At 42.2% G+C, this 72,089-nt stretch overlaps 2 protein-coding genes across 4 annotated transcripts; one reads left to right on the top strand and one right to left on the bottom strand.

Moving 5' to 3' along the window:
* The first annotated feature begins 40,908 nt into the window (after positions 1-40,908).
* On the top strand, positions 40,909-49,373 carry LOC111078159. 3 transcript variants are annotated; one of them, XR_005968537.1, is made up of 4 exons: positions 40,909-41,252; positions 48,321-48,433; positions 48,531-48,636; positions 49,177-49,373. XR_005968537.1 is itself a non-coding variant. In XM_022372703.2 (2 exons), exons 1-2 carry the CDS (start codon positions 40,917-40,919, stop codon positions 49,234-49,236), a joined length of 396 nt encoding a protein of 131 aa, XP_022228395.1. In that variant the 5' UTR covers positions 40,911-40,916; the 3' UTR covers positions 49,237-49,373. The 3 variants fall into 3 exon arrangements, 1 of the variants encoding a protein (XP_022228395.1); XR_005968538.1 differs by having other exon boundaries at positions 48,321-48,481; positions 48,512-48,636; XM_022372703.2 differs by lacking the exons at positions 48,321-48,433; positions 48,531-48,636 and having other exon boundaries at positions 40,911-41,252.
* On the bottom strand, positions 49,109-51,287 carry LOC111078158 (repressor of RNA polymerase III transcription MAF1 homolog). The gene is made up of 4 exons (XM_022372702.2): positions 50,625-51,287; positions 50,324-50,570; positions 49,986-50,263; positions 49,109-49,646 (listed from the first exon to the last, which is right to left on the bottom strand). The coding sequence occupies exons 1-4, from the start codon at positions 50,723-50,725 to the stop codon at positions 49,592-49,594; spliced, it is 681 nt and encodes a 226-aa protein (XP_022228394.1). The 5' UTR covers positions 50,726-51,287; the 3' UTR covers positions 49,109-49,591.
* Positions 51,288-72,089: the final 20,802 nt, after the last annotated feature.

Raw genomic sequence — 72,089 nt, 5'->3', positions numbered from 1 at the left:
TCGGTAATGCGTGCACCAAATTGATTGCGTTTTTTTTTCAAATGATAGCATTGGTCAACACGATTTTTCCTCAAGGAACAAAACTTTTATTAAAGATTTGGGGCTTAGAAATGGTTTGATGATATTTTTTTTTTTTTCTATGGCAGAACTTTTTTTTGAAAAATTTTTCAAAACTGGTATTTTTTTTGTAAGCTTTTTTCAGAGGTAGCGATACTTTTTTTCACATAACTTTAGTATCTTACGTCTGGTTGTAAAGAACTTTGCTATTTTGAAAAGGTAGTTAAAACACCTAGAAGTTAAGCCCAAATACTTTGTGATTTCAGCTTACCGTCTGGGAAATATAAAGCATTGAAATGCAAAAATAATGATTTTTGTGCGGTATTTTTTACGAAATTTTGACTTTAAAAACTCAGGAAAAGTCGAAAAAAAATGATATCCTGTGTTCTCTATTTTTTTGTGTAGAGGTGCATTAATTTGGCGTTGTTCAAGGTATCGCCTATTAAAATCTATGGAGAGACTTTGGAGCTAAAACCGTTAACCAAACCTAAAAATGAACAAAAAATACCTTTTCGATGGTTGCGGGCCCAATGGGCAGTTGAGCTCGCAACCTTCCAAAAGGTATTTTTTGTTCATTTTTTCCATATAGAAAAAGTCGGTTTGGATCCTTGAGGAAAAAAAAAGTTCGGTTTTGTCGAGTAGTGTAGCCAGAGTATGTGGCAGGTTTGCATAAACAAATTTGTACTTTTTTATAAATAGGTTCCTATAGAATTAAAAAAACACCCAAAATTTGGTCAAAAAATGTGTATTTGAACGCCCATTTCATTTCATGTTATGCTATTTTATGATAGCTTTTGTTTTTATACCTTTTTGTGTGAAAAATTGTTTTCTGAAAAAATTGACATTTGTGTAAGTATATTTGTTGCTTTTGAAAATGTGTTCGTTTTAAACCTACCTGTGTGGTTTTTTTATGTTAAATGTCGAGGCGATTAAATTTGGGCCGGCAAACGCGAAATGAGTTACAAGTTGTGGCTTCGAGGAGCCGTAAAGTAGCCAAGACATTACACATCGTAATGAAATTAATCGTCTACGCACGATAGATGCACGGAACACGGAACAAAATTAAGATTCTTATAGATTTCGGGGTTTACAATTTTTTAACGAATTATGGTTTTTTTTTATGGTGTAGTTTTTTTTAAATAATTTTTTAAAATCTGGTATTAAGGTATTGCTCGTTAAAATCTATGGATAAACGGTAGAAATTCGTTAACCAAACCTCAAAAGTTGCGGGCCCAACTGCCAATTGGAAACAAAGCAAACGAAAAGGGGTTGAATTTTTGGTAAAAAGTATTTTGTGTCTATTTTTTCACTTTAAACGACGCCTAATTAATGCGTCTATCTAAAACTTAAAATACATGCCAAGAAATGTTTTTCTTTCGACTTTTCCCGAGTTTGTAAAGTCAAAATTGTTGGAAAAATACCGCAAAAAAATGATGAAATTTGAATTTGAAAGCTTAATATCTTCCAGGCGGTAAGCTGCAGATACTGTTTGGGTACGATTTATAGTTGCATTTATCAGCTTTTCCGAACTACACAGTTCTATGTAACCAGATATAAGCTACTTAAGTTATGTGAAGAATAGAAGCACTACCTCTGAAAAAAACCAAAAAAAAAAAATACCAGATTTTAAAAAATTCTTTAAAAAAAATTACTCCATAAAAAACATAATAAAGTACCGGTTGACGAATTTGCAAGGCGTTTCAATTCACAAACATTTAACGAAGTAGTAAAAGTCATAGTTATTGACCAATTTAATATTGTGCTTTATGTTAGAAATGAGTAACTTGAACGTATATGATACACTCAATATCCCATATTGCTTTGGAGCGGCGAAGATGGCGATCATTTCAACATTAAAATGATACCTCCAGTAAACGGTAAATTAATGAATAATTTATGATTGATTTTTATTCTAATTGAAATTGAATTGAATTCAATTGTAGGTCGAGAAGGAACAATGAAAGTTAGTTCCATGAATTATTACGCATACAGGCTGCAGATACGGCACAATCAAGACAACCACATATTGAGGCGTAGAGCTTATTAAAGTATGTTTATTTTCGTGAGCCATGTCCACGTCATATTTTTGAGTACGCCCAAGATGCGATATCGTACGTTCGCCGTTACGGTCGCCCAGACCTCTTCATCACCTTCACGTGTAATCCGCAATGGGAAGAAATCTCGGAATTATTTTTTGTTGGCCAAATATCGAATGATCGCCATGTACGTGTACCGTGTACGATTAAAGGGAAGTGCTCCAAGGTTAGGTTTATAGGGCTGCTCGACCGAAGTCGAGGTCACTCGGAGGCTACACTAATTATTTTTAAATTATTATTTTGTTATGTTTTGATACATAACGGTATAGACTCAATCAAAATTATTAAACTTAAAAAATACAAATTTTGACTGAAGAAAATTTTGAAAAATGCGAAAAAAAATTGTCGTTTCTATTATTTTTTCCATTACTGTACATTTTTAAGATTATAATTTTTTAGAATTTTAGAATTAAAAAAAAAAATTGTACATTTTATATTTTTTTTGCTACATCTGTTATCTACATATACTATGTATATTCTACATCCAACATGAAGATTCTAAATGTGCCATTTAAATTCTACATCTGCTCAGCTAGATGCATACCGAGGCAGAGTGTGCGAGCGAGAAAGAGAATGAGTAGCGGGTCTCTTGCTGTAGGAGGCGGGGGAAGCAACTGAAAATTAATTTAATCATTTTGGCTATAAATATGATCCGATTTATGATTGCGTTAATGTCGTCTTTATAAAGGTTTAAGAACTAATTTTAATCTTCAACCTTTTTTAATTTTTATTTTAGGAATTGCCATTAATCTAATAACTTACGAGGATCGCTTTGATCTTCATCGGATTGAAAAGGAACTTGGTACCGAAATAAAACCCATACCGAAGGTTATCGACCCTGCATTATATGTCGCAAATGTTGGCGGATCGTCTGGAGAAATTTGCAACAACAGTGATCTTAATACTTCTGCAAACGAGGAAGGCAATGTTAGCAAATAAAAATCAGATAAAACTGTAATTATAGGTTTTTTAGTATAATATAATACATGAAATCAATAAAGAGAATGAAATAGTTCGGAAAACTAACACAGGCGTAAATCTATACAATACAAAAAATTTGTGTGTAAGGGGCTATCTCGGTAATGCGTGCACCAAATTGATTGCGTTTTTTTTTCAAATGATAGCATTGGTCAACACGATTTTTCCTCAAGGAACAAAACTTTTATTAAAGATTTGGGGCTTAGAAATGGTTTGATGATATATTTTTTTTTTTTCTATGGCAGAACTTTTTTTTGAAAAATTTTTGAAAACTGGTATTTTTTTTGTAAGCTTTTTTCAGAGGTAGCGATACTTTTTTTCACATAACTTTAGTATCTTACGTCTGGTTGTAAAGAACTTTGCTATTTTGAAAAGGTAGTTAAAACACCTAGAAGTTAAGCCCAAATACTTTGTGATTTCAGCTTACCGTCTGGGAAATATAAAGCATTGAAATGCAAAAATAATGATTTTTGTGCGGTATTTTTTACGAAATTTTGACTTTAAAAACTCAGGAAAAGTCGAAAAAAATGATATCCTGTGTTCTCTATTTTTTTGTGTAGAGGTGCATTAATTTGGCGTTGTTCAAGGTATCGCCTATTAAAATCTATGGAGAGACTTTGGAGCCAAAACCGTTAACCAAACCTAAAAATGAACAAAAAATACCTTTTCGATGGTTGCGGGCCCAATGGGCAGTTGAGCTCGCAACCTTCCAAAAGGTATTTTTTGTTCATTTTTTCCATATAGAAAAAGTCGGTTTGGATCCTTGAGGAAAAAAAAAGTTCGGTTTTGTCGAGTAGTGTAGCCAGAGTATGTGGCAGGTTTGCATAAACAAATTTGTACTTTTTTATAAATAGGTTCCTATAGAATTAAAAAAACACCCAAAATTTGGTCAAAAAATGTGTATTTGAACGCCCATTTCATTTCATGTTATGCTATTTTATGATAGCTTTTGTTTTTATACCTTTTTGTGTGAAAAATTGTTTTCTGAAAAAATTGACATTTGTGTAAGTATATTTGTTGCTTTTGAAAATGTGTTCGTTTTAAACCTACCTGTGTGGTTTTTTTATGTTAAATGTCGAGGCGATTAAATTTGGGCCGGCAAACGCGAAATGAGTTACAAGTTGTGGCTTCGAGGAGCCGTAAAGTAGCCAAGACATTACACATCGTAATGAAATTAATCGTCTACGCACGATAGATGCACGGAACACGGAACAAAATTAAGATTCTTATAGATTTCGGGGTTTACAATTTTTTAACGAATTATGGTTTTTTTTTATGGTGTAGTTTTTTTTAAAGAATTTTTTAAAATCTGGTATTAAGGTATTGCTCGTTAAAATCTATGGATAAACGGTAGAAATTCGTTAACCAAACCTCAAAAGTTGCGGGCCCAACTGCCAATTGGAAACAAAGCAAACGAAAAGGGGTTGAATTTTTGGTAAAAAGTATTTTGTGTCTATTTTTTCACTTTAAACGACGCCTAATTAATGCGTCTATCTAAAACTTAAAATACATGCCAAGAAATGTTTTTCTTTCGACTTTTCCCGAGTTTGTAAAGTCAAAATTGTTGGAAAAATACCGCAAAAAAATGATGAAATTTGAATTTGAAAGCTTAATATCTTCCAGGCGGTAAGCTGCAGATACTGTTTGGGTACGATTTATAGTTGCATTTATCAGCTTTTCCGAACTACACAGTTCTATGTAACCAGATATAAGCTACTTAAGTTATGTGAAGAATAGAAGCACTACCTCTGAAAAAAACCAAAAAAAAAATACCAGATTTTAAAAAATTCTTTAAAAAAAATTACTCCATAAAAAACATAATAAAGTACCGGTTGACGAATTTGCAAGGCGTTTCAGTTCACAAACATTTAACGAAGTAGTAAAAGTCATAGTTATTGACCAATTTAATATTGTGCTTTATGTTAGAAATGAGTAACTTGAACGTATATGATACACTCAATATCCCATATTGCTTTGGAGCGGCGAAGATGGCGATCATTTCAACATTAAAATGATACCTCCAGTAAACGGTAAATTAATGAATAATTTATGATTGATTTTTATTCTAATTGAAATTGAATTGAATTCAATTGTAGGTCGAGAAGGAACAATGAAAGTTAGTTCCATGAATTATTACGCATACAGGCTGCAGATACGGCACAATCAAGACAACCACATATTGAGGCGTAGAGCTTATTAAAGTATGTTTATTTTCGTGAGCCATGTCCACGTCATATTTTTGAGTACGCCCAAGATGCGATATCGTACGTTCGCCGTTACGGTCGCCCAGACCTCTTCATCACCTTCACGTGTAATCCGCAATGGGAAGAAATCTCGGAATTATTTTTTGTTGGCCAAATATCGAATGATCGCCATGTACGTGTACCGTGTACGATTAAAGGGAAGTGCTCCAAGGTTAGGTTTATAGGGCTGCTCGACCGAAGTCGAGGTCACTCGGAGGCTACACTAATTATTTTTAAATTATTATTTTGTTATGTTTTGATACATAACGGTATAGACTCAATCAAAATTATTAAACTTAAAAAATACAAATTTTGATTGAAGAAAATTTTGAAAAATGCGAAAAAAAATTGTCGTTTCTATTATTTTTTCCATTACTGTACATTTTTAAGATTATAATTTTTTAGAATTTTAGAATTAAAAAAAAAAATTGTACATTTTATATTTTTTTTGCTACATCTGTTATCTACATATACTATGTATATTCTACATCCAACATGAAGATTCTAAATGTGCCATTTAAATTCTACATCTGCTCAGCTAGATGCATACCGAGGCAGAGTGTGCGAGCGAGAAAGAGAATGAGTAGCGGGTCTCTTGCTGTAGGAGGCGGGGGAAGCAACTGAAAATTAATTTAATCATTTTGGCTATAAATATGATCCGATTTATGATTGCGTTAATGTCGACTTTATAAAGGTTTAAGAACTAATTTTAATCTTCAACCTTTTTTAATTTTTATTTTAGGAATTGCCATTAATCTAATAACTTACGAGGATCGCTTTGATCTTCATCGGATTGAAAAGGAACTTGGTACCGAAATAAAACCCATACCGAAGGTTATCGACCCTGCATTATATGTCGCAAATGTTGGCGGATCGTCTGGAGAAATTTGCAACAACAGTGATCTTAATACTTCTGCAAACGAGGAAGGCAATGTTAGCAAATAAAAATCAGATAAAACTGTAATTATAGGTTTTTTAGTATAATATAATACATGAAATCAATAAAGAGAATGAAATAGTTCGGAAAACTAACACAGGCGTAAATCTATACAATACAAAAAATTTGTGTGTAAGGGGCTATCTCGGTAATGCGTGCACCAAATTGATTGCGTTTTTTTTTCAAATGATAGCATTGGTCAACACGATTTTTCCTCAAGGAACAAAACTTTTATTAAAGATTTGGGGCTTAGAAATGGTTTGATGATATATTTTTTTTTTTTCTATGGCAGAACTTTTTTTTGAAAAATTTTTGAAAACTGGTATTTTTTTTGTAAGCTTTTTTCAGAGGTAGCGATACTTTTTTTCACATAACTTTAGTATCTTACGTCTGGTTGTAAAGAACTTTGCTATTTTGAAAAGGTAGTTAAAACACCTAGAAGTTAAGCCCAAATACTTTGTGATTTCAGCTTACCGTCTGGGAAATATAAAGCATTGAAATGCAAAAATAATGATTTTTGTGCGGTATTTTTTACGAAATTTTGACTTTAAAAACTCAGGAAAAGTCGAAAAAAAATGATATCCTGTGTTCTCTATTTTTTTGTGTAGAGGTGCATTAATTTGGCGTTGTTCAAGGTATCGCCTATTAAAATCTATGGAGAGACTTTGGAGCTAAAACCGTTAACCAAACCTAAAAATGAACAAAAAATACCTTTTCGATGGTTGCGGGCCCAATGGGCAGTTGAGCTCGCAACCTTCCAAAAGGTATTTTTTGTTCATTTTTTCCATATAGAAAAAGTCGGTTTGGATCCTTGAGGAAAAAAAAAGTTCGGTTTTGTCGAGTAGTGTAGCCAGAGTATGTGGCAGGTTTGCATAAACAAATTTGTACTTTTTTATAAATAGGTTCCTATAGAATTAAAAAAACACCCAAAATTTGGTCAAAAAATGTGTATTTGAACGCCCATTTCATTTCATGTTATGCTATTTTATGATAGCTTTTGTTTTTATACCTTTTTGTGTGAAAAATTGTTTTCTGAAAAAATTGACATTTGTGTAAGTATATTTGTTGCTTTTGAAAATGTGTTCGTTTTAAACCTACCTGTGTGGTTTTTTTATGTTAAATGTCGAGGCGATTAAATTTGGGCCGGCAAACGCGAAATGAGTTACAAGTTGTGGCTTCGAGGAGCCGTAAAGTAGCCAAGACATTATACATCGTAATGAAATTAATCGTCTACGCACGATAGATGCACGGAACACGGAACAAAATTAAGATTCTTATAGATTTCGGGGTTTACAATTTTTTAACGAATTATGGTTTTTTTTTATGGTGTAGTTTTTTTTTAAAGAATTTTTTAAAATCTGGTATTAAGGTATTGCTCGTTAAAATCTATGGATAAACGGTAGAAATTCGTTAACCAAACCTCAAAAGTTGCGGGCCCAACTGCCAATTGGAAACAAAGCAAACGAAAAGGGGTTGAATTTTTGGTAAAAAGTATTTTGTGTCTATTTTTTCACTTTAAACGACGCCTAATTAATGCGTCTATCTAAAACTTAAAATACATGCCAAGAAATGTTTTTCTTTCGACTTTTCCCGAGTTTGTAAAGTCAAAATTGTTGGAAAAATACCGCAAAAAAATGATGAAATTTGAATTTGAAAGCTTAATATCTTCCAGGCGGTAAGCTGCAGATACTGTTTGGGTACGATTTATAGTTGCATTTATCAGCTTTTCCGAACTACACAGTTCTATGTAACCAGATATAAGCTACTTAAGTTATGTGAAGAATAGAAGCACTACCTCTGAAAAAAACCAAAAAAAAAAATACCAGATTTTAAAAAATTCTTTAAAAAAAATTACTCCATAAAAAACATAATAAAGTACCGGTTGACGAATTTGCAAGGCGTTTCAGTTCACAAACATTTAACGAAGTAGTAAAAGTCATAGTTATTGACCAATTTAATATTGTGCTTTATGTTAGAAATGAGTAACTTGAACGTATATGATACACTCAATATCCCATATTGCTTTGGAGCGGCGAAGATGGCGATCATTTCAACATTAAAATGATACCTCCAGTAAACGGTAAATTAATGAATAATTTATGATTGATTTTTATTCTAATTGAAATTGAATTGAATTCAATTGTAGGTCGAGAAGGAACAATGAAAGTTAGTTCCATGAATTATTACGCATACAGGCTGCAGATACGGCACAATCAAGACAACCACATATTGAGGCGTAGAGCTTATTAAAGTATGTTTATTTTCGTGAGCCATGTCCACGTCATATTTTTGAGTACGCCCAAGATGCGATATCGTACGTTCGCCGTTACGGTCGCCCAGACCTCTTCATCACCTTCACGTGTAATCCGCAATGGGAAGAAATCTCGGAATTATTTTTTGTTGGCCAAATATCGAATGATCGCCATGATACTTTAGCACGTGTTTTTAGGTAAAAATTACAATCGCTCATGGATTTAATTGTCAAACACGGTGCATTTGGGTCCGTTCAATGTTCGCTGTATTCAATTGAATTGCAGAAACGAGGTTTTCCTCATGCGCATATTTTGATTTGGCTGGTTGAAAAAAAAAGGCCGAATAAAATTGACGATGTGATTTCGGCCGAAATTCCAGAACGGACAGTGGATCCTGAATTGTTTGAAATGGTCACTAAAAATATGATACGGTCCATGTGGTGCGTTGAATTTGAATTAACCGTGTACGATTAAAGGGAAGTGCTCCAAGGTTAGGTTTATAGGGCTGCTCGACCGAAGTCGAGGTCACTCGGAGGCAAGTCTGCCCATTGTGATACCCACACGCGTCACGGGATAATGTCCGGTGCCTAGGGAGGTTTCGCGAACCATCCCGAGGCCTCTATAAAGAGCACCAGTTTCTCTAGAGGCATAGAGGCGCCGACGAGTATTCGGTGACGCCTCCCCATTAGTGCAGGACAATTGCAGAGAAGGTGCTGGATGCTCTATTTCCTCCTCGTCCCTGCAGCTGCGGCAGAAGTCATGGTGGGGCAGTCTGTACCTTGTGGCAATGCGGCCGATGACAGAGTGCCCCGACAGTGCCTGTCAGTGTTCGCACCCGACTCTTCCTGAAGCTTAGGAGAGTCTTGGTGCGTTTAGGGTCATAGTGCGGCCAAAGCGAGACAGAGATCTCAAAGTTGAGTATGGTGTTCCACTTCCTGTCCGATCTCGTTCTTGCTCGGCCTATCATCTGCGAGATGATGTCTCGTAGTGGCCTCCGTATGTCGCTGACTGCGTCTGCAATTGGCTTGGCCGATCCAGCTCTGGCACATTCGTCCGCACTCTCGTTTCCCGCTATGTCGGTATGACCCGGAACCCACGTGAGTGTGATTGAGTGCGCGCTGATCTGGTTTAACCGTATCACGTACGAGTCTGCTTGTGGTCTTGCAGGATACCAAGGCTTTGATGGCAGCCTGACTGTCGACGCAGATTGCTATGTTCGTCGGAGGTATCTGCAGGTAACTAAGCCGCTTGCCATACTGCATATATCTCCGCCTTGTGTTGGTTGCTAGTTCCTCAGAAAAGATTCCAGCTCATGTCCCTTCGGCCGTCTTTGACCCGTCGGTGAAAATGGAGATCTCGTTCTGCCCCAGGGCCGCGTTACTCTTCAATTTCTCCCTGTCCGGTATGTGTCCATTCAAGTTTCCTTTCCATGAGAACTCTGAAACACAGTAGTGTTGCGAGATGATGTCAAAGTGCTTCAAACGTTTTCAAAAAATTTGGTATCCGATACAATGATGTCGTGTTGACTAGTGTAATCGTTGGGTTGTGCCATAGTCACCGTTATTATCTAAGATTTATAAAGCGCACATATGTATACGTAGAGGTCAGAAATTCAGTTCAATCTATTAAATACATTTGCAAATACATCAACAAAGGAAGTAATATGGCTGTTTTTGGAGCAGTTGCTAATGTTAGCGACGAAATCACTCAATTTCAAAAGGGGAGATACATCAGTTAAAATGAGCAGTATGGCGCATATCATTCATTTAGCTGTTCATCTTGAAAACGGTCAACGCGGTCACACCCGGAAATGCAATGCGAAGAGCCACGCAACCACCAGCAACAACTATAATTGCATTTTTTGCGTTGTGTCAAGCAGTTCATTTTCGAAAACATAGCTATACGCTGAAGTATCCGAATATTATACGTGTAATAATTCGTCAAAAGTTTTTCAAAGGCGAAGACGCGGACAAGCCGTTCATTGTCAGCCAGTATTGTTTAACTCAGATGCGATAGGACGAACATCCCAACAATCAAGATCGTTATTATTTGCGATTATTGCTAATAAATGTTCGTGGACCAACTTCATTTGAATCTTTGCGAACTGTTAATGAAGAATTGTGTGGGAATTATCGCGAAGCATGCGTACGATTGAATTTGCTTGAGAATTACATGCATTGGGATCTTACACTTGAAGAGTCAGCATTGTCATCAAGTCCATATCAAATTCGAACACTTTTCGCAATTATTATAGCCACATGCAACTGAAGCCAACTGGATTGTGGCAAAAACATCAAAATTTTCAGAGGATTTTTTACATCGATTGCGCCGTGATTGCATTGATCGCTATTGAAGACCTTTGCTTGATGATGGCAAGCAAAGCATTAGCCCAATGAGGCATGACAGAGTCTAATCGTGAAATAACTGGACCGTGAACAACAGTATGATCGTGAGTCACGGTTAAATATCATTCAAATAACGGTTTACGACCAATTATTGCGAGCTATCGAAGAACAACATGGTGGACTGTTCTTTTTAGATGCACCTGGAGGTACCGGAAAAACGTTTGTCATATGGATTCTTTTGTGTGCCATTCGAGCACAAGGTAGAATCGCATTGGCTCTGGCTTCGTCTGACATCGCTGCCACGGTGGTTGCACGGCGCACTATGCCCTTAAGTTGCCCTTGAACAAGTAGGCTGACGATAATACTACATGCAATATTTTAAAAAGATCTGCAATGGCGAGTGTGCTGCACCAATGCTCTTTTATTGTATGGGATGAGTGTACTATGGACAAAAAGAAGTCACTGGATGCACATTATTGTACGCTGAAAGATATTCGTGGAGATAAGCTATTGTTTGGTGGTGCATTGATATTGTTAGCAGGTGATTTCAGACAAACATTGCCTGTAGTCAAACTAGGCACTGCTGCTGATGAAATTAATGCGTGTTTGAAAACATATAATTTGTGGCGCTTTGTTAAAACATTTAGCTTGACTACAAATGTACGTGTTCAATAATCACAAAACGATGCTTCAGCGATTTTTTTTCCAGACAACTGTTAGCATTGGTAATGGCTACTTCCCGTTGACAATTCTGGCTTCATAACGCTCCAAATAATTTTTGCACTTTTCTGTCATCGGGCGGTCGTTGCCGGGCTGATGTCATTTGGATCACGCATCTACTTTGAATCCTCCCAATAAATACTATTTAAAAGCAAACCATCGGCCTTAATCATTCATTCCCCACGACTGCATGGTACAAGACTGCGTGAAAACAGTTAAGACTAATTTACTTGGATTGTTTTGATCTGGGAATTTGGGTAATTTTAGTTCCCGATTGCAAACCAATTTCCATGGGTGTATGTTTATTAAATCACAAAACGCATCATTGATTAATTTCGATGAATTCCCGTAAACAGTAAATGTAGCTAAGCAGACCTCGGCCTTAAGCCGTACCGGGCTAAGCTAGAAATTTGTTTATCATATAATATAAATAAAATATGTTATTACATCAAAATTATCATTGTTTTTCGGTCCTAAACAGTATTGTAAGCATTCGCTAGAAAATCTACTGATTACCAATGTCGTGTTTGAGACCGAATCTACTTCGAGTCGGCCGCGCCGTAACTATATAGGTTTACAGGTTTAAGCAAATTTGTATCTTCCTTTTATGTCAGTCTATCAGTCTACCTATAACAAGGAACTTTGGAAAGCCAAACGCGCCTCATGTAATCAAACCACAAGATCCATTCTAAACCTGCTAAGTCAGGAGAACATATCTTGGCCAATGAAAAGCGTTAAGCTCTACAAGTCTGCGGGAACACATGGCATCAACCCGGCCCAACTGACAACTGACGCCGGACAAAGAGCCATAAATTGGCTAAAATGGATTTACGAGGGAGTTTTCTCTCACGGACAAATCCCGGAAACATGGCTTCAGACTAAAGTCGTTTTTATACCCAAGGCAGGCAAGGCCTCGGACACTGCCCCCAAAGATTTCAGACCCATAAGTCTTTTGTCCTTTTCTTTGAAGACGATGGAACGGCTTTTAGGCCTTCATCTCAGGGCGAGCATTAAGTCCAACCTAATCTCCGATTCTCACCACGCCTATCGGAAAGGAAGATCCACCGAAACGGCCCTACACGCGATCACATCGATCATTTAAAACGTCCCTACACCTTGGTAGCCTTCCTTGACATAGAAGGCGCTTTTAAAAACATCATCCAGACCGCCATCACGGGTGCTCTGATGGACCTGGGTACTGATTCCGGGAAGGTGAGTCTTATCGATCAGATGCTTCAATGCAGGACCGTTGAGGACTCACTGGGGACGTCTACTAGGTTTGTCAGCAGTGGTACACCGCAGGGTGGAGTCCTCTCGCCCCTCCTATGGAACGTAGCAGTTAATGAACTTCTGCGGGAGATAGAGGGGAGTGGATGCCACGTGGTGGCATACGCTGATGATGATAGCATTGTCTTGTAAATCTCCACAGACGCTATTTCTGGAACGCTGTCCCAGTGGGCAGACTAATGCGGGCTAAGTGTTAATCCGTTTGTTCAGAGTGAAGACGGCGATAGCGGGGCAACAGCTCTGTGGGTTTTCCAGCCACACCACACTGTTAGCGTTGCAGCTACGCAAACTGTTGCCCTCGCTCTCACGCTTATGAGCATTTCCCCCGGTGACGCTCTCTAGCGCGCTAACAACTCGCCACGCTCACTCTTCCGCTCTCCCGCTTTTGAGCGCAACCCTCAAGATCACTTCGCCTTACACCCACAAGCAAACGGCTTCTTTGCACGCGACCAAGAATATATACTGAATATAGCCTCACTAAAAAACTTGGACCCTATCGACTTTATCTTGGGACTTTATCTGTGGGACCTCCCTGAGACGCCCGTCGCTTAAACATTTGACCTTCGAGCCGGATTTTCCCCGTCGCCTTCGCCATAAGGAACAAATCGGCCTTAACGCATCGGCGCATCGACTTCACCACCAGAGGATCCAAAGATAAGTACGACTCTCGTTCGCCACAAATCGCTTCCATTCGCGATTTGTGTTTCCAATTTCCGCAAAGTTCGATTTCCACGAAATGGGTACATATGTATATATATTCTTATATATGTACTTATTTCTTCCTTCTGTGCCATCCGTTTTCCGTGTCGATTCTTTATTTTCGACACCGCCAAATTATCTGCGATTCCGGCCGTTCTCCGTTCCTTCAACTCCATCTACCAGTGCTACGGTAGTTCTTCAATTCCGTTTTTGTCTGTGCATGAATTGTGAAAATAATTAAAAGTAAAAAACATTCAGCAAGTGCATTCCAGCTCACAAGAGCAGCTCCGTAGCTGATATACATAGTTACATCCATATATATACACACATACCTACGTACATTCTACAAGTGCATTTCATACACGATCCACCCCAATAAAAATACACCTTGGCACACGCCGAGTGCAAACAGTGTTTGAGCGTAGAGGCGGTGCGAAATCCCAGGATCGATTCCCAAAATAAATACGAGATGCAGCGGTCCAAGTTCTTCAATGTATATTCGTAGGGTTGATCACTTATATATAACAATAGGTAGTCACGTGCAAAAGCCGGCCGTTTTGCTTGGGGTGGAAAAGCGCATGATCCCAAGTCAAAGTCAGCTGCCGACGGCTGTCGGCTGCGGGTGCGTGAGCGTGGGCGGGAGCGTAAGTGTGGTGAGTTTGAGCGCGCGAGAGCGCGTCACCAGGGGGAAAATCGCTCATAAGCGTGAGAGCGAGAGCGAGGGCAACAACTTGCGTAGCTGGATTGCTAACAGGGGTGTGGCTGGAATGCCTACAGAGCTGTTGCCCCGCCAGCGCCGTCCTCACTCTGAACATTCTCCAGGCGGCCATGTCTGTATGTGGAAGGCTAGGGCGAAGTGAAAAAGTCGAAAAAGGCACATTTGGGACATTGAAAGCTACTCTGGAAATTTGGCTTGAAAAGGATGCAACTTGATGGCTCGCCGTATTGAACACGGGACCAGTGAGCACCCAACCAAATATTGTTTCTTGGCCGAGATATGGCCCACATATGTTGGGCTGTAAGCCTCTTGACATTACGGATGGTAGGATATCGGCTCCAATCAGGACATCGATTGGTGAGCTCTCGAAGAATGTAGGATCCGCCAATGGAAGACTCGGCAAATCTTTCAATAAACTTAGCGAGATAGGATGCAACGGAAGATTCTTTGCCAATTCCGGGATAACATAGGCCGTGGCGTTTAATCGTAAGCCCGGCCTCGTTGGGGAGCGAATGGAAAACTGACAGAGCTTATCGGAATGATCGGATACTGTCTGATTGAGGCTGGAGATCTGTGTCTGAATACGTTGAAATGGCAATTGAATCGTGTTGAAAAGGAGCCCCTCGGAGCCCGAGTCGATCAGAGCGCGGGCGCGGAAAATTTTCCCAAGGTGGCAAATATTAATAATTGCCGTGCCTAGAAGAACAGAGCTTGTGCCGGAGGCGAAATACGTCTAACGTTAGGATGAGGTTCGAAAGAGCTTGAATCTTCTGCGGAAGGTACTGGTCGATTGACGTCTGGCCAAGCTGTGGAATTGGGTACGGATGTGGACTGTGACTCGCTGGATTGTGGATTGCCACGATGCAGAAGCGTGTGGTGTCGTCCTCCACAAGTGTTGCAATTGTGGGAGCTTGAGCAGTCGCGAATCTGATGGCCTCTTGCGAAGCAATTTAAGCAGAGCTACTTTTGCTTTATGCAGCTGGAGCGAACATCAACGGTCATTTGTAGGAAATGAGGACATAGTCGGATTGGGTGATTCTCCTTGGAACAGAGATCACACGTGCTCTTGCTCGGATTCACGTGGCTTTGGAACGAGTGCGCTGTCCTTGGAACAGGACTGCCTTAGGAACGGAACGGATTGTACTGGCTTCGGGAGGATGGCGGATTCTGACTGCCTTTGGCGGGTGCCGGATTCGGAGCGCCTTGGGAAGTGGAAGGGTCGCTCTCGATAGCCTCTAGCGTTAGGTATCGCTGAGTCAGGAAGGAGTCGATTTCCTTCCAGGGCGGCACCTCCTTTTTGTCCGTTACGGACGCCTCCCATAACGCCCGGCTTAACTTTGGAAATTTGGAAGCGCAGATGGTCACTAGGAGACTATCCCAATTGTCGGTACAGACGTTGGAGACAGCTAGTGCATCTTCCGGAGGCGGACGAGGTGCGTAGCCGGATGGAAGAGGTCACAGGCAGAAGCTGGTTGCCATCCTTGTGACCTGTTTCCATATTCCGAACTCACACACGCACAGAAAATCGGATTTGGAAGTCTTGGAAGGACAGAAGACTGATCTGAGTATAATTCAAACAGAAAGACGCCAGGAAACAAATATAACCCACTTATGGAAGGCTGTCAGGAAAAAGGTCTCGAGCTTGTTGGAAAACAATAGTCGGGTCGACTCGGATTGTTTGAGATCACCGTGAAGTAAATTTCTCAAACAGTGAGTGACTTATATTGCGCTGAGCCGAGGAGAGGATCGGTCACACTGATTTTGGCAATATTTTGCAAATATTGTTAGTGCGGGCTCCTCCGTTTACCTCTTTGACGCAGTCGTGATCAGAACAGGGTTATTTGGCGGATGGACGGCGGACGGAATGGCATTTATATCCTCGATAGCTGATTGGAATGGGCGATAGTTTGCTCTTTATGTCGGTTTGGATCGCCAAAGTGCAGATAAACCTAGTCGCCCTAAGCGGTACCGGAAGCTACAGTCAAGAATATGACTGCGGAGTGGGCGCTGGAGAACTATCGGGAGAAATACCGAAGAAAAACAGAAAAAATCGGAAAAAGGTTGACGAAACGGTTTAAATTAGAAATCGTGGATCGTTCAATTTATTTTTTGTAGTGTCGGTGTGTTTGTTTGGAAATTGTCAGATGAGAGTAACGTTTTCTTTTTATTTTTTATTTATTTATTTTTGGTCGAACGCAAGACTCGGATACGATACCGATATTTTTGGATTGCGCCACCTCTAATGCACGGAACAAAAACAACAACAAAAGACCGAAACACCAATTTGCCAATTGGAAGTGGAAATTGCCAAATAATTACTATTAGTGCGCCGTGCCTTGGTCGCGAGTAATTTATTTGGAAAGTGGGGAATGTTGGAGTTTGGGTAGCGATCGAGAAAAGTGGCTGGAGTGCACGAATTGTACGAAATCGCGAATTTTATATTAAATTTGGCACTTGCGCGGAATATGTATGTAGTGTATGTGTGTGCAGTATTTAAATACGGAATGTGGTATATTTATGCGGGGTGTAATAATTGGATGTACATTTATAGTCGGCAATATGGAATATTGCGGCTAACTATGGAAATAAATATATATGTATGAATAAATGTAGGTATGTGTACAGGTACAGGAATAAAACACTTAATTTTAATTGTAGTTGCACTCGGAGTGTGCCAGTGTATATTTTTATTGGGATGGGTTGTGCATGGAATGCACTTATAGAGACACGGATGTATATGTGTGTGTATGTTCGCAAGCCGCTCTCATGGGCTGGAATGTGCGTAAATACATATGCTCGGAATGCACTTGTTTTGAATTAATTTTTATTTATTTAATATGTTCGCAAATCATGGACAGACACACGTAATCGAAAAAAACTACCGTATCACTGGTAGTTGGAGGTGAATGACGGGAGAACGGCCGGAATCGCCGATAATATGGCGCTGTCGAAAAAAGAAGAGACACGGATAACGGATGGCACAGAACGAAGAAATAAGTACATATATAAGAATATATATGTGGGATTTGGTGAGAAGCCACAGAGAGCAGCAGAGTCTGTTAAGCTAACAGCGCCCGTAACAGATAGAGAGACCAGAAGCGGCAGTCGAAAGAATAAAGAGAACAAGAGTTCAACGATCGACGCCAGACAGTTCGGTGCCAAAGTTTCTCTCGAAAACACGCAAGAAGCAAAAGCGCAGCATTCTATTATATCCAATATTATAACCTCGTTTTTAACATACACCCATTGTAACCAGAGCAAATATCTAATAATAATACAAATAAACATTAAATATAATAAACACTGTCGTCCTGGATCATTCTAACAACTACGGAACATTGAAACATTAATTGAATCGCTTCGGAGCTGCTTGGAACATTCTGGAAACAAATTTCCAAACGAAACTCTACGGCGCGCAAAGAAATATCAGAAAAGCGTGCGAGTGAGCGAGACGGCGGCAGGCAGCAACGGCAAAGAGAAGAAAAACCGAAGCAAACCGAATCAGGAGGAACGAGAGGAACAGCAAAAAAGGCGACAAAAATAAACGAGTACCCAAGCTGGAGGCAACGTAAAACTTTGTGGATGTTCAGCAGCGTGCATTAGGCAGGATCGTTGGCGGTAGACATCTGGACAAAGTGGAAGGCGTGGAGCAGTGAAGGTACCCGGTGGATCGCAAGTGCTGGACAAAGGCGGCTGGTCAAGGCCAAAGGTCTGCAAGAAAAGACGGCGTGTAAATCGGCAAGACTGTGCGTGCAAGAAATGAGACGCAGCAGTCAAAAGCGGTAAAAGCAGAAGCAGGCGGAATAGCGAGGAACAACGTGAGCAGCATAGAGGGCGATAAAGGAACGCAGTACTCAACCTGGAGGAAACGCGAAAATTTGTGGATGAAAAGCAACGTGCAGTAGGCAGGATCGTTGGCGGTGGACATCTGGACAAAGCAGAAAGCGTGGATCAGGGAAAGTAGCTGGCAAACCGCAAGTGCTTAGCGTTGGAAAACTCAGGAGCATCATTTCGGCGAGAAGAAGACGAGAAAATTCTAAAGCTGTATTGGTGTGGCGACGACAAGTCTGGAGCGGTGTTGGTGAAAGAGAGAGACCAACGACCATTCTAAAGCTGTATTGGTGTGGCGACGACAAGTCTGGAGCGGTGTTGGTGAGAGAGAGAGACCAACGACAATTCCGGTGCTGTATTGGTGTGGCGACGACAATTCTGGAGCTGTGTTGGTGAGGGGACGACGAAAATTCTGGAATTGGTTGGTAGGGTGAGTGGCAGCGGAATATTCCAAAGCGAGATAATTCTGTTCCCGAATCTCGACTGACAAAGAGGAACCGACAAACGACCTGGAAAAGCAGACAGGCAAAAATTTTGTTGTGCTATTGGAAGAATAACAATTGCATTTGGCAATTGTGCTGTTGTTTAACAGAGTCATTTAACATAGTGTTAAGTTTGCATGTTCAATAACATAACATAATAATTAACATAAAGTTTGAAGAAAGGAACCTGTTAAGTATTAAGGTCTAAGAAGCGCTGAGATTTTCAAACTGTATTTAGCCGAGCGAACGGCATAGATCCATTTCTTATTCTTTCAAATTGTTGTAAAAGTTTGTAAAAATGAATAGAGACGAGATTTTGGCATTGGCTGTGGCAGGGTTGCGTGAGAAATTGGCCGAAATAGGTTTAAACAGAAACGGAAGAAAAGCTGAGTTGCAAGACAGACTGCTTGCTCACTATGGTATTCAAACAAATCAGAATAACGATGAAGTGAGTGATGAAGAAGAGATCCAAGAGGACGTTAATGAAGGATTATCTTTTACAACGGCAGATTCGAATACTGCACAGCAGGGTAGAAGGGAAAGGCGAGATGAAAATCCAAGTGGATCGGGTCCAAGACGTCAAGCAGACATGGTTAGTTCAGGTAGATCCTGGTTTACATTGAAAGATGTAGAAGGCAGTGTGTCGCAGTTTTCAGGTGTAAGCTCGCCAGACGTAAATCAATGGATAGAAGAACTTGAAGAGTGTGCACTGACGGTGGAATGGAACAAATTGCAGGTGTTTATATATGCAAAACAATTGCTCAGTGGGGCAGCGAAGTTGTTTGTAAGGAGTCAGCGCGATATTCGTGATTGGAATGGTTTGAAGAATGCATTGATCGACGAATTTGGTGTGAGGGTGTCATCAGCGGAGGTACATCGTAGACTAGGGAAACGGCAGAAGAAAAAGAATGAAACGTTGCACGAGTATCTGTACGCTCTGATGGAGTTGGCAAAGCCGATCGATATGGAGGATGAAAGCTTAATCGAATATTTTGGGACATAGGGCTGCTCAATGCAAAGTCGAGATGACAGTTAGACAGGAAAAGACAACCAATCTAGTTCTGGAGAAAGGTATGACTAAGCCATCAAGCACGTTCACGTCTTCCGGATTAGAGCTGAAATCGGTAAGGTATGGAAGAGTAGCGTTTAAAGGACTAGTCGATACAGGTGCCGACTTGTGTCTATTACGCAGAAGTGTGTTTTTGAAGATCGGTAAAGAAAGATTGGCTGGACGTGAAAAATGTCTAACAGGAATTGGTGAAATTCAGATAATAACTCTTGGAAGCATCACCATACCTGTACAGATTGATGATATTGACTTAATAGTAGAATTTCATGTGATTGCGGACGAAGACATGGCCTTTGATGCTATTTTGGGTAGAACTCTTCTAGAGAGTGTAGACATGACGGTGACAAGGGATGGCACGTCCTTTGTTCTCAGATCAGAAAGTAAATTGGGTGCTGCAGGAAAGGTTCAGGAACATGTAGATAAAAAAGAAGGTGTTAATTCATGCATGGAGTTAATGAGTGAGTTTAGGAGTTTGTGTATGGTGAGTTTTGAGCAGAATGAGACCATTGATATTGATTTGTCGCATTTGCCCTATTCACAGAGAGGTCAAATAAGAAAGATAATTGAGGAATACAAGCCGAGGCGAGATGTACAGTGCCCTATAGAGAGGAAAATTGTGTTAACCGATGATTTACCTGTGTATCAACATCCCAGACGTATAGCTTATAGCGAGCAGAACATAGTAGACGAGCAGGTCAACGAGTGGTTGACGCAAGGGATAATCAAGCCCAGTACATCGGAATATGCCTCTCCGATTGTATTAGTGCCAAAGAAAAATGGACAGCAACGTTTATGCTGCGATTATCGCAAGTTGAACGAGAGAATAGTGCGGGATAACTTTCCGATGGTACAGATGCAGGATGTTATCGATAAATTGCAAGGAGCTTTGATTTTTACTACATTAGATTTAAAAAACGGTTATTTCCACGTACCGGTCGAAGAACAGTCTCAAAAGTATACAGCGTTTGTAACACAGAAAGGACAATATGAGTTTCTTTTTGTACCGTTTGGTATTTCGAATTCGTCAGCAAGTTTTACCCGTTTCATAGTAGCGGTAATGAGAGAACTAATTCAGAATGGTGACGCGGTAGTATATATGGATGATATTATTATACCGAGTATAGATGTTGAGGAAGGTTTAGAGAAGTTGAAAAGAGTGCTGGAGGTAGCAGAAAAGAATGGTTTAAAGATAAACTGGAGTAAAGGACAAATTTTGAAAACTAAGGTAGATTTCTTGGGGTATATTATGGAAAATGGAACTATAACACCCAGCGACGAGAAAACGCAGTGTGTAGCAAACTTTCCTATACCTAAGGATAGAAAGGCTATGCAAAGATTCATTGGGTTAACTTCGTATTTCAGAAAGTTCGTTGAAGGATACGCGTTGATAGCCAGGCCATTGTCAGATTTACTAAAGAAAGATGCTAAGTTCGAGTTTAAGGACTTGCAGCGAGTAGCATTTGAGCAGTTGAAAACAGCTCTGACGAGCAAACCAGTGTTAAGATTGTATAATCCTAAATGGTCGACAGAGATACACACGGACGCATCTAAATTGGGGTTTGGAGCTGTACTACTACAAAAGGACCCAGAAGATGGTCAGGCAAAACAACAACCATGTGAGGAAAACTATCATTCATACGAACTGGAGGTTCTAGCGGTGATAGCGGCTTTAACTAAATGGCGGGTGTATGTGCTAGGACTGGAATTCAAAATCATTACGGACTGTAACGCATTCGCGATAACCATGAAAAAGAAAGACGTTCCATTGAGAGTAGCTAGGTGGGCGTATCTGCAAGATTACAACTATGTAATAGAACATCGTTCTGGATCGAAGATGCGACACGAAGACGCACTCAGCCGGACTGCTTGTTACATGCTGACAGAGAGTATGATGCACAGGCTTAAGGAAGCACAGTGTGCAGATGAATGGACCAAGGTAATTAGGAATCTGGTGGAAAATAGGGGATACGAGGATTATTATATAGCAAATCAAGTATTGTTTAAAGACCCAAACCGAGAGTTGATAGTAGTTCCATCGCAAATGGAAACGGAGATAATACAGATTGCACACAGACAAGGACATTTTTCAGTGAAGAAAACTCAAGATTTAATAGAGAAGTCTTATTTTATTCCTAAGTTAAAGGATAAAGTAGACAAAATAGTAGGCAGTTGTGTGGAGTGTATTTTAGTTAATACCAAAGCAGGCAGACAAGAAGGGTACTTAACTCCCATTGATAAAGGTGATAAACCATTGGTTACCTATCACATAGACCACGTCGGACCGATGGAGATTACAAAGAAAAGATATAATCACATTTTGGCTGTTGTTGACGCATTTTCGAAATACGTTTGGTTATATCCGACACGTAGCACTGGAGTAGATGAGGTGGTGAATTGCTTAGAGAGGCAGGCAGTATCGTTCGGTAACCCATTCAGAGTTGTAACGGACCGTGGCGCGGCTTTCACATCACACTTATTCAAGGAGTACTGTGAGAAGCAGAAGATACAGCATTTGTTAATAACTACAGGCGTACCTCGAGGAAATGGACAGGTCGAGAGAATACACAAGATAGTAGTACCGATGCTGTCTAAGATGAGTTTGGAAAGTCCAGGTAATTGGTATAAGCACGTAGGTAGAGTGCAGTGAATGATTAATAACATTGAGCCTAGGAGCACCAAAGTAACTCCATTCAAACTGCTAACCGGAGTAGACATGCGTATAACTGGTATAGCTGAGTTGAGAGAATTGGTGCAGCAGTCCCTCATAGATGAGCTAAATGAAGAGCGTGAGCGTTTAAGGAAAGATGCCAGGGACAATATTCAGTCATTGCAGGAAGAGAATAAACGAGCCTTTGACAAAAAGAGAAAGGATGAAAAGGAATACAGTATCAACGACTTAGTTGCGATCAGGCGTACCCAATATGGTGTTGGTTTGAAGTTGAAGGGGAAGTTTCTGGGGCCCTATAAAGTGGTCAAGATTCGCAAGCATGGCCGGTATGATGTAGAGAAAGTAGGAGAAGGTCCTTTTAAGACCTCTACAGTTGCGGAATTTATGAAGGAGTTCGGGTCGAACTTAACGTCAGGAGGGCCGAATGTGGGATTTGGTGAGAAGCGCAGCAGAGTCTGTTAAGCTAACAGCGCCCGCAACAGATAGAGAGACCAGAAGCGGCAGTCCAAAGAATAAAGAGAACAAGAGTTCAACGATCGACGCCAGACAGTTCGGTGCCAAAGTTTCTCTCGAAAACACGCAAGAAGCAAAAGCGCAGCATTCTATTATATCCAATATTATAACCTCGTTTTAAACATACACCCATTGTAACCAGAGCAAATATCTAATAATAATACAAATAAACATTAAATATAATAAACACTGTCGTCCTGGATCATTCTAACAACTACGGAAAACCCGGGGCCACATATATATGTACTTATATCGCGGAATTCGGACTTTTCGGAATTTTGGAACACAAATCGCGAATGGAGGGGATTTGTGGCACACGAAAATCGTACTTATCTTGGGATCCTGGTGGTGAAGGCGATGCCGTGCTCAAAAGCTGGATATGGTTGGGGAAGGCGAAGTAAATCCGGCTCGAAGGACCAATGTTTGAGCGTAGAGGCGGTACGAAATCCCAGGATCGATTCCCAAAATAAATACGAGATGCAGCGGTCCAAGTTCTTCAATGTATATTCGTAGGGTTGATCACTTATTGTAACGAACCATGGATCCCATGGTTCGTCACAAGCAGATGACGCAGCCAACGCGAATCCCAGATCAACACCCAGCAAAAATGCAAACTCAGAACACGCCAAAAGACAGGCACCGGCTTACGCAATAAGTACCTAAAATAATATTAAATAAATATTCCTAACAATATATATTCCCGAAGTGCCAACGAAATTCCTTTCCCACGGTACCGGTGCACACCTTACCTTACACCTTACCTGGGACATTGGACACTTGTTGGGAGGCGATTGCTTAGGTAACCCTCGGTTACCGGGCAAACCCCTCACATGCGCGAGCCAGTCAGCAGTCTCCGACTTTCCTTACCGGGAGTATTGGACACTGACTGCAGGGCTAATGATTAGGTAACCTTCTGTTATCGATCAGCCTGTCTGCACGCGCAGACTATAATTCGGCCATAGATATTTATGTAAGAACCCTTCCCACGGTCTGGAGTAGAAATAAGATATCTATAAGACATTCATGGGAAAATCGAAGGCCGGCCGATCTATAAAAGGCACTGCCTTGCATGAAGAAAAAGGCAGTCCACCAGCCATCGTAGGCAGCGAGTCCACCAGCCATCGTAGGGCGGCAGTCAGTCAAACCACCATACGCGTCGTAGCACAATTAAAACATAACATAACCGGGTAGAATAATAATACGGAAGAATAAAGAAACCCATTAAAATTAAAAGAACCAAAAAGTGTTGTGATTTCTATTTTAGTTGCTGGCAAAGTCCCCGTTTTTCCCAATAAAGTCCTCATGAATTATAAATAACTTGTAATTCAGGACCCTGGACAGACTAATGCATACCTCAGCCTGAGATAGGACAAGTGGCGCCCGAGCAGGGACTTTAAAGGATTTTTCGTGGAAACTTCAAGAAAACCGAAATCAGGGACTTCGTGGATTAAAGACCCACTGCCATCAAAAAGAAAATTGAATCAAGAACAAGTCCGCGCACTTGCATAATCCGGGCGAGAAAACAAACGCGAAAGTATACGCAGTGCCGATCCTAAAAGTGCCGTTCAACAGGGACTCAGTGCAAAAAAATCAACAGAAATCAACATGGAACATCACGACGATGAACAACCAGAGGAGGCATACCCTGCGGGACACTTTTCCAATCCAGGGGTCAGCACCGGCTGGATCCACAAACTCCGTCGGGACGAACTAGAAGTCCTCGCCGAAGAATTCGGATTCGGCAGCGAAGGAACGGTCGATGAACGCGACTGTGTAGTCGCCGGGCAACTCGCGCAAGAAGCCTGGGTTCGCCTAGGAGAGTTCGAGAGGCACTATGCCAAACCAGCCTCACGCTCTCGCTCCAAGTCACCACTGCCCACTACTCCTGGACCATCCGACACTCGCCAAATGGATCCTAAGACCGGATTACGAGTCCCCGCAGCCACCGAATACCGTACTCCTGCCGCCCCGTTTCCAAGGCCCCTAGCTACAGAGACACACCCAGCACCCGTACCGAGGGTCTTGCCAGCGATCGACCGACTCATGGAAGGGCACCACTACAACCACGCTGCACCAATGGCGGAACGCATCCGGAAGTGGGGAATCCAGTTTGACGGCCAAGATGACCCTCTATCATTCATCGAACTGCTCGAAGAACGCGCGCTTTCGTATGGTGTGGTTACAAACCAGCTGCCGCGGGCCATGGCTGAACTTCTCACAGACCGTGCCAGGCGTTGGTTCCGCACCAGCCGACTACAAAGTTCCTCATGGGAAAATTTCCGACAGGAATTCTTAACGTTCTTCTTGCCATCACGGTATTTTGAACAATTGGAAGACCAGATCCGAGCCCGCAAGCAAGTGGGGGGGGGGAACTGTTCAAAGATTTCCTCATCGAGATACGTTTACTCATGCACCACGCCAGGTACGGCGCAGCCAAGGAACTGAACAGGATCTACGACAACGCGCTGCCAGCATATCAGATGTACGTGCGCCGACACGAACTACAAAGCTTAGCACAGCTCACACTGTTGGCCACAGAGTTCGAGAGCATCCAAGAGCGGACCATTCCGACCACTTTCGCACCCCCGCGGAACACGCCAAGATACCCAAGGCCAGCTACAGAGCAGAGGAACAGTGACTCGCAGTGGACGCCATTTCGGAGACCACATTGGGAGTCGACAGACACACCAGGGAGACCGCCAGCTCAACTAAACAGTACGACGAATCCCGATATAGCACCTCGCATGATCACGACCACCATCGCCAACCCACGCACCGCCTGTCGCCGGTGTGGTGAAGCCGGGCATGCGGCATACGACTGCCATAGTCCCTCGATCCTATTCTGCTGGGAATGTGGCAAACGCGGCACACGGACCGTCGATTGCTGACGCCAGAATACGTCGGGAAACGACATGCGTCCCCAACTGACACGGGATCAGCCGGGAACGACGCCTCCTCCAACCCGCGACTAAATATCTCTCTACACGTAAGCAACGGCCGGATAGTGGCGATGGTAAGCATTGAAGGATACGCAACGGAAGCCACAATCGACACCGGGGCATCCAGAAGCTTTATCAGCGCAAACCTCGCTCGACAACTAGACAACAACACCAACCTGCAAGATGCTTGCGTCTGCATACGCCTCGATCAGAGAGATCTCACAAGTTCTACTGGCGCACATCAAGCTGGATCAACGAGAGGTTCAAATCCCGCTCCTGGTCCTGCCAAACATGTTGGGACAAGTCATTGTCGTCATGAACTTACTAGGTGCCACCGAAACGACGATCCAATGCGGCTCCACGCTGCTACAGCTACGAGACCATCACCCCATGCCCACTGAACCCGTGCTTACAACCATCCACGTACAAGACGCCGAACCTCGATACCAGAAACTTCCACAGATCGCAACGAACCTACGTCCACGACCTACCACAACGCACACGGCACCCAATAACGCAACGCAGCACTTGATACCAAACCAATCGCAACGAATACGAAGCAACGGCACATTACGGAGAACACGAATCCAAGGTCAACACCAGCAAACAGCAACCAAGCAATCGGGAAAACGAGTCCCACGGTCACTACGGAGCAACCACGTCCTAGGCCCACAACAGGGAACACACATCCCAAACAAACCACGAGGATCTCACACACGAGACAAACACACTTGAACCCGGCGCTCGACACAGGAAGCCCAGATCGAAGACAAGCAATAGAGCAAGCACGCACAGAATCCGCAACGGAAGAATTGAACACACGGACACCCTCAAAGCCGACCACCAGCATCGAACAAGGACAACGGCAGCCACCATCCGACAGCCCAGCAACACGGAAAACAGCCACGCTAACCCCACGCTGGTCGGGGCCCATAATTGAACTGATATACACAGAGCCCCTCAACGCGGACCCGGAAACCAGGACGATAACCCCACGATAAACCGACAGCCGCCCTGTCGTACCCACGGCCGACGCCACACCGATCCTCGCCAACACAATGGAGTACCTTCCGCGTACCGACTTGACTGCTAGCGCCATGCACCGAGCCATGCCTAGAGCCAGGTCCGAGATCTTCGTCGTCCGAACCAGCTGCTGGTCCGACATAAGAGCCATTACCGAGACTCACCTATGAGTCCAATGTCCACCTATGCGCCAAACGACCGCCAATACCACCCAAGTATTGCATCAGAGATATGAAACATATCTACCCACGGCCAACATCACCCCGATCGTCGCCCACATAAGCGACTACCAACGGAGGATCGAACCGTCCAGCACACTCGACAAACCCATCCTTCCGAAAAACCCGAATCAAACCTTTGACCCCGGAGCCACCGAACCCACCGAAGACGACCCAGAACTACCGACGGATCCTTGGCCACCCGAAATAGCCCCGCAGATTCGAGAATGCCTGGACAAATAACGACCAAAGAAAACCGCCGAGAAAACCATCGTCATATGGGATAATCGACCCACCAAGCAGACACCAACTACAAAGCACCCAGAACAGCAGAAAGGCCACGATCACAGCAGCAGTAAAAAATATAACGTTACCGAATCCAAAGACTCGGCACAAGCCAAAGAACAGGATAACCCGGAAAAAAGGCAAACCTCAGCACCCGCCAAGCGATGCCACTAACCTCTCCATCACCCACCCGGAAGAAAGGGTTATAGCCATGGTTATAGTTATGGTTATGGTTATAGCCATGGCTCGTCACAAACGGCGGAGGGTCAGCGCATCCACGCTGGCCGGAGACAATAATCAAACTGATATCAACAGAGCTAACGAACCATGGCTCTAGCCACGGTTCTCCACAAATAGCGGTGTGTCAGCAACTCCGGGAAATAAAATAGTCTTAAGCAACGCACACAATTAATTAAGAACTCTCGATCAACAACTCTACACATTCTTGTCCACACAACAATTTAAAACACCCCACCTCTTGGGACATTTCGCAATCGACGGCCTACATAAGAAATATCATTTGCGTTATTTCACAATAAGTCAAGCCAGCATAAAATTATCGACTTACCACTCAACTTTCGCGATGCAGAGTTAGCAAAAACTCATTTTGAAACCAAATACCCAATTCCCAACTGCACCTTCCGGGATGCAGCATCAGCAAAACCACCCTGACCCACTAAAAATTGTCAACGAAGCACCAAACTTCGACCTAGTTACCACACCCCACAATTATTGTTATCCAATAGCCTTAAGTCAGCAAGAATTAATTATTTCCGGGTCTCAGGTGCGATCGCCAGCTGCATAAAAGGGCCAAGATCTGCCGAAAGAGCAGGCAGTCCATCAGCCCGAACACAAGACACTGCACTAGGCAGTCCATCAGCCCGAACACGAAACACTGACTACGCAGTCCACCAGCGCACCATACAACTACAAGCCAGAGTAGCAACGTAAAAGAATTAAGTGAATGAATAAATACTGAATAAACCAAGAACAACCAAAATCACAACTGCATCATCATCATTTCTCGCTTGCCTACTGCATTTTCAAACCCGCCCGACACCTGAAGTCACCTACAAACTAAAAATTTTCTTGTAGCGGACCCTGGACAGACTGATGCATACCTCAGCCTGAAATAGGACCTCACAAGTGGCGCCCGAGCAGGGACTTTTTGGCGACTAACACCTCAATACGGAGCTATGTGGAGTAAAGACCCATGGCCACTGAAAGAGACTAGGCTAGCAAGGATCAATAACCGTCAACACCCCGCCCACGCTAAATCCGGTCGCGAATAAGTAGTGCCGCAGTACCACCAACACAAAACGTAAGTCAGCGCCACTAACCACAGAAATACACCATGGAAGCTCACGGAGACGGCCGACCCGATGAATTCTTCCCTGAGGGACACCATACCAATCCCGGGGTAACCCCCAGCTGGATCTACAAACTCCGCTGGGACGAACTGGGAGCCCTTGCCGAGGAATTCGGATTTGGCAACGAAGGAACAGTCGAGGAACGACGAAAGAGATTCGCCGCATTAGTCGCCGGGACACTCTCGCAGGACGCCTGGGTTCGACTAGGAGACCTGGAACGGCAATACGCCAAACCAGCAGGACGCTCCAGATCACCCATGCCCACCACTCCTGGGACATCTGACCAACAGAAAACCGACCCAAAAGCCGGGTTACAAGTCCCCACCGCGGCCGAATACATCACACCCTGCCCACCGCGCATCGTAACGTCAGCCGATTTGCCCAGACCTCCAGTTACGGATACCAGTCGCTCGCCCACACAGAGGATCGTGCCAGCCATGGACTCTTCCACCGCCCACATCGCGGAACAGATTCGGAAATGGGGAATCAGGTTCGACGGACAGGACGACCCACTTGCATTTCTGGAACTATTCGAAGAACGTGCGCTCTCATATGGGGTGGACACGAATCAGCTACCTCGGGCCATGACAGAGCTTCTCACCGATCGGGCCAGTCGCTGGTACCGCACCAGCCAACTAAAAGGCAGCTCATGGGCATATTTCCGCGAAGAATTCTTGACTTTCTTCTTGCCGCCACGGTATTTTGAACAATTTTAAGACCGAATCCGGGCCCGCAAGCAAGCGGTAGGGGAATTGTTCAAGGATTACCTGCCAGCTTACCAGATGTACGTGCGGCGACACGAACTACAAAGCTTAGCAGAGCTCACAATGATGGCCACCGAGTTCGAGAGCATCCAAGAGCGGACCATCCCGACCACTTTCGCACCACCGCGTAACACGCCAAGATACGCAAGGCCCTCAAAACCGACCACCAGCATCGAAAAAGGACAACGGCAACCACCATCCGACAGCCCAGCAACACGGGAAACAGCCACGCTAACCCCACGCTGGTCGGGGCCCATAATTGAACTGATATCCACAAAGCCCCTCAACGCGGGCCCGGAAACCAGGACGATAACCCCACGATAAACCGACAGCCGCCCTGTCGTACCCACGGCCGACGCCACACAGATCTTCGCCAACCCATTGGAGTACCGTCCGCGTACCGACATGATTTTTAGCGCCATGCAACGAGCCATGCCTAGAGCCATGTCCGAGATCTTCGTCGCCCACACAAGTCGTTGCTGCGATACCAGAGGCGTCATCGCGACTCACCTGTTCACGTACCAGTCTGGCTGTAGTCTAACACGAGTACTACACCCGGCATACCAAAATATCGTACCCATGGTCGACACCACACCCATCGTCGCCCACATAAGCGACTACCAACGGAGGATCGAAACGCACAGCTCCTTCGACACAACCCTCTTACCCGAAGACCCCAGCCCCAGCCGAACATGAGACCGAACCAGTCCCGAAGCCGTGGCCGCCGGACTTGGCCCCGCAGACCCAAGCATCCGTCGCCCAAACAAGCCATTGGTCCAACAAAAGAGACATCGTCGAGGCCAGCCAGTTCATTCACCAGTCTGGAGACAATACCACCCAAGTGTTCCGCCAGAGCTACAAAACTACTCCACCCACGTCCAACGCCTCCCCGATCATCGCCCACATAAGCGATTACCACCGGAGCATAGATCCGTCAAGCACATTTGACAAACCCATCCTTCCGAAAAACCCGAATCAAACCTTTGACCCCGGAGCCACCGAACCCACCGAAGACGACCCAGAACTACCGACGGATCCTTGGCCACCCGACATAGCGCTACAAATTCAAGCATTTCTGGACGAAGAGCTACCGAAGCTCGCTACCCTCCACGGGACGCCAGACATAGCCGTGCAAACCATCGTCATATGGGATAATCGACCCACCAAGCAGAATCCAACTACAAAGCAGCCAGAACAGCAGAAAGTGTCACAGCGGCACACGGTCACAGCAACAGCAGAAAATATAATGTTACCGCCGCCACGCTAAAGTGACGAGTCCGAAGACTCGGCACAAGCCAAAGGACAGGATAACCCGGAAAAAGGCGAACCTCAGCACCCGCCAAGCGACGCCACAAATCTCTCCATCACCCACAAGGAAGAAAGGGAGGGTGTAACGAACCATGGATCGTCACAAGCAGACGACGCAGCCAACGCTACTCCCAGCGCTACTCCCAGGTGAAGCGATCAACACCCAGCAAAAATGCAAGCTCAGCACACGCCAAAAGACAGGAGACCAGCACAAGGGGCTTACGCAATAAGTACCTAAAATAATATTAAATAAATAAATATTCCTAACAATATATATTCCCGAAGTGCCAACGAAATTCCTTTCCCACGGTACCGGTGCACACCGATCACCTTACCTGGGACATTGGACACACCCCCCACATGCGCGAGCCAGTCAGCAGTCTCCGACTTTCGTTACCGGGAATATTGGACACTGACTGCAGGGCTTATGATTAGGTAACCTTCTGTTACCGATCAGCCCGTCTGCACGCGCAGACTATAATATAACTATAATTCGGCAATATATATTTATGTAAGAACCCTTCCCACATTCTGGAGTAGAAATAAGATATCTGTAAGACATTCATGGGAAAATGGAAGGCCGCCCGATCTATAAAAGGCACTGCCTTGCATGAAGAAAAAGGCAGTCCACCAGCCATCGTAGGCAGCGAGTCCACCAGCCGTAGCAGTCAGGAAAATAACAAACACGCAAGTCAAACCACCATACGCGTCGTAGAACAATTTAACATAACATAACCGGGTAGAATAATAATACGAAAGAATAAAGAAACCCATTAAAATTAAAAGAACCAAAAAGTGTTGTGATTTCTATTTTAGTTGCTGGCAAAGTCCCCGTTTTACCCTATAAAGTCCTCATGTATTATAAATAACTTGTAATTCAGGACCCTGGACAGACTGATGCATACCTCAGCCTGAGATAGGACATTACAATCTGATAGTCTCTGGTAACTACGCGTCTAACAAGACGGGCAAGCGGACGGACAGACAGACATGGCCTTATCGGCGCGGCTATTGATGATGATCAAGAATATATATACTTTATGGGGTCGTAAACGTTTTGATCTCTTCGTTGCACACATCCAATTTTACCACAGGTCTAATGTACCCCTTAACTTTTCGAGTAAGGTTATAAAAAGGGCAGAAGCTGTGAAGGAGCAGACGCTCCCCCACATTATTTTTTCACCATGAAGGATCTCTTATTATTATTTACTATTATTTTGTTATTATTATGTTTTATGTTCATTATTAGGTTAAGTGACGGCATTTGTTAGTAGTTAAGCAAGCTCATAGCATTAATCAAAATTAGTTTAAGTACTTGCTCGGTCGTGACTTAGATGGGAGGGAAAAGCACAGTGATCGCTCGGGCATCACTGATAGCACTGATAAAAGCTCCAGAGTTGAGACATGAACCTCAACCACCAACATCAGTGCAGAGTGGAGACACGAACCTCAACCACCAACATCTGTACAGAGAGAGCGGGAGAGCAGAGAGCGAAAGCTCTACCACCAGCATCAGCACAGAGAGCGGGAGAGCAGAGAGCGAAAGCTCAACCACCAGCACCACAAGGGTGGGTTTATAAGATCGCAAGCACATGGAAAACGGAGAGATATTCCAGACCAGCGAGCTGAACGGACGTGCCAGTGGAAGCAGCCAAGAAGACGAAGAAGAAGACAGATTTTGACGGCGAGCTAGGAAAGGGTGAGCAAGTCTCACCGTCGTGAGGAAGAGGGCTGGCGAGCGGTGCGGTTAGGCAGGAGAAGAGGAAGAAGAAGAGATAAAATAAAAATGGAACTTAAATAACTACCAGCGCGTCTTCATCTGTCGATCGGTGCGTGTTTCCCCCCCTTGCCCTGTAGTTTTGCCAGTTGATCTGTTGATCTGTGCGTGTTTTCCCCCCCCTCGCCCTGTAGTTTTTCCAGAGGTGCCGCCCGGCGATTGCCCAGGCATCCTCTGTTGATCTGTGCGGGTTTTCCCCCCCCCGCCGCCCCCGTTCCCTTCCCCTGTAGTTTCCCCGAGGTGCCGCCCGGCGACTGCCCAGGCATCCTCTGGCTATCTATGGCTGTTTCCCTTCCCCCCGCAGACCTGTACCTTCCCCGAAGTGCCCCGCGACTGCCCAGGTATCTTGGCCTGTCCCCTCCCCCCCTGCCCTGACTCCCCGGTGCCGCCCGCGACTGCCCAGGCATCCTCTGGCGATCTAGCTGTTTCCCTTCCCCCGCAGACCTGTACCTTCCCCAAAGTGCCACCCTGGTCTCTGCGCCTACTCTCCTTCCCCTTGCCTTGTAGTTTCCCCGAGGTGCCGCCCGCCCCTGACCCCCCATGGCGAGCTGCCCAGGCACTGCCCGGCACCTCTGGCGATCTATGACTGTTTCCCTTCCCCCCGCAGACCTGTACCTTCCCCGAAGTGCCGCCCGGCGACTGCCCAGGTATCTTTGGGAGGGTCTCTGCGCCTACTCCTCCTTCCCCCTGAGTGCCCCCGCCCGGGCTGTTTCCCTTCCCCCCAGGTGACCTTCCCCGAAGCGCTGCACTGCCCCAGGCATCCTCTGGCGATCTATGACTGTTTCCCTTCCCCCGCAGACCTGTACCTTCCCCGAAGTGCCGCCCGGCGACTGCCCAGGTATCTTTGGGAGGGTCTCTGCGCCTACTCTCCTTCCCCTTGCCCTGTAGCTTCCCTTAGGTGCCGCCCGGCGACTGCCCAGGCACTCTACAGAAGATCTCGACCGTTCTACCCCCCCTTTCGCACGTTTCCCTTGGCCTTGGCATCCCTGAGACGAAATCTCCGTCCCATGGCCACTCATGACTCGGAGTCCCGGCAAATTATAAATATGGCTGTAATTTCGACCCTGGCTTGACTGAGAGGTATACCCCAGCCTAGATCGCATCCTTACAAAGCTCAATTGCTTTGGTAATGGTGTCAAATTCATGTCAATGCATCAATAAGTCATCTATTTTTTTCTTTTGAAATTAAGATTCGATTTGTTCTACTAAAAGCCGTTTTATATTAAAAACGACAGACTTTTCCGTTTTCAAAATGGCAACATATTTCTCGCTAAAATAAAATGCACTGACATAAATTTGACACCATTGGCAGGGCAATTGAGCTTGTGCCTTTTTGATAAAAAAAACTCTGTTAAGCACAACAGAGGCCTTTTTATATAGGCTTGCTCTAACGCGTTGGTATAACAGCAGTAAGTTTTGCGCTTATTAGTTCAGGTGTATATAAATCTCACTTTTGCGAATGTCGGAGCGCCTCAAAATGAAAAGTCAGCGTTGGTCGTTGGTCGAAAACGGAAAACGCAAAAGTAAGTGAAAACAAGAGGCTGTCTGAAGAAAAGATATATTCCCTTTTTTACTAAACGTTTTGTTGATTTGGTAGGTGGTATTTATTTATTTGTATTATCATTTATTTATTTATCTACACCAATGCATAATATGAAAATCAAAATTTAAATTATTAAAATATTTAACTAAGAATATTGAACGAACATAAAGCCTTAAATTACCTTAAAGGGAGGACGCGTGGCGTAGGCATGGATTAGGACAGCTGCAGCTTATCCATCAGAGGGTGGCTAATGTAGGCTCCTTGTTTGTTATGTGCCGAGAACTCGTATGCGTCACACATTGTTTACATTTATCAGACAAGGGGAACTACTCAGCCGTGGTATCGAGAGCTGGCCGGCGGGGCCGCATGGGAACATAGCCATCTGTTATAATTGTTGACTTTAAGCCTCAGTATTCAAGCCTCTGAATACCTGTTTATTGTTGATGACCTTAACCTTAGGTGGAAGTATCCCTATATAACTTCTAGATATCAACATTAACAAATGTCTCTGCCTCTAACAGCACGTGCGTCGGTTTGTGGACTATCCTCTGGGATCCTCTCATTTATGAATGATCTGCAAAACTCATGCAGGAGATTGCACACGCTATGGGCTGACAGCCTTCCGATTATTCTGTACTCAGAAAAAGAACCCAAAGTATACGGCTGTACAAAACTTAGCTTTAAAAACCCCTCGTTGTTTTCGGGTACATATTTCTCCCAAAATGTCCCAAACCGCTTCACAGAAACATAGAATATGTATTTGTATTTAAAACATTGATTGTAATCAGTCACAAATGACCACGCTTCAGTGTTTTCAAAACAGATATCCACTCCAATAAATTCTCCTCGTCAATTTTCAATTTTTTTTTTTTTTTTTATTTATTTATTTCAATTAACAATTACACTACTCGACAAAATTGAACTTTTTTTCCCTCAAGGATCCAAACCGACTTTTTCTGATAGATATGAAGATTTAAAATTTTTTAAAGAATTATGGTTTTTTTTCTATGGCAGAACTTTTTTTTTAAGAATTTTTGAAGTCTGGTATTTTTTTTAAAGATTTTTTCAGAGGAAGCGCTTGTTTTTTTCACATAACTCTAGTATCTTACGTCTGGGTATATTTGCTATTGGGCCCGCAACCTTCCAAAAGGTATTTTTTCTTCATTTTTTCCATATTTTAGGTTTAGTTAACGAATTTTAGCTCCAAAGTCTCTCCATAAATTTTAATGAGCGATACCTGGAACGACGCCAAATTAATGCACCTATACACAAAAAAATAGAGGACACGGGATATAATTTTTTTTCGACTTTTCCTGAGTTTTTAAAGTCAAAATTTCGTAAAAAATACCGCACAAAAATCATCATTTTTGCATTTCAATGCTTTATATTTCCCAGACGGTAAGCTGTAATCACAAAGTGTTTGGGCTTAACTTCTAGCTGTTTTAATTATCTTTTCAAAATAGCAAAGTTCTTTATAACCAAACGTAAGATACTAGAGTTATGTGAAAAAAACAAGCGCTTCCTCTGAAAAAATCTTAAAAAAAAGATACCAGCCTTCAAAAATTCTTCAAAAAAAAGTTCTGCCATAGAAAAAAAAAAATATCATCAAACCATTTCTAAGCCCCAAATCTTTAAGAAAAAGTTCGTTTTGTTCCTTGAGGAAAAATCGTGTTGACTAGTGTTATCTGCTAATTATGGAATAGGAATAAAAAACAAACTAATTATATATGTACAAGAGAGAAAGGAAAGATACAATTTACACATTTTCTAAACTAAGGTAATGATAAATGTTAAATATAATTTTTCAAGGGATAATTCGGGGGATATTAAATGGTACAAGTAATTATAATTATTGCATAAAACCCGGAAAGGTTCATGCTGGGAGTAATTAGATCTACATATGGATAATCGGATGGGGCGGAAAGTACGGGTTGGTCTGGAGGGAACCGAAAAATCGATTCATCCCAAAAGCGTTTGGGAGTTCACAATCCGGCGAACCAACGAGACGTACAGTGCTTTAGTTATATACGGATCGTAAAAACTCTTTTGACCAACGCTTAATAAACATTAGAACTCCCTTAGCTTTGTTAACAGTTGAAGCAATATGGCTATTAAAACATAGCTTGTGATCGAAAAGGACTCCTAAGTCATTTGATGTGGAGATTCGATCCAGAACATGGAGTCCTAGAGAATAGGAGACCAAATGTGGTGCACGGCGGTGAAAAGTCATAAGTTTGCACTTAGAATGGTTCAAGAAAAGTAGGTTATTTGAACACCAAATGCTTAATTCATCAAGGTCAAGTTGTAGGCGAGTATGCAAGTACCAGTCGGAAAAGGAAAAACATATTTTAACGTCATCAGCATACATTAAAGTAACTGAGTGCAAAATAACTTGGGGCAGGTCGTTCACAAACCAATTTGAAAAGAAGCGGACCTAAATGACTTCCTTGAGGAACTCCAGAGGTTACTTGCACAACATTCGATAAGACATTGTTAAACAAAACACGCTGTGTGCGATTCGACAGGTACGATGATATCCAATTTACAAGATTTGTGGGAAACCCTAATAAAGAGAGTTTATGGATCAGCAAAGTATGATTAACAGAATCAAAATCTTTACTGAAATCTGTAAAAAAGACGTCAGTCTGCAAGCCACTTTGAAATCCTCGGTTGATTAGAGACGAGAATTCTAAAAGGTTAGTAGATGTTGATCGATGTCTAAAAAAACCATGTTGCGTCGGGGATAAAATGCTAGAACATGCGTGTTGCAATTGACGAGTAAAAAGGTGATCGAGCAACTTCGGAATGGCAGATAGTTTAGCAATACCACGATAATTTTCGATATTAGATCTGGACCCTTTCATGTGAAGAGGAATAAGGTAGGATTCATTCCAGCTCATGGGGAGGCGAGAATGCTCCAGGGATAAATTAAATAAGAAGGTCAAAGGATGAAATAGGGCTTAAGCGCAGTATTTTAAAATACAGCTCGGAACTTTATCTGGACCCGCAGAGAAACAGATGTCAATTGATGACAACCCTTCGAAGACTGTACTTTCATCAAGGAAGGGAAGAAACACGTTATTAACATGAGGTAGATGATATGGATAAGGGGTGGAGGAGTCATAAGTATCCGAGGAGTACGTCGATTGAAAGAAGGTGGCAAATAAATTTGCAATTCCTTGATCTGAAGTTTCTGTTTCAGACTGTAACTGAAGGGAAGAAGGGAACGCGTTAGACTTGCGTTTTGAGTTGACGAACGAAAAGAATTTTTTGGGATTACTACGGAAATTTTTGCCACATTGGGAAAGATATACGTTATAACATTTCTTATTGACCGTAAGAAATTGAGAGCGAACCGAAGAATATTGAACAAAGACAGACAAAGAACCAGTTATCTGGTACTTTTTGTAGAGCCGAGATTTTTTATTTTTTAGGTAAGACAGATACTTGGAAAACCACGGAGGCTTAGAGGAAACAAATACGGTGACTTCAGGACGTAGGTATCGAGGGCAGAGTATAATGTTTCGTAAAACAGATTGACAGTAGGCTCTATATGAGATGAGGACTGAAGAAAGGACCAATCAACTTGCGAGAGATGTAGACAAAGATCGATAAAATTAGTTTTGCGAAAACATTTTATACGACTTTTTGAAGGTAAAATGGTGTTAGTAATAGAGACCTTGAAAAATATAGATAAAGTAGGATGATGCGGATCTTCGGGAAAAGATATCGGATTGCCTCTTAAAACCGTTGTACGAGAGGCATCGCTGACAAATATCTGAGATCTAACAGTCTATCTCTATTATTTCTGACAGAGTTAATTTGGGCAAGCGAGACGTCAGTTACCCCCTCGACGAAATCATGTTGACTTCCAGGTAGCAACATGTTTGAATCATCCTGTTGCCAAGATAGAGATGGGATGTTAAAGTCACCCATAACTAGTATCTGATCAGCACAGCCTAAAGCAGAAACTACAGACCGAATTGCAGAAAGGTGGTTCAAATAAACAACGGCATCAGATCTGGGTGGGATATAAGAACAGGTCAAAAAGATATATGCTGTTCCAATACGGATTTTGACTGCAACGAATTCGATACCATGGATGTTGTAGAATGGAAACAGCTCGGATGCAAATGCTGTTTTCAATGCAATTAGAACCCCACCAGCGAATGATGGACGATCCATTCTATAAGTGGTGAACTTGTGGACGAGAATTTCGTGATCAGAGACAGAGGAGTTAAGCCAGGTTTCAGTTATGTCGATAGCGTCGAATTCAAAAGAGGCACTGTCCGTATGTATTTTAGACAATTTACCTAAAAGACTGCGTACGTTCTGATATTGGATGGAGAAATGGTTCCTTAGTTTTTTGAAATCTTAGGGAGAGTAACTCGAGGATTCTGGGTAGAGTCTCTAGGCAGAAATTCATGCATAATAGTGTGCTCAGACCATGCAGCCGGTTCCAAAGCTTTGGATACAAGAGAATCGGGAAGAAGAATTTTGAAAGATGAGATATTACGCTTATGTGTAAAATTAAATTTAGTTATAATAAAGTTATCCGGCGGCGATTGAAAATAAGAGCTTAGATGTAGTTTGACATCATCCGGTGTGGCTTCGGGTAGACGGCAGATTGCTTTGGGGGGACCACCGCACTGAGTGGAACACCGGAAGCCTGCTTCGCGATTGAAGATAAGAGCTTAGATGTAGTTTGACATCATCCGGTGTGGCTTCGGGAATAAGACGAGAGACAAAGATTGCTTTGCGGGGGACCACCGCACTGAGTGGAACACCGGAAAAGCGAGCTGGTGGAGCTACTCCTAAAAGTCTCAGGGCGGGAGCTGAGGAGCTAGAAGAGGCTGCCGATCCATCACCATTCAATGTAACAGAGACCGGCAAATCATTTGCAACTGGAAGCTGGTTACTGTTAGGGATTCCATCACTGGCAACTGAGTCCGAAGTTAAATTGACAGGGGTATGGATTTTTGAGGCAACTACTATGTTGTTAGGCGTGAGAAAGGCTGGATCCGCCGATGGCGGATGGGCATCCATCGGTGAAGGTTGGCCACTAGGAGTAGAAAATGAGTCCATCGGTTGTAGGTGAGAGGCAGGCGTTACACTAGGTAAGACCAGCAGTAGGTTGTTGTTCGGTATTTTCCTCCTTGGTGACTCGCTCAAGAGTTTGAGGCCCAGAAATTGCGATTCCAACGTAAGGAACTTCTCGTTGAGAGCATTGAATTGCTTCCGAACATCTTGGAAACCATTCCTCGTTTGTCTCATAAAGGTGCGCATTTCCGCCTCAATCTCCCTGCAGGCCAAACATGACTAAGTTAGACCGTTTCGATATTAAGTCATTAAGACGTCCAAAGTGACCACCTCCAGCACATTTTATATGAGCGTAATTATCACAAAGCCAGCAGCTGAGGTAGGAATCACCGTTAATGGTGCCACCAAATTCGCATTTCTTTGCACTGCAGATAAGAGCCATTTTCAACAGCTGTTGGGTCACTGTGCACAGCGAGAAAAAAGACGCACTGAGAGGACAAGCTAGATGAGAGACCAGGCAGCAGCAGCAGCAGAAAGAGCACGATGATCAGCAGTTATGTATGTACGTATGTATGTACATATATACAGGGCAGACGGCGCAGCGAAGTGACGAAAGCTAACGGCGAACTCCAATAAAGCAAAGCAGAGGCGCCGAGATATTAGTCCATAAACGAAGAATGCAGGCGTCGTATGGTGAGAGTGAAAGCCAGAGTGCAGCTCGCGTGAAATCCAGAGAGTGAGTAGGCAGTGCAACGGATTATGCGCGAGAACGGTGAGTGCCAAAGAGAAATGAGTCGATGAGTCAAAGCAAAGCAACCGATCGAATAGCAATAACAATTGTCTAAACAAAAACAATGCAATGCAACGCTCCACTGTTAGCTGTATGTATGTATGTATGTTTGTTCGGCAGCCACAGAAAAATTATAAGTTAATAAATCAATTTAAAACACTGAGTATACACAAGCTTTATAAAATATGAATATGTGTGTAACTCCGATACTTAAGACCAAATTGAATTAATTACAGTTTATAAGTTTATAAGTTTATTTTTAAATTTTTGTTTTTTTTTTTGATTAGGCGAAAAATGCGTGAGCGATGCAGAAACACGACCGGCTTGCTTGAGAGCTTGCCGAATATATTCGGCCTTATTATCATTATTCATTTCAAGCAACATGATTAGATTGTGCAAGAATATATTTTGGTGCTGAATCAAATTCACAACCACTGAACAATTATTAAAATTCATTTAAATTATAAAAGAAAAAGATTTTTCGCCGCACCAAATTGTGTGCATCAGCTATTTATCATGGATGGGGGATGGTAGATGGTGCCAGTGGGAATCGGTGTTTCACATATTTCAAAAATAGCCACCAGTTCCCCGGAATGGGCTCAGTGTGCGGAGGGTATTAACCTAGACTGAGATGTTTGACTTAGAACTCCTGTTTCTGTTCATGAAGTAGTTGAATTTAATTTTGCCATAAGCTTATGCCTTGTTCGGCTTTGTTAAGCGAAGAAGATGAATTGCTTTGGTAATAGTGTCAAATAAATTTTAATGCATCTATAAGACTTTGTTTCTCTTGCAGTCAATATTCGCGTAGAAAAGTGCAGAGCAGTGTAAGGAGGCTATAAATTATGAAACTAAAATCATTACGTGTTCTACCAATCACTGTTCCAAATCAATGCCAACCTATCGATGCTATGTTAACGCACAGCATACATATTCTTACACACATACATATATGTTGGTTATTTCTATGTATAAAATGAAAAAAGGAGTAGGTAAAACAACGCGACAGTTCCAGTCCGGAAAATTTCCATCCAAGAGAATACCTAAAGATGTCTTAAAGCGGACATTCGAAATTGCATCTTCTTCAATTGATGAATTTTGGCTAAACAAAAACTGTTCATGCTCCCCACCAACTAATTATGAACTGTACAATGTTTTGAATCGCTCGATCACCTATCAGAAGCTGAGTTTGTCACGAAATTTCTCAATGGTTCGGGACTGTAAAAACGTGGAAAAAATCTTAACTTCAAACGTTTTGGGCGAAAGTTTGCTAAAAAAAGGTTCCTTTCCAATATTTTCAGAAGTAAGTGAATGTCTTTAAATGCAATTCACAATGTATTTTATTCTATTTAACGAAGCCATTTTTATAGTGTCTCAAAGCTTAAATGAACCATTCAAACTGAAAAACTTAGAAGTGGTATAACTTCTGAACCTTAGCACTGAAAATCAAATGTATACTGTAAACTAGCTTCATTTATTTTTCAAAATTTGCTTTAAGCAGTTTTAAAAATTTATTTAAAAAAATCTGCCTCGTTAATGGTTTTTGTTTCCGAATTAATACAATTGTCTATAGAAAATTAAATATAGAGCTTATAACAAAGAACGTGAACGCTGTAGCGATGCCAGAAGATCATGGGACATTTATTTATATATTTAATAACTTACTATAAGGTTTAAACCTTATAATAATTTTCCTCGTAAGTCATGGGAGATATTTGGGCCCATATATCAGCAGCTGGTGTTGGGAATGCGGATTTCTTTTATCGATGAATAAAAAAAAAAAAAATTAAATGCACCTTTTACCTTGCTTATTAGTAACTAAAATTGCAGCCTATGAGTCTATTCGAATGATCGCCAAAAAGCTAATTTTTTGGCATAGGGTAAAGCAAAATAGAAATAAATCGTAACTGTAAAATTTCTGCAGCCCGCTCTTATCTCCTACTTCTGTCACCTTTACTGCTCTAACATACACAGCAAAAAGTTCAGCGAAAACTTACTCCGTAAATGAGGGAATCGAAGTGAAAAACGAAAAATGCATTGAGTCTATTGGACCAGAACATTATAAAACGTAAAAAGTACTTAAAAACAGAACTTACAGAGGGGTGTGAAAAAATTACGCTATAGATCACAGTAATATTGGTCGAATCGATACAAAAATGGCTGAAAAGGGCTATAAACGATAAGAGAAACTTAGAATATATAAACATTTAGTTTAAAAGTAAAATAGAAAAATAACGAGAAGGAGCGTGTGAGTCGTTTCTGGGGACGCGACTACTTTTATACCCGTACTCAGTCAGTATATAAATTTGAAATCTTATGATTTATGTAGAATTTTACATTTTTATACCCGTACTCAAAAAAGAGTTAAGTGGTATATTAGATTTGTGGTAAAAGTGGATGTGTGTAACGCAGAGAAGGAAACGTTTCCGACCCCATAAAGTATACATATTCTTGATCAGCATCAATAGCCGAGTCGATATAGCCATGTCTGTCTGTCCGTCTGTCTGTCTGTCTCGATGAGCGCCTAGATCTCAGAGACTATAAGAGCTAGGGCAACCAAATTTGGTTTCCAGACTCATGTGATATCCCACTGTTACAAGTGTATTTCAAAATTTTGCCCCGCCCCCTTCCGCCCCCACAAAGAACGAAAATCTGTGGCAGGCACATTTTTAAAGATACGATAAAACTAAAAACGCAGTATCGTAGAGAATGACCATATAGCCAGAATGAAGAAATTAATTTTCAGTTGCTTCCCCCGCCTCCTTCAGGAAGACCCGTTCATTCATTCGAAAAATGAAGCATTTACGATAAAACTTAAAACGCAGTATCGTAGAGAATGACTATATCTACCCAATTTCCGTATATTAATATAGCCAGAGTAAAGAAATTAATGTTCAGTTGCTGCCCAATTGCCGTATATTAATATAGCCAGAGTAAAGAAATTAATGTTCAGTTGCTTCCCCCACATCCACCAGCAAGATCTGGCTATAATTATGATCCGATCTGATTCAGATTCGGCAATCTGGTAGATATGGTCATTCTCTACGATACTGCGTCTTCAGTTTTATCGTATCTTTAAAATTGTGCCTGCCACAGATTTTCGTCCTTTGTGGGTGCGGAAGGGGGCGGGGCGAAATTTTTAAATACACTTGTAGCAGTGTGATATTCCATGAGTCTGGAAACCAAATTTGGTTGCCCTAGCTCTTATAGTCTCTGAGATCCAGGCGACAAACAAGACGGACAGACAGACATGGCTCTATCGACTCGGCTATTGGTGTTAATCAAGAATATACTTTACGGGGTCGGAAACGTTTCCTTCTCTGCGTTACACACATCCACTTTTACCACAAAACTAATATACCCCTTAACTCTTTTTTGAGTACGGGTATAAAAAATAGATGACTTAATGATGCATTAACATGAATTTGACATCATTACCAGTGCAATTGAGCTTGTGCCCTTTCATTTTTATTTAAACCAATTTCAAAACTAGATCTGAAAAAATTGGTCAGGGCAGAAACAAAAAGGGAATTCATTTCAAACATAACAGAGGCCTCTTTGTATGAGCTGGGCACTAACGCGTGGGTATAACAGCAGTCAATTTGGCGCTTAACAGTACAAAGAGTAAACCAGTTCACAAAAGTGTATTCCAGAGCGCCCTGAAATTAAAAGTATGACTTTTTGCTGAAAAGTAAAACGCGAAGTGAATGTGAAAACCGGAGCCTGCCTGACAACCTTTTCATGTACGACCACGTTTGATATCAATTAACAATAAATCAAAAATTCATCTCAGGCAAAAATGGAAATTTCTTTGTCATGATTTTCTACCATATTTGAGGTGGATTTTTAAGCCAAGAAAGCTTAGATCAGCTTGTTTCAACTTTTATTTATGAAGCACCATACATTGCCAATGTAAAAAACTGGTATCGCTAATTTAATCGTGGATGTCCTTCGTTGCACGATGAATTTTGTTAAGGTTGTTTAAAATTAATTTTTGTCGCATACCGTGAGATTGAGGTATCTTTGGGAATTAGTATGACGACCATTAATAAGATCTTCCATGATCACCGCGTGTTAAAAATGTTTGTTAGCGTGGGAACCCAAGCCATTTAAAAAAATACGATCGTGGTGCTTTAAAAGCTATGTATAACATCATGACGAATGCAGGATGTATAAATATAAAATCGAAACAAAATCAATACTCGACAAAATCCCACGAAATTTTTCTGTCCATACCCATCCCGCCGTTTTATGGCTTTTGGTTCAGCTGACTGAAACTTAATTGTTTGCGAATTGTATTGAAATAACTATTTATATTGATCATAGTAGTGCCAATATGACTTTTCATAGATCCTTAAAAAAAAGACTTACGAGCACTTCCCCAAAACAATTTTAGTTTTCGTTGAGACTACCTTAATTGCAAATTGTAATAATAGAATGCAACTCAGAATAAACCATAAATATTTAAAAAAAAAAAAGTTAAAATGTTGAAGTACCTCAAAAACGGGTTGGTCAAAATAATAGCAGTGTAATTTTTCATAAGAGAGTCTTTTAAAGAGACCAAGGTCAAACAAAATCTTCTGGGAGTGTTCTTTATATCCAATATAACAACTGTATATTCGAAATTAGTTTTAAGATTTATTTGAGTAGCCTATGCCAGCTCTGCCGCCTGCACGACGCTTTGGCATGGAGCTAACTCAATTTTGAATACACTGAAGCGTGGTCATTTGTGACTGCTTCTACTAAATCCAATCGATGTTTTAAATACAAATATATATTCTATGTTTGTTGAGAAGCGGTTTGGGACATTTTGGGAGAAAGATGTACCCGAAAACAACGAGGGGTTTTTAAAGCTAAGTTTTGTATAGCCGTATACTTTGGGTTCTTTTTCTGAGTACAGAATAATCGGAAGGCTGTCAGCCCATAGCGTGTGCAATCTCCTACATGAGTTTTGCAGATCATTCATAAATGAGAATAGTCCACAAACCGAGTTTTTGTGCCTGAGACAATTCTGACATATCAGATGTTTTGTTGTTGTTTTTTTACTATATTCCTGTCTGTAATTGTTTACATTTTCGTAGTGAATTCCGATTTTTTGTTGTGACATCCCAGATGGATGGTGGAATAACTGGGAAATTTTCGGAACGGCAAAACCTTACGGACCATCCCAGAAATGGATGGTGGATGGTCGCCAGTGTGAAAAAGCTATTAGATTGAGATCGGGTGATCGATCCGAATGAATGAATTTACTCTATTAGCAGCGAACCACTCTTTGGCAACTTTGGGACTGTCCTTCGGATCTTTATCCTCAGATGCATATAAGGTAGAATCTTTTCGGTTGATATTTAAATGTATGAATGACGATCCAATATGTTTTTAACACATATAATGGTCAAATTCCGTAACTGGAAAATCTCGCCCAAACCATTGTTTACGATGGCGCAGTTTAAACGGTTTTTGCAGCATATTTTCTGTAAAATTCAGATAACCGTGGCAGTCTTAGATACTAACGAGATACCAGGCTACAAGACAAAGCAATTTTGGACTCCTTCGAAAATAAAATATTCCTCCACTTTTACAATGATCAATTTGGGTATTCCCTAATTGATTGATTGATCTACTGATATTTTGCCGAATAACTTCGTTGATTGCGTCTTTTGCTTTATGGTTCTTATTTCTTATCATTTCTGATCATAATAGCTGAACTCGTTCGAAAATAAAATATTCCTCCACGTTTACAATGGTCAATTTGGGTATTCCCTAGCAACATGCGACTGTATGTTTTTTTTTGGCAGTAAACATTTTTTCCTTGGGCTTCGTGTCATTAAATTATAATCTTTAACGCAAATGCTAAGCAACCAATAGCCCTTTAAGCACGAACGCTTTTCCGCTCTAGAGTATTTGCCGCGCCCCATGATATCGGCACCAAATGAATGAAAACGAAACTAAAAAAGCATGAAACTGCTAAATAAATCATTCAAGCATTGTTTAACAATGAAAGCCTTGCAAAAAATGCAGTAGATTGAATAATTTTTAAAGGTGTCTGTAGCACTACTATTATTTTGACCGCATTAAAATGTAGATACTTAGCAAAAAATTAAAAAAATAACGCAAAGAAAAGAGACACGCTAACTATAACTTTATAATCAAGGACACCAATGCTTGATAGTTGTGCGAGTAAAGAAACAAATTCGATTGCTGAAGAAATAGCTGAAAAAATGAGCAATCAGGCAGGCTCCGGTTTTTACATTCACTTTGCGTTTTACTTTTTTTACTGGAATACACTTTTGTGAATTTGCTTACCCTTTTTACTGTTAATCGCCAAATGTACTGCTGTTATACCCACGCGTTAACAGAGATTTACCGATAGCCAAATCGGGCTGCCACGGCTGTTAAGATTAATTCACATTTTTTGTATGCCCTGACCAATTTTTTCAGATCTAATTTTGAGGTTGGTGTTTATATACAAATTATTTATAACGAGAAGGAACGTGTGAGTCGCTTCTGGGGACGCGACTCTACTTATACTCGTACTCAGTCAATACATATATTACTACATATACATTTTTTTACTACATCTGTTATCTACATCTACAATGTATATTCTACATCTAACATGTAGATTGTACATGTACCATTTAGATTCTACATCTCCTCCGCTAGGGGTTGCTCGCGCACTGAACGCGGCAGAGTGTGAGAGCGAGAAAGAGAATCAGTAGCGTCAGCAGCGCTGGAGAAGGAGGGGAACCAACAGAAAATTAATTTCTTCATTCTGGCTATAATTATGATCCGATCTGATTCAGATTCGGCAATCTGGTAGATATGGTCATTCTCTACGATACTACGTTTTCAGTTTTATCGTATCTTTAAAATTTTGCCTGCCACAGATTTCGTCCTTTGTGGTGGCGGGGCGAAACTTTGAAATACACTTGTAGCAGTGTGATATCACATGAGTCTGGAAACCACATTTGGTTTCTCTAGCTCTTATAGTCTCTGGGATCTAGGCGCTCATCAAGACGGACAGACGGCCAGACGGACGGACGGACAGACGGACATGGCTATGTCGACTCGGCTATTGATGCTGATCAGGAATATATATACTTTATGGGGTCGGAAACGTTTCCTTCTCTGCGTTGCACACATTCACTTTTACCACAATTCTAATATACCCCTTTACTCTTTTTTGAGTACGGGTATAAAAAGGGCACAAGTTCAATTGCAATGGTAATAGTGTCAAATTCATGTCAATGCATCATTAAGTCATCTATTTTTTCCTTTTGAAATTAAGATTTGTTTAGTTGTATAAAAAGCCGTTTACATTTCGTTTCGGCGAGGAATTTGTTAATTTGAAAGTAACTTAATATAAAACGAGAAGGAACGTGTGAGTCGCTTCTAAAGACGCGACTCTACTTATACCCGTACTCAGTCAGTATTTACATTTTTGAGCATATGATTTTTTTAAATTTTAGAATTTTAAAAAAAATTTTACATTTTAAATTTTTTTGCTACATCTGTTACCACCCATCTTACAATGTATATTTTATATCTAACATGTATATTATAGATGTACCATTCAGATTCTATAATCTTCTTTTAGGATGCTCGCGCACTGTATACGCGGCAGAGTGTGCGAGCGAGAAGGAAATATGAAATTGTGTTGTCGTGGACAGGAGGGGGCAGGGGAAGCAACTGAAAATTCGCCATTCTGGCTATAATTATGAACCAATCTGATTCAGATTCAGCAGTCTGGTATATATGGGCATTCTCTACGATACTGCGTTTTTAGGTTTCTCGTATCTTTAAAAATGTGCCTGCCACAGATTTTCGTTCTTTGTGGGGGCGGAAGGGGGCGGGGCAAAATTTTGAAATACTCTTGTAACTGAGTCACATGAGTCTGGAAACCAAATTTGGTTGCCCTAGCTCTTATAGTCTCTGAGATCTAGGCGCTCATCGGGCGCGCCCGGACAGACAGACATGGCTATATCGACTCGGCTATGATGCCGATCAAAAATATATATACTTTATGGGGTCGGAAACGTTTCCTCTCTGCGTTACACACATCCACTTTTACCACAAATCTAATATACCCCTTAACTCTTTTTTGAGTACGGGTATAAAAAAAAACATAAAAAAACGGAAAAGTCTAGCAGCGTTTTACGAGTGCGGTAGCGCCTGACTTTTCGTTTTGAAAAGCCTGCCTGTGTGTTTAATCCATAAAAGTCCAAACATTTTTATGCAAATGACTATTTGGTCCTAATATGGCTAGAAGTTACCTAGGCCGGAAACAAAAATAGCACCTTCGTACATTTCAAATGGAAAATGTATTCTTTCAAAACTCGACTTTTTCATTATTTTATTTTACATTTTTTAGAAGAAACGTAATGCCACAATGGAAATGCCCATATACAAAATATTTTTTCACATACATATTCATTCATCCGAATCGGCCCGATTTTTATGAACTTTTTCTTTGATATTTAGTAGGTATGCAAATAGGTCGTATAGTATTGTTCACCTTCCGTGGGTTAACGTTGTAGGATTGGCTGATCGATGGCTTTCTGCTGCTCCTCTCCTTCCCTAGGCTAAACATCCACGCCTTTGAAACTTCCAGCAAACGCCCAGGGTCGCGCCGAAGCGAACCACGTTTCCCCGGTAACCTTGACAGCGCGGCGGCACTACGACAGTTCGTACGTTTCCGTTTTATCAACTTTCTTATATATATACTGTATGGTTACTGATAGAGCTCACAAAGTGCTTGGGCATATTTTAAGAATGCAGTCAATGTTTTGACCTATAACCTAATATGTAACGACGAATAAAAGATGAGGAAATTTCTCTCGGGGAATCCCCAATAAAAGAGAACAGATAATGTTTTGCGATATTTACGCCTAGTACTCGAATCAGAACAAAGTGTAGCTAGCAAACACAGGAATGATATTCGGATGGAACCTTAAGGCAACCGTACTAGAACGGCAACCAATATTATTTTGCTGGGCATTAGCGAAATATAGAAATGTTTTATATTTCGCAGCCGAACAGGAATGGAGAAAAGAAAGTAGAAGGAATAATAGTGAACTCAATCTTAATAAGGCAGTCGAAGGAGGAAATGAGTACTAGGCTTAAATGTATGTATAAATAAAATATCGATATCATAGATATGTATAATAACAATATAATATAAAAAGTCAACTACACATTTAAAGTTTTTAAAATATATTTACTTTCAGTACGCATCTTTAAGTCTAAAATATGATAAACCAAGACTGGACAAAATGGCGAATACCTAGCAAAATAAATAAAAGCTCGAAATTATTCCGTAAATGATATTTAAGGCATACAATCAAAATATTTACCCTCAGAAATTAAAATGTACAATTTAAATAATCTACATATATATTATTTAAATAAAGTTTTGTAATTAATATTTTGTAAGTTTTTTAATCCCAAAATTTTTGTTTTCCATTTTTAATCCTCTTGCATTATGTTAGATACACAACGTATGCTTAATGTCTAAAAATTTAACATTTCAGCTCTATCCTGCTTTTTTCATATATATATAAGAACCGGTTGTTTACTATTATTCAATGGAAATGTTTGGGAAAAGACGAAAGACCGATTCAATAGTAATTGTGCTGGAATTCCTTAATAAACATCCTCTTCCATTGAAAAATCCGAGGTTTCTCCAGCATAAAGAGAGCTGAAAAAAAAAAAATATAGTGTCTCATAAACGTAATGAGACGCGTGCAGAAAAGTTAGTAAGCCAAACTGCCTGCTGAGCTAAAAATTGTGCTGCACAAGCGCAACTGGCACATACGTTTCTGATCTTAGATTGATTTATTTTTCATGGTTATTTTCTGTCGATTCAGTCATATTAAAAATTTTAATGAATTAAATTTTTGTTTTCCTTTACCGTCATACATGTGTATGCAGCAGAGATCAGTAGAACAAAAACAACCATGCATGAACGACTCCAGCCAAGCAGGCAATTTTGATATCAGCTCTCTGCATTCGCGCTCCCTAATAGATTAGAACGTACTTTACGGCTCGACTTGTAAAAAATACAATTCGTTTTAATTTTTTGTTATAAAAAAAATAGTTGAAAGACCATAAACAACCAGGTTCTCCAAATGGGTCTGAACTTAAATCTGGATTATAGCTATATATGTCGCATTCCGATAAGTTCACTTCGTCATCAACGGCAGACCACAATGGCTGACGCAAGACTTGATACTGATCTCCCGCTAATGCTGATAAGTTTGAGTGAATAGAGTTCATGACCCATTGTAAAGACGGCTCTTTACTAAACTCATGTGACTACGAATATAGAAGAAATATTAACATATTAAATAAACGATATAAGTAGAACTTCCTTACCTTTGCATCCGAAAAATCATAGTCTGGCTCAAATGATGCGTTTAAAGTAGCAATTAAGTAAAATAAAGTTTTGCGTGAAATAGTATCGCACAGAATGATACCTTCGTCGCCAGAGTGACTGTTGTTGCGACAAAAATTAGGTGAGAAGTCGGCTAATGTTTGTGGTGGCGATAGTGCCTGAAGATCGTGGCCATGGGTTTCAGCCGTAAACCGCTTGTATAAAACTTTGTCTGCAGCAACCATTTTGCTGTATAGACTTAATATGTAAATTTTATTTATCTTAATTGTTTTAGTTACATACCAGGAGTAGCTTTCTATACGTCCAAAGATTGTGATACCGCTTGTATGAATAGAAAGTGCATTATTGATGGCTTCAAAACGAGAACTCTCCAGTAGCTTCATGATGATCAATCAATTGCAAATTGTATAACTTGTGTCTCGTATTTTACACTGTTTTAGCAAATTTTATCAGAAAACGACTTAAGCAGAGTCGAATCTTATTGACATTTGCGTTAACTTAACGTTTTTTGATTGATATGTCTCCAACATAAGTTTTCCCCAGACAGGACAAGACTTAAATATTCTGAGCATGATTTTCGAATGTTCTATGTTTATATTTCACCTTCAAATGTATTTTTGTTTCCGAATACTCGAGAACGAATTGATTAATATGACACCTTGAAATCTGAATCAAATAACTTTAAGCAATTTGAAGTTTTTTTTTTAGACAATTTTGTTTTATAATTTAGTTGGATATGGATTTTTAAATTCATTTGATAACATTCGTGTACGAAATATACATTTATATACATACATATGTATGTGTGTAAGCAATTGAATTCGAAGACTACAAATAAATGGCGTTCGAGATGTTTGTTTTATTATTAACACTAACAATATTGATAAAATATCAACTCAACACAAGTTTCAAATATTATTTGTCATTATGATGTATGATCTTTCAACAGCTTCATGGAATAGAAAAGTATAATACATACATATGTATGTATGTATTTCTGTACAAGAGTATATGAAAACAAAATTTTTATATATTTTGCAATCGGACAATGTACATAATTTCAACTGAAATATTTTTTAACGAAGCCAATTTTATTTATTTATGTTTTAAACATTGAAATCCACAAAATATTAATTAAAGACGTATTACGTATGTGTTCGAACATTTATATGTATATGATGATACTGTATCATTTTTTAACTAGTTCATAATGGAACTGTTCATTAGTGTGACCAAAACTTCAGAATATTTAAAAGCATCTTAAAAAATAAAAATACCCAAATGAAGTATCTGGTCATTGCTGATTTAAGCCTAGTACCACTAACCATACAGTATATAGATGTGCCAGTTCATACAACGAATGGGGCGCGGCTGAGTTTGCAGCGTACGTTCCCAGATCTTCGGCTTTGGGAATGGCCGCGTTGGGCTCATGACGTCACACGAGCCGACTGGCAGCAAGCATGCATGTGTTGTGTACGTGTACACTCCAAAATTTGTAGAATAATTTTTAGCTGCCGAAACCGACTTTGCTTGAGATTTCAGTTTACGTAAACGTGTGTGTGCCATGTATTCACACATACTGTGCTTGTGTGTGGGCTCTACAATTGTTGGCCGCTTGAATTGGTTTTTCGTTTTGTTTTGAGGGCTGATGTGATGTAGCGACCTATTCAGGGCCGGATCAACCCTCAACCGGGCCCTGGGCAACCATCAATCTGGGGCTCTCCTTTATTTTGTATTTTTCTCAGTGGCTATTATATTTTTTATTCATTATTTGGAGTTTTATTTTTTCAACAAAATTTTTCTGTTATCCCTAGAAGGCCCTAGGCAACTGCTAATCCGGCCCTGGACCTATTCCCGTCGTAAGACTTAATATTTTCTTTGTGTATTCTGTCGCTTTCTGTTGACGAAGCGGAAAACAGAGGCAAAGGCTAGCCTAAAAGAGAACCGCGCGAATTACAGTTCTTGGGTGAACTGTGTGTCCAGTGAATCCAATTCTAGTACTTAGATGTACTGTGAGTCCAATAAATCCAGTTGTAGTAGCTATGTGTCTCCTAGTCCCTTGGTGATTTCCCGTTTAATAATCAACAACCTTCTTTCTTTCTGGTCAGAATTATATTGATGGTTTATTGTTTTCCAAGCTAAGAAGCGACTTATGGAATAAATGGAATACAATCAGAAAATGAAATGGAATGGAATGAGAATGAGAATCTGCTTAATGTGCCATGTATTCACACATACTGTGCTTGTGTATGGGCTCTACAATTTTTGGCCGCTTGAATTGGTTTTTCGTTTTGTTTTGAGGGCTGATGTGATGTAGCGAACTGAGCTGACCTGCCGCAACATAAATGAGGAATGGGCAGAGTGGGCGGGGGTGGGAAATAAATACAATATATAAAAATAAAGGATGTTATCTCTGCTCATATCTCCTAAACTAATATTATCTTGAAAATTAGATTCGCTAAAGCTCTGGAAAATGTTCTACTAGATGTGTACATTTATTTTATTCAAAGCGTTCATAAAATATTTTTTCGTTTTGTTTTGAAAAGCTGATGTTGCGACGGGCGCGCGGGTATTTCTTCCATTTTTTTCAGGCTAGCCTTTGCCTCTGCTTTCGGCTTCGTCAATGCCTCGACACGCGTGAGTCGAGCGTCAGAAAACGCCAACGGGGGGGGGCCCCCCCGGGGGGCCCGCCGGGGGGCCGGCGGACAGGATGTTTGAATATGAAGTCTGACGACGGGAATAGGTCCAGGGCCGGATTAGCAGTTGCCGAGGGCCCCCCTAAGGCTAACAGGCAAATTTGTTGAAAAAACAAAACTCCAAATAATGGATACAAAATATAATAGCCACTGATAAACATACAAATTAATTAAACAAACATAAAATTTATAAGTTTTTATTTCCAATGAAAAAAGAAGGAACTGGCGTGAAAAAATGGAGGGCCCCAGATTGATGGTTGCCCAGGGCCCGGTTGAGGGTTGATCCGGCCCTGAATAGGTCGATTTTGGTTTTAAACTTTAAAATTTAAAGTTGTTATTTGTTTGTACTGTGTGTATTTACAGTGGAGAATCAGCCGAAAAGAGGTGGCAATAAAATATTAAAATATTACAAAATATTTTATGAACGCTTTGAATAAAATAAATGTACACATCTAGTAGAACATTTTCCAGAGCTTTAGCGAATCTAATTTTCAAGATAATTTTAGTTTAGGAGATATGAGCAGAGATATGATATGAAAATGAAATGTACAAACATGTATTGAACCCTTTTTTTACTTTATAATTTATCAAGCTGGGCCCACTGCCCAGCTTCTGCTGAGCGGTTTCGAGCTCGCTCGGCTCGTTTCTTACGAACAGACGAAGCTGTCGGGCAGCGGGCTTGCGGTCAGAGACGAAGCATAGCCCAAAAGAGAATTGAAACCCCGCACGCTCCCTCTGTCCATGGGGCGCACTGGTAAGCCTCGCCATAGAACAGCTTTTTTGTCGCTCATGCAGAATCTTGGTATTGTATAGTCTGTGAGGTCCTATTTCAGGCTGAGGTATGCATCAGTCTGTCCAGGGTCCGCTACAAGAAAATTTGTAGTTTGTAGGTGACTTCAGGTGTCGGGCTGGCTTGAAAATGCAGTAGGCAAGCGGTAAATGATGATGCGAGAGTTTTGTTTTTGGTTGTTCTTGGTTTATTCAGTATTTATTCATTCACTTAATTCTTTTACGTTGCTACTCTGGCTTGTAGTTGTATGGTGCGCTGGTGGACTGCGTAGTCAGTGTTTCGTGTTCGGGCTGATGGACTGCCTAGTGCAGTGTCTTGTGTTCGGGCTGATGGACTGCCTGCTCTTTCGGCAGATCTTGGCCCTTTTATGCAGCTGGCGATCGCACCTGAGACCCGGAAATAATTAATTCTTGCTGACTTAAGGCTATTGGATAACAATAATTGTGGGGTGTGGTAACTAGGTCGAAGTTTGGTGCTTCGTTGACAATTTTTAGTGGGTCAGGGTGGTTTTGCTGATGCTGCATCCCGGAAGGTGCAGTTGGGAATTGGGTATTTGGTTTCAAAATGAGTTTTTGCTAACTCTGCATCGCGAAAGTTGAGTGGTAAGTCGATAATTTTATGCTGGCTTGACTTATTGTGAAATAACGCAAATGATATTTCTTATGTAGGCCGTCGATTGCGAAATGTCCCAAGAGGTGGGGTGTTTTAAATTGTTGTGTGGACAAGAATGTGTAGAGTTGTTGATCGAGAGTTCTTAATTAATTGTGTGCGTTGCTTAAGACTATTTTATTTCCCGGAGTTGCTGACACACCGCTATTTGTGGAGAACCGTGGCTAGAGCCATGGTTCGTTAGCTCTGTTGATATCAGTTTGATTATTGTCTCCGGCCAGCGTGGATGCGCTGACCTCCGCCGTTTGTGACGAGACATGGCTAGAACCATGGTTCGTTAAACCCCTGTCCTTTGGCTTGTGCCGAGTCTCCGGATTCGTCGCTGTTAATCTCGTCACTTTAGCGTGGCGTCGGTCTGTGATCGTGGCCTTTCTGCTGTTCTGGGTGCTTTGTAGTTGGATTTTGCTTGGTGGGTCGATTATCCCATATGACGATGGTTTTCTCGGCCGTTTTCTTTGGTAGTTATTTGTCCAGCCATTCTCGAATCTGCGGTGCTATGTCGAGTGGCCAAGGATCCATCGGTAGTTCTGGGTCGTCTTCGGTGGGTTCGGTGGCTCCGGGGTCAAAGGTTTGATTCGGGTTTTTCGGAAGGATGGGTTTGTCAAATGTGCTTGACGGATCTATGCTTCGGTGGTAATCGCTTATGTGGGCGATGATCGGGGAGGCGTTGGACGTGGGTGGAGTAGTTTTGTAGCTCTGGCGGAACACTTGGGTGGAATTGTCTCCAGACTGGTGCATGAACTGGCTGGCCTCGACGATGTCTCTTTTGTTGGACCAATGGCTTGTTTGGGCGACGGATGCTTGGGTCTGTGGGGCCAAGTCCGGCGGCCACGGCTCCGGGACTGGTTCGGGCTCATGTTCGGTTCGATCGGCGGCTTCGGAGTCAAATGGCTGGCTGGGGTCTTCGGGTAAGAGGGTTGTGTCGAAGGAGCTGTGCGTTTCGATCCTCCGTTGGTAGTCGCTTATGTGGGCGACGATGGGTGTGGTGTCGACCATGGGTACGATGTTTTGGTACGCCGGGTGTAGTACTCGTGTTATACTACAGCCAGACTGGTACGTGAACAGGTGAGTCGCGATGACGCCTCTGGTATCGCAGCAACGACTTGTGTGGGCGACGAAGATCTCGGACATGGCTCTAGGCATGGCTCGTTGCATGGCGCTAAGAATCATGTCAGTACGCGGAAGGTACTCCATTGTGTTGGCGAGGATCGGTGTGGCGTCGGCCGTGGGTACGACAGGGCGGCTGTCGGTTTATCGTGGGGTTATCGTCCTGGTTTCCGGGCCCGCGTTGAGGGGCTTTGTGGATATCAGTTCAATTATGGGCCCCGACCAGCGTGGGGTTAGCGTGGCTGTTTCCCGTGTTGCTGGGCTGTCGGATGGTGGTTGCCGTTGTCCTTTTTCGATGCTGGTGGTCGGTTTTGAGGGCCTTGCGTATCTTGGCGTGTTACGCGGTGGTGCGAAAGTGGTCGGGATGGTCCGCTCTTGGATGCTCTCGAACACGGTGACCATCATTGTGAGCTCTGCTAAGCTTTGTAGTTCGTGTCGCCGCACGTACATCTGGTAAGCTGGCAGGTAATCCTTGAACAATTCCCCTACCGCTTGCTTGCGGGCCCGGATTCGGTCTTCCAATTGTTCAAAATACCGTGGCGGCAAGAAGAAAGTCAAGAATTCTTCGCGGAAATATGCCCATGAGCTGCCTTTTAGTTGGCTGGTGCGGTACCAGCGACTGGCCCGATCGGTGAGAAGCTCTGTCATGGCCCGAGGTAGCTGATTCGTGTCCACCCCATATGAGAGCGCACGTTCTTCGAATAGTTCCAGAAATGCATGATGTGTTCCTGATTCCCCATTTCCGAATCTGTTCCGCGATGTGGGCGGTGGAAGAGTCTATGGCTGGCACGATCCTTTGTGTGGGCGAGCGACTGGTATCCGTAACTGGAGGTCTGGGCAAATCGGCTGACGTTACGATGCGCGGTGGGCAGGGTGTGATGTATTCGGCCGCGGTGGGGACTTGTAACCCGGCTTTTGGGTCGGTTTTCTGTTGGTCAGATGTCCCAGGAGTGGTGGGCATGGGTGATCTGGAGCGTCCTGCTGGTTTGGCGTATTGCCGTTCCAGGTCTCCTAGTCGAACCCAGGCGTCCTGCGAGAGTGTCCCGGCGACTAATGCGGCGAATCTCTTTCGTCGTTCCTCGACTGTTCCTTCGTTGCCAAATCCGAATTCCTCGGCAAGGGCTCCCAGTTCGTCCCAGCGGAGTTTGTAGATCCAGCTGGTGGTTACCCCGGGATTGGTATGGTGTCCCTCAGGGAAGAATTCATCGGGTCGGCCGTCTCCGTGAGCTTCCATGGTGTATTTCTGTGGTTAGTGGCGCTGACTTACGTTTTGTGTTGGTGGTACTGCGGCACTACTTATTCGCGACCGGATTTAGCGTGGGCGGGGTGTTGACGGTTATTGATCCTTGCTAGCCTAGTCTCTTTCAGTGGCCATGGGTCTTTACTCCACATAGCTCCGTATTAAGGTGTTAGTCGCCAAAAAGTCCCTGCTCGGGCGCCACTTGTGAGGTCCTATTTCAGGCTGAGATATGCATCAGTCTGTCCAGGGTCCGCTACAAGAAAATTTTTAGTTTGTAGGTGACTTCAGGTGTCGGGCGGGTTTGAAAATGCAGTAGGCAAGCGAGAAATGATGATGATGCAGTTGTGATTTTGGTTGTTCTTGGTTTATTCAGTATTTATTCATTCACTTAATTCTTTTACGTTGCTACTCTGGCTTGTAGTTGTATGGTGCGCTGGTGGACTGCGTAGTCAGTGTCTCGTGTTCGGGCTGATGGACTGCCTAGTGCAGTGTCTTGTGCTTGGGCTAATGGACTGCCTGCTCTTTCGGCAGATCTTGGCCCTTTTATGCAGCTGGCGATCGCACCTGAGACCCGGAAATAATTAATTCTTGCTGACTTAAGGCTATTGGCTAACAATAATTGTGGGGTGTGGTAACTAGCTAACATGGCGACCGTGACAAATTCGACAATGCTCGATTAAAACAACTTAATAATTTTAACATCTTAATCAAATCATATTAAAGGCTGTGGCCATGCCAAAGGAACAGTTAAATTGTGTGAATGCATTATTGTGTTCCGTGCTATGGTGTTACTGCTGCATAAATACAATGATGAATAACTGGCCCCAAAATAATGGACCCACCAAACAATAAATTCAAAAAAGGAGAAAAAAAAGGAACGAGCACTGGTACAACAAGGACAGCAACGGCAAAGAAATATCTGAGTGAGTACAGGGATGAGCACCCAAATTAAAGTTAAACCCAGAAGACGTGTTTTAAAGGAGCGGATCAGAAAGAGAAAGTCTGAAACGTTAAACTTCGTTAACGTCAACGTTAAAAACGACAATCCCCTGAAGTGGGAAGTCGAAGTGAAGTTACAGAGCGAACTCGAACACCTCGAGCCGCTATTGACAAGTAAAAGCTCACCCTGTGACACAACAGAAAAAAAAAACGAGAAGGAACGTGCGAGTCGCTTCTGGGGACGCGACTCTACTTATACCCGTAGTCAGTCAGTATATAGATTTTTGAGCTTATGATTTTTTAGAAAAAAAATGTTTCCCTTTTCAATTTTTGCTACATCTGTTATCTACATCTAAAATGTAAAATTCTACACCCAACATGCAGATTTTAAATTTATCATTTATATTCTAAATCTCCTCCGCTAGAGGGCGCTCTAATTACCAGTCCCTCCTGGTTTCGGTCTCCTGGTAAGGGTTTTGTTCGGTGATGTTGTTCAATAAAGCGATCGGAGTCTCTTGGTAGAGTTTGCTGGTCGAATAATAAAAAGTCAACTGCCTTGTTTGGTATCGAAAACCAGAATGAATATTTTATGAACTTGTTCCTACTCAAAGCTTAGCATCTACTGTACATAATGTATTACTTCATGTATTGCGAAACCGCCGGGTCAGCTCCTAGCCGGATGTTGAGTCCGAGTATGTTTTCCTTGGAATTTACGAGTTGCAGCTAGTGGTGGATTGTGCTGACGCGGACAACGTCTGGGTTGAACGACACAGTTCAGTGGGACATTGTCCGCGGGGGTTTGGGTGGGGGCTACGTAACCGCGGAGGCGGTAACTCCTCCCTCCTTAACTTGGAACGATGGCCATAGCGAAGGTATGACCGGAGTGACAACAGGTTCCAGGCTGGGGGGTGCGAAGATTATTGTTTTCTTCTTCGTGATCCATGCGACGGTTGTGACAAGTAGTAAAATTGCTATACATACGTAGACAATTGTTAAATGGGTGGTGGCTTGGTTCCTTATTTGGATGACTTCTAGGTCATTTTCTAGATCCTTCAGATGCAGGTTTTGAAGATTTAGTTCTTCAGCTGCGGAGATTGTTGTAAGGTTTTTTACGTGTGGAAGATTGACATCAATTATGTCGGTTATAGTTGTAGCCGCATCTACGTATTGCGTGCCGTTTGCGGTAATCGAGCAGTTCTCGTAATGTATAAGCATTGATCCGCTAAATATTTTCTCGGGAAGACAGTCCGACGTAATATTTAAGTTTCCCACGTTCAGTATTAATAGCAGTCCTTTTACCGGGACAAAGATTTGCGGGTGATGACCCCCATTTATTGTGTCGCACGTTGCTTTTTGGTCGTTGAATAGGTTTTGGAGACAATCGATTTTTTTTGGGAGTGCCGGTTTTGCAAACGTAAGTTTTACTTAACTCAATACAAGGTGTGTTTATAATTTTAATTTCTGAGTTATTTTTAATAATGAATAATAATAATAAATAATATAATAATAATAATAATTTACAGGTAGGGCGATACAACTTATAATTTTTTTGTGAAAAGATTGGAATTTTAATCTTGAATATGAGTGTCTTTATAGTAACAGATTCTAGTGACAGTATATTATAAATTTCGTGTTCCCGTTTTATTTCGATATTTTGGTCTATTAAGACTTGTTTTATTTTTCCGATTTCATCCGGATTTAGTATATATTTTGGAATTATCTTAAGTTTAGTAAATAGCAAACTTTCTGCTATATTATTTTTGTGATTATAAAGTATGTCTATATTGTTATTTTTTTCTGTCAACGAACTGAATGAGTTGTAAATCCTGTTGTTCGGAATCAAGTTCTTTAAAAATTTTGTTTTGGTAGGTATTCATGAAGTTATTAATGATTTCTTGCTCTTTGTTGATATGGTTTGTTATGTTTCGAAATCTAACGAGTGTTTCTTTTTGGAATGCCGAGTTTGAATTTAAATTTTTTTGCAAATATGCCAAATCTTTATTTATTTTTACTTCGTCATCGGCATCTAAATTGCCAGTTATTATTTTTACAATGTTTCCCAGTCCGTTAATTAATGCTCTCTTAGATCTGTTATTTGTTGGGATCAAGGTATTTATTCTTTGGGTAACTTGGTCTATTTTCTTGTGTAAGGTTAATTTTAGATCTTCGAAGTCTTTACTGTTCGGTAAATTATCTATACCCTCACTGATTTTGTTCGCTGTAACCTCATAATCGTCTAAGTGAATAATGTGGTTTATATTTTTAAAGGCGTTTACCACTCTAGCTGGTCCTAAATTAACTTTTACCAATGGTTGGTTTTTTTTTGTGTATTTTCTGACCTTTTATAGTATGTAGTGTTATTCCGTTGTCTTTTAGGACCTTATGTTTACTGAAGCGAGGTGTTATTTTATTTCTCCTATTCTCCTTCCGAAATATTTGGTTTCCTGTTGATAAGTCGGGGGGGTCTGCATTTGAATCGTTGAGGTGTTCTGTACGTTTCCAAGTCGTGTTTACCATTTGTTCCTTAACAGTAGGGTAAAGTGAAGTTTCAAATTCGTTGAGTTTTTGTAAATACTCATGTTCGTTATTGAATTTGACTGTTTTGTAGAAAATGTGCGTACGTCCGTTGAAGAGTTCGAAAGGTGTAAGGTTCGTGCTAGAGTGAATGGCATTGTTGTATGTTATTATGTTTTCTGAAAGTATTTCATCATGGTTGTTGAGCTAGCGAGCTTTTTCACTAGCTGTTGAATTTAGATTAAATTAAGAAGTCGAGCGATTCAATATACTTTATGTGTGTACAGTTTATTTGTTAAGTCGGCGAAATATAGGGTGCGTAGGTGTAGCGAAATAAAGCGAGAGGTGCCGGTTGATCAAATCAAAGCGAGAATTGAAGACGCAGGGTCTGTTCAATATGCGAGAGGAGTGAGTGATTGACACCTAAAGACTAAAAGAGGGCAGGCGGACCGAATTGCCCGTGCCCTAATGTAAGCGAGAGAGAGAACGAAAGAAGCGATAGAAGCTCGGCTGCTGCTGAGCCGAGCACGAGCGATAGATAGAGAGAGAGAATGCGAGAGAACATCATAGATGCTGCAGCTGCAGTAGCAAATGAAGAAGGAGATATAAAGAGGCGAAAGAACGGCCGCTGCCGTGAGTAGTTATAATCGGTTACAATATATATATGCAGTGGGCAATGCAAATAGAAAACAAAGGTGAGATTACGTTAATTTGCTCCACTGGCTATTTTGAGGAATTTATTGGGGAATATCAGGCTGGGAAACCAGACAATGGTCTTGTGTCAAATGCAGTTCTCTCCTTTTGTTGAGAACTATTCTATAGATTTCTGTCAGGGTTGAATGAAAGCGTTCGACTGTCGCGTGACTACTTGACTGTTGAAAGGAAGTGACATGAAGTACGATGTTGTATTGAGATAAGAAATCTTTAAAGACGGCGCCAGAAAACTCGGCACCCTGATCAAGGATAATTTTCTTTGGTATGCCGAACTGGCTCATGAAAGTTTTGAAAGCTTTTGTGACATTGATCAAATTCCTATTAGGTAATACATATGCTTGGGCGAATTTTGAAAAATGTTCTATGATTGTTAAGTGGGATGTCAACTCAAACGTCGGTGGAAAGCGTGGCTGCTACCACCGGCGGGCACAGGGAGGAGTAATCCTCTCTGCGTGTCGCCAGCGGCCACACCTCTGATAGGACGGGAGCAGGTCATATCAGTTGCAATGTCACTGCCACAAAAACGCACTCCAAGTTGAGCCGCACAGGTGCCGTGGTCGATACAGACTCGGACCTGGAGAGCGTGCTCTCTGTAACCAAGACGGAGGAAGAAAGCCTTCTCCGCTCCCCGGAACCAGGTTCCAGCTCCCTGCGTAGGGAAGGGCCGAAGCGTTCCAAGGAGGGGTTGAAGGCGAAGGCGCATTACAAAGCGGCCCTCAAGATCATGGGACGGCTCCAGGCAGGAAGGACCTCTCTGAGGAGGAGAAGGCCAAAATGACCTGGGCCGAACAACGGATAAAGGAGGGCCGGCTGCACTTCTCGCAGATGCCGCAGATGAAGGCATCGACGGAGGGATTTGCCAACAAGGTGGAGGAGAGTCTCGCCACCAAAAGGCAACGCTCGACCGAGAGTGCCAAGAATGACACTCCGGTGAGCAAGCGGCAACGCGGGCCCAAGGTGGCAGCCCCCACACCCAAACAGGCGAAACGTCCCCAAAAAGCGAAGGTCAGTGAGGTGACCAAACGACATTTAATCGTGGCACTCATTGACCGGAGCGAAGAGAATGGCAAAATAACGGCGGCGCGGTGGAAGATGGTGCACGCGCGGCTCGTGGATGCGCTGGTCGCCAGAATGGAGGAGGACCCAACGGCCCCCATGCCCACGTTCGATGGTGCAGGGTGGCTCAACGGGGTAAAAATACTTAAATGTATTGACGACCCCACACTCAAGTGGCTGACGCAAACGGTCTGCCAACTGGAAGCGTTGTGGGGGGGGGCCAAGCTGTAGGTGGTGGACAGGGAGCTAATCCCGTCCATACCAAAGGCAAAGGTACTCTTCCCCATCGTAATCTAAGGGGACCGTGCGCTGAAGCTGCTACAGAGGCAGAACCCCGATGTGCCAACGGCTAACTGGAGGATTCTGCATATCGAGAGCCCACTACCCAACGAGGGGGGCCAGAGTGCGATCATCCAGATCAGCAAGGAGGCAGAGGACCTGCTATACCCAAGATTCGGGAAGATGGCGTGGGGGATGGGCAGTGTGTACCTGCGGCTGAAAAAGCGCCACCCCGAGGACGAAGATGCGCACACTCTGCAGGCGGGCGAGGTGGAGAAGGACCTTGGTCTGGACACCATCGTGGAGGCCGCACAAGGTCTTGCGCTGGACTCGGAGGAAGAGGGGGAGGACGGTGACCTGACAGTAGTAGTCAACCCGTCGAGTGCAGCTGAGCAAGACGCACATGGTGAGTGTACTGCAGCTCAACCTCCACAAAAGTAAAATTGCGTCGGCGGAGCTCCTCTTTGCCATGGAGCAAGGGCCCGCCGACATAGCCTTAGTCCAGGAGCCCTGGGTTGCCTCAGGCAATGCTGTGGCCGGGCTAAAGTCCTCAAATTTTAACGTTTTCTATCCACCATCGGTAAGCAGGAACTGAACCGCCGTACTCGTACGGAAGGGAATCCATGCTCACCTTATGTCTCATTACGGCACTGACGATCTAACCGTGGTGATGCTAGAAAGCAAGGAAAGGCGCCTGATGGTAGCCTCCTGCTACATGGCACACGACAGGCCGACACCACCTGAAGAGTTGATGCACCTAGTGGCGGAATCCAGCCCGAAGGTCCAGCAACTTCTCGTCGGTACGGACGCAAACGCACATCACAACGTGTGGGGAAGCCCCGACATCAACGATAGAGGTAAGTCCCTCCTAGACTTCATACTATCAACTAACCTAGAAGTAGCAAACGTAGGAGAGGAATACACCTTTGTAGGTCCCACCTTTTCAAACGTGCTAGACTTAACACTCGTAGCGGGAACAAGTACGGTGGTATCTGGCTGGAGAGTCCTTGAAAGATCATCCTTCTCAGACCACAGGTACATCCAGTTTAAGTGCGAATTTGAACACTCTCCCAAGATAACTGTCTATAGAAACCCCCGGAAAACAAGCTGGGAAAAGTTTAAAAAGATAGTTACCTAGTAAGCTCGCGAATCGTCCGGGCACAGTGAAATCCCCGGAAGACATAGAAACGTCCCTAGAGACCCTATCCAAGGAACTACTGGATGCGTACCACGCATCGTGCCCACCCTCGAGAACGAAAAAGAGGACCAAACCACTCTGGTGGAACCGGGACCTATCGCTCCAAAGAAACAACCTCAAAGAATTCTTCAAAATCGCCAAACAGGCGAACGAGGATATAATCAATGAGGAATACAAAACTCTACTCAGGGAGTACAAGAAGGAAATACGCAGGGCACAAAGAAACTCGTGACGGAACTTCTGCTCCAATATCGAGAAAGTCCCAGAAACGGCTAGACTTCGGAAGCTGCTTTCAAAGCAACCTACCATACAGAGTCAGCTGAAGCGAGAAGATGGACAGTGGACTGAGGGCAGTGAAGAAGCCCTAACAGCACTAATGGAAGTTCACTTCCCAGGATGCACCGAGGTTCCTGACGCTACAACGCATCAGGACCTAGCAACTGAGGAAGAGCATCCCCCAACAGGTCTCATATCGTCTAAGAAAATCCACTGGGCTATAGACTCCTTTGCGGGTACAAAAGCACCTGGACGGTATATTCCCAGCCATGCTACAGGTGACCAAAGACGTGATCACCCCATGGCTCTCTGCAATATACTCAGCTTGCCTGAGCACGGGCTATATCCCTATTCAATGGCGGACCTCGAGGATTGTCGTCCTTCCAAAGGCAGGAAAGTGCTGCCATATGAGCCCCAAGGATTACAGACCGATAAGCCTCACCTCCTTTCTACTCAAAACACTAGAAAAGCTGCTGGATCTAAACATCAGGTATGATGTAGGGAGACTGATGTCAACCAACCACATGCCCCAGCATTTACCGAATAGGGAAATCGGTAGAGACGGCACTGCACTCGCTAGTAGCCACCATCGAGAGAGCCCTCCATAAATAAAGTATGCTCCAGGAGTGTTCGTAGACATATCCGGAGCATTCAACAACGTCACTACGAACGCTATTATGGACCGCCTAGAAGCGACCAATACACATCCCGCAATCAACCTCTGGATAAAGAACCTTCTAAGTTGCAGACGGGTGCAATCAGAGTGGGGCACCGCTTCCATGGTGAGGGGGGCGCATAGAGGCACACCACAAGGTGGGGTCCTGTCGCCACTCCTGTGGAACCTGGTGGTCGACGACTTAATAAAGAGATTCGAGAGGAGAGCCCCAAAAATAACAGCCTATGCAGATGACATAAGCATAATTATTACGGGAGTATGGGTCCATAACGGGTATGTCCATCGACCCTCAGCTCCATAACGGAATCAACACTCAGGGAGATATGTGAGTGGGCAGGAAAAGTAGGACTCAGTATCAACGCGGACAAGACGGACCTCATTCTCTTCACCAAGACATACAAGGTACCGGCATGGATCCCCCCGAAAAAAAACCAGTCTGACCCCTAAAACACAAGTCAAATACCTCGGCATAGTACTGGACAGCAAGCTGGCGTGGAGACCCAATGTAGTGGAAAGGGTGAAGAAGGCCACCATTGCGCTATACGCATCCAAGAAGATGCTCAGCAGCACATGGGGCCTGTCACCTGCTTTAATGCACTGGATCTTCATATCGGTGGTGCGACCGACTCTGCTGTACGGAGTCTTAGTGTGGTGGCAAGCGACAGAAAAAAAGACGTACAATAAGCTTATGGAAAGGACCCAGCGGCAGGCACTGCTCTGCATTATGGGGGCGCTGAGGTCAACCCCAACAAAAGCTCTCGAAACCATAATCGGAATCGACCCCCTAGACATCCACGCTCAACTGATTGCAGCAAAGGCGGCACAACGCTTAGTAGCATCAGGAAACATGTCTCTACAGGGATTCGGGCACAGTTCAATTGGCCGAGACATGACCAGTATATCTGACTACATGATCCCCCAAACTTGCCTGGACGTAAACACAACCTCATTTATGGGACCCGACGACTGGAAAAGGGGTCGGGACCAGACCCAACACATCAACATATACACGGATGGCTCCAAGATGGAGGAAGGAGTAGGTGCGGGCATATATTGTACAGACCCTGAAATAAGGCTGTCCTATAAGCTACCGGACCAATGCAGCATATTCCAGGCAGAAGTCTTTGCCATACGGAAAGCGGCGGAGGTTGCTCGATGTACGGTACGCCCACATAATGTGATCAACCTGTTCGTGGACAGCCAGGCGGCGATAAGATCCATGCAGTCGTCAGCGGTCAGTTCCAAAAATGTCCTGGCAAGCAGGGAGGCATTAGATTTCCTAAGCACGACTAAGTCAGTGCGGATCTATTGGGTTCCCAGCCACCAGGGCATCGAAGGCAACGAGACAGCAGACGTACTGGCTAAGGAAGGCGTCGGGCTGGCAAACGACAGGACTGAGAACGTGCCTGTCTCCCTCAGAGCGCTCCAAAGCGATCTAGAAAGGAGGGCACACATACAGGCCAGCAGCAGGTGGAGGAGAACCACCAACTGCAAGATCGCGAAAACCATGTGCAAGGAGAGCAATGGTAAACTCAGCCAATACCTACTACACCTACCACGGAAGGACTGTAGGATGCTAATTGGTATACTCACAGGTCGTTGCCTGGCTGCAGCACATGCAGTCAAACTAGGCATCACCAACAGTGACAAGTGCAGGAAATGTGATGAATCTGGGGCTATCGAAACCCTGGAACATCTAATCTGCCAATTCCCGGCCCTCTCAAGGGTAAGAAACATACATCTTGGCAGCCCGGTACTGGCATCGCTGGAAGATGCATCCAAGAGGACGCCAGCGAAACTCCTTGCCTTTGCAAAACTCTCCTCGATCCTCACGGATTTCAAAACCGCGTAAAAACACTCAGAAGGTCCATACCCACCAATCCGGACAACTAAGGGCCATATTGGCCGTCCGGGACAACCTAACCTAACCTAAGTGGTAATTATGGTTAATGGTATAAATGTCCGTGTGAATAATATCTAAGGGGCCGTTCGGTATTTCTGGTAGTACGAAGGGTGGTTTCTGAGGTTGCCTATCGTATTTGAGGGTTAGACAAACTTCGCAGTCTCCAACTACTTGGTATATCAGGTAATTTGAGCTTTAATTGGGACACATAGATTTCTCTTTTTAAGTGTTTTTACATTTCATCAATACCCCTGTGGTTATTGTTCTTATGGTGGGTTCGTATTAGGTTGTCAACTTCGTCTGGTTCTGTTGGTTCGTACAGGACACTCAAACATCTACAAATCTTGTAGAGGTTAGTGTCCACGAAGTATTTTGAATAGGCTTCCTGTATTATTTTAAATATTCGTCGGTTGAATGGATTGCCAACATTTTGTTGGGTTTGAGTAATGTCTTTAGTATGGTTGATATTTTTTCCAAGTTGAAAGAGGGTTCTGTTATATGCCTGCGAATTTTGTTCCTAAAAGGGGTTGTTACGCAGCATGTGGGTGTTGGTCCAATTTCTATTGTAGCTTGTAAATTGAAGGTGTTGAGTGAGCTTTTCGCTAATGGTACGTTGGTTGAGCTTGTGGAGCTAGCTTCGTTTACGCATATGTTTGGTTCTATTCGACTTAACGCATCTGCAACGACAGAGAGCGTCAGCTTCCAACGAAGAAGTTTTGGGTTTTGGCCCTTGAAATTCTGCAGCCATAATAAAGGCTTGTGATCAGTTATTATTTTGAATTTGTTATCATACAAGTATGGTAGGAAATACTTTACTGCCCAAACTATTGCCAACAATTCCTTTTCGATTGTAGAGTATCGGGTCTCGGTCTCGGTCAAAGTTCTACTGTCACAACAAACTGGCTTATCTGAGCTATCCGGGCCTTGTGACAGTACAGCGCCTATAGCGAAGTTACTGGCGTCGGTTGTGAGAGTGAAAAGGTTTTCGAAATTTGGGTATTGCAAGATTGGGTCGTTAGTTAAAAGTGTTTTGGAAAAATCGAATGCCTCTTGGAATTCTGAATCTATGATGACTGATTTGCCTTCTCTTAGTTGTCTAGTGATTGGTTTTGTGATTCTAGCGAAATCTTTGATGAATTTTCTGTAATAGCCTAGTAACCCTAGGAAAGATTTAATTTGTTTGGAAGTTTTGTGACATGGGAAGTCCTTGATGGCTTTTATTTTGTCTGGGTTTGGCCTAATACCCTCTTGGGTGACAATATGTCCCAAGAAATCTATTTATTTTCTGAGGAAATTGGACTTAGTAGGTTGAATCTTTAGATTTGCTTGCCGTAATTTGTGAAAGACTGATTTAATATCTATTAAGTGGTTCTGGAGAGATGCTGAGAAAATTATAATATCGTCGAGTAACACTTGGTAGATATCTCCTATTAGAGTTCCCAATAAATTATCCATGACTCTCTGGAAGGTGGCCGGAGCATTTCTCAGTCCGAAGGGCATTCGTGTAAATTCGTAATGGCCGTTTTCGACTAAGAATGCAGTTTTGGACATATCTTTGGGGCTCATTTCTATTTGATGGAATCCACTTGCTAGGTCCAGAGTGGAGAAGTATTTGGCCCTGCCTATGTTGTTGAGTATATCATTGATATTAGGTATAGGATATTTATCTGCGATTGTTTTGTCATTTAATTTCCTGAAGTCTATCACCAGTCTCCACTTCTTTTTTTCTAAGGGGTCAGATTTTTTTGGGACCACCCACACGGGTGCACCCCAGGGGGAATGACTGTTCTTGATAATGTTCTGTTCCAACATCTTTGCAATTTGTTTGCGAACCTTCTCTTTATGTATGTACGGGTATCTATAAGTTTTCACGTGTATCGGTATATTGTCGGTAGTAGGTATGTCGTGCTTTACTGCGTTAGAAAAAGTCAAGGGGGTATCGTCATTGTAAAATAAATCCCGGAATTCTTTGCACACTTTAAGGAGCCCTTGTTTCTCCTCATTATTTAAATGTGTTGTTTGGATGTGGTTGTCAAGATGTTCTTTAGTGTCTGCGGGACCCGGTTGCAATGCTATACTATGTACCTGGTCATAATTTCCTTCGTTATAAGGCATTACGTCTAACGGTTGGTCTAAAGAAAAGTTTTGCTCGGAGTCAGAATCGTTTGTAACTTCGAGGAAGCTGTGGCCGTCTGTGGCTGTATATAGTCCTCCGGTAATGGAAATGTTTTTGCCTATAGTCACTGGGTTGCAGAGAAAATCCCCTTTTTTAACGCTAACTGGGAGGTGAATACGAGTTTTCATTTGTGGTTCTATTAGGAAAAGGTCGGTGCCACGATTTACTTCTGTTAGGATGTCAATGGAGGCAAACGGGGCCTCGAGTCTAGAATATTTGAGGTTAATTTTTACTTTATGGTTCGTGAGGAAGTCCATCCCTAGAAGGCCATTAAAATCGGGATGAAATTTAAAAAGTAGGAGGCTCATTTGGCCCAATTCTTTGAATTCTGTCGGAATGGGTAAAATAATTTTATTCGTTAAAGAATAACTGTGAAAAACGGTTGTATTGTGACGTCATTGTTTAGCTGTAGTATGGATTTCGCTTCTGCGAAGTGTGGGTCTATGAATGAGAAGGCGGACCCGGTATCTATTAAGAATTTTATCGGGGTCTTTGCATTGAATAAGTTTAGACGTATATATGGAAGTGTGGGACCATGGGTTTTTTTGTTTATGTATCCGACTAGTTTGTCGAGGCTTCTATCTGAAAATTTTCGACATCGTTGATTTTGTTCAAGTTTGAAGAGGCTTGTTGTCCGGTATTGCTACGATTCTGGTTATTGTTGCAGGAATTTTGTCCATTTTGTCGATTATTATTGTAAGAATTCTGTCCGGTATTATTACGGTTCCTGTCCTGGTAAGATTCTTGTCTGAAAGGGTTAAATTTGTACCTAGAATTATTGTTACCCCTGTTAGAATTGTATCCGTTATTATTTTGGGGAAGGTTCTTTTCATTGGGTCTGTTCCTGTTTGCGTTGAAGCTAGAGCTCTGCTCTCTGTTTAGTCCCTGATAATAGAAACTCTGCTCAACCTGACACCATTCGTGTGCTACCTCGATCGTGCTCGGTTTCCTGGCCCTAATTATAGTCCTAAGAGGTCGCGAAGACCGATCAAGAAAGCATTCAGGCAAATGCTATCATAGAAGCGTTTCTCAGATGGTGGGCTTGCGCCCTGGTTGTCAGGATTAAGAGGGAGGTTCAAAAGTTGACTTCTAATTCTGATAATGTCAAAGAAAAGTTTATTTATAGATAATCCCTCTGGTAGAGTTTGGATTTTTCGAATGAGCATTGGTTCCGTCTTTTTGAATGCGTACATGCGATTTAAGTTTTCTTTAATATGGTCCCATTCCAGTCTGGTACCCAAGATATTTAACGTTGGGTCTGCTTTACCTATTATCTTGTTGCGAAGTGTTCGCAGAAGTAGTTGTCCGTACGGTGATTGGTCGGTTCCTCTAATAAGCATAAAAATTTCTTCTACGCTTACTATAAACTTTTCCAGGGTACCCTGAACTCCTTCAAACGTAGGCAATTGTTTGACAAAAGCAAGAATATCGGTCGGGTTGAGAGTAGTGTTGATTGAAGTATTCAACGAGGTGTTAGCATTTTCCATGTTTTTCAGTCCGCTTATTGCGGGGCTAATGTTCCTGGGTAGCCCAGACCTGTTACCTGAGTCCATGGCTACTCGTGGTTGGGCTGGAAGGGGTTCTTCTTCCCTAATTTCTGGTAAGCTAACACTACTTCGAAGGCCGAATCGGGACTTAGTTTTATCCACTAAAGTTTTCCTCTTGGACATTTGCATAAGAATTCAATTTCTTAAGGTATGTTTTCCACAACTTCTATAGGTGGTACTAGTAATGGTGATTTAATTCGTATTCGAGTTAAATGCTTAGTATTTACTTAATGATATATACAGTTGTGTTCAATGAAATAGTAGTGCCGCACCTCACTACTTTCAAAACTCTTTTTGAGATATTTCTAGTCCTTCAAATTGAACAAGTGATACCTTTACGTAAAGCCTGGAATGTAAGCATTAGAAACTTGAGGAAACCCCGTTACATTTGCATTCCATCTTCTTGTTTTTCATGACTTTAGAAAACTAGCCATGATATCTGCTGTTTAATGAAATAGTAGTGCTGGGTTAAATTAATTTTTAAAAATGAAAAAGAAAGCAAATTAATTTAAATAAGTCACCATCCGCAAGCTCAATTCAGATATCGAATAATTTGATGAAAGACAGTTTTGGACATTGCGGTACTTTTGATTTTGAAGCGTTGAAGAAATCATTGCTCGGTCAAGAAGAGGAGACCTAAGAGTTAAACTAAAAACTTAAGGCAGGAGGTATAATGGGATTGAAAACTAAGTTGTGTGCACTCTCACTATTGTGTTTAATTAATTAACTATAAGAAGTAGACTGAAAATCGATTTTGTATTCGAAAAACATATTTTTTAGAGGATGGTCGGCGATGGTCGAAGGCAAGACCAGGCCTTCAATATCCTCAAAAATTATGAAAAAAATTTTTAATCGCTCTGTCAGTGATGTGACAGTTCGTAGACGAACACATTATTTGAATGCAAGAAGTCCCAGAAAGCTCCGCGTTTGGGTCTGAGAGACTTCAGTTTGGAAAATCGCATGTGGTCTGGTCTGTGTTCACCGTGACAAAAATGCTGTTGACTGATGATAGTAAAGTTGTATTTTATGGTAAGATAGGCTCAAAAGAATATGTTTGGCATTCACAGAAATCCGATTACCACCTAAAATCATGAAAAATATAGCATTGGGCATGCTAGGCTGAGCCTTATGGGGCCCAGCTCATATGAGCTAGTACTTTCTGGCCTGGCGTTTGAGTATAGTATGGTTTTGAGCGAAACTGTGTATGTAGGCATACTTTAGAATACATTACATTCATATTACAGTTGAAAAAATCCTGCTAAAAGGATATTTTAACCGGATAATGACTTGAAACACCCATAAAAGCTCGCTAGGAATTAATTGTTATCGGAAAAGATCGACATTTTGCCATGGCCAACTGTCCAACTGGATATTAATCTCATCGAAATCTTATGCTGGAATACCAAATACATTGTTTCAACTGCAAATCCGTGAACCAGATCCAAGTTTTAGCAAATGGTTCATGGATTATTGGCTCCTAAGCGTTGGCAAGAGATTAATGACCCATATCCGGCCGGTGCAAGTTCGCAATAAAAAACCAAATTGATAAAAAACTAAATATTAAAGCTTAAGAAACATGAAGAACATGAAATATATGTTTTTATTTAAGTTTCGTTGTTTTTTTTAATTTTCTAAAAAAACACTACTATTTCATTGAACAGCATATTTTATGGGTATTCGGCTTATGTCATGTAAAACAAGAAGATGGAATTCAAATGTATGGATATTTTTTCTAATGCTAATAGTCCCATCTATTTAAAAAGGTATCATTTGTTCATTTTGGATAACTGGAAGTGTCTCAAAAAGAGTTTTGAAAGTGATGAGGTGCGGCACTACTATTTCATTGAACACAGCTGTATATATAAGTATATATGTGTAAGCATACGGATATTTGCTATGTGTGTAATGTACTTACTGTATATTATTTTGCTGTTCGGGGTATTTTGTGAGTTTTTTTTCTCTTAACT

This window comes from Drosophila obscura, unplaced genomic scaffold (genome assembly GCF_018151105.1).
Source record: "Drosophila obscura isolate BZ-5 IFL unplaced genomic scaffold, ASM1815110v1 contig_139, whole genome shotgun sequence".
Taxonomy (NCBI): domain Eukaryota; kingdom Metazoa; phylum Arthropoda; class Insecta; order Diptera; family Drosophilidae; genus Drosophila; species Drosophila obscura.
This window is presented reverse-complemented; position numbering and strand designations above follow the sequence as displayed.

Excerpts from the sequence above, each read along its gene's own strand:
- LOC111078159 (XM_022372703.2), top strand. The coding sequence starts at position 40,917 with ATGTATAAAATGAAAAAAGGAGTAGGTAAAACAACGCGACAGTTCCAG. Across the intron at positions 41,253-49,176 it reads CCTTTCCAATATTTTCAGAA|TACGCATCTTTAAGTCTAAA; the intron begins GTAAGTGAATGT and ends ATTTACTTTCAG.
- LOC111078158 (XM_022372702.2), bottom strand. The coding sequence starts at position 50,725 with ATGAAGCTACTGGAGAGTTCTCGTTTTGAAGCCATCAATAATGCACTT. Across the intron at positions 50,571-50,624 it reads CGTATAGAAAGCTACTCCTG|CAAAATGGTTGCTGCAGACA; the intron begins GTATGTAACTAA and ends AAGTCTATACAG. Across the intron at positions 50,264-50,323 it reads ATGATTTTTCGGATGCAAAG|TCACATGAGTTTAGTAAAGA; the intron begins GTAAGGAAGTTC and ends CTATATTCGTAG.